The sequence below is a fragment of the Arachis ipaensis genome, chromosome B10 (assembly GCF_059453495.1).
Source record: "Arachis ipaensis isolate K30076 ecotype BB chromosome B10, ASM5945349v1, whole genome shotgun sequence".
NCBI classification, from domain to species: Eukaryota; Viridiplantae; Streptophyta; class Magnoliopsida; order Fabales; family Fabaceae; genus Arachis; species Arachis ipaensis.
This window is the reverse complement of record NC_142435.1, coordinates 133,960,048-134,032,136: the sequence shown is the minus strand read 5'-3', so window position 1 is coordinate 134,032,136 and position 72,089 is coordinate 133,960,048. Positions and strand designations below refer to the sequence as shown.

The following is a 72,089-nucleotide window of genomic DNA, read 5'->3' as shown; positions in this document are numbered from 1 at the left end:
GGATGAACTCCAACCATCCTCTAGCTACAGGCTTGAGGTCCAGTTTTCTTAGTTGAACCAGCTTGCCTTTGGAGTCAATCTTCCATTGAGCTCCTTCCACACATATGTCCATGAGGACTTGGTCCAACCTTTGATTAAAGTTGACCCTTCTACTGTAGGGGTGTGCATCTCCTTGCATCATAGGCAAGTTGAACGCCAATCTCACATTCTCCGGACTAAAATCTAAGTATTTCCCCCGAACCATTGTAATATAATTCTTTGGGTTTGGGTTCTTACTTTGATCATGGTTCCTAGTGATCCATGCATTGGCATAGAACTCCTGAACCATTAGGATGCCGACTTGTTGGATGGGTTTTGTTAGAACTTCCCAACCTCTTCTTTGGAGTTCATATCGGATCTCCGGATACTCATTTCTTTTGAGCTTGAAAGGGACCTCGGGGATCACCTTCTTCTTGACCACAATATCATAGAAGTGGTCTTGATGAGCTTTGGAGATGAATCTTTCCATCTCCCATGACTCAGAGGTGGAAGCTTTTGTCTTTTCTTTCCCTTTTCTAGAGGATTCTCCGGTCTTAGGTGCCATCAATGGTAATGGAAAAACAAAAAGCTTATACTTTTACCACACCAAACTTAGAATATTGCTCGTCCTCGAGCAAGAAAAGAAAGAATAGATGAAGAAGAAGAAGAAAATATGGAGGAGAGGGGGGAGGGGTGTATTCGGCCAAGAAGAGAAGAGAGGGTTGTGTTGTGTGAAAATGAGGAAGAATGGAGGGCTATATATAGGGAAGGGAGGGGGGGTAAGGTTCGGCCATATAGGGTGAGTTTGTGTGGGAAATTGATTTTGAATTTTGAAGGTAGGTGGGATTTATGAGATAGGTTTATGGGGAAGAGTGGATGGATGTGAGTGGTGAAGTGGTGATAGGGAAGAGAGATTGAGGTGATTGGTGAAGAGTGTTTATGGGATTGTGTGAAAGAGGGATAAGAAGAAGTGAGTGGAGGTAGGTGGGGATCCTGTGGGGTCCACAGATCCTGAGGTGATCCTGTGGGGTCCACAGATCCTGAGGTGATCCTGTGGGGTCCACAGATCCTGAGGTGTTCAAGGATTTACAACCTTGCACCAAATTAGGCATGCAAAATGCCCTTGCACACAACTCTGGGCATTCAGCGCCAGATTGGTGCTTGTTCTGGGCGTTGAACGCCCATTTGTTGCCCATTTCTGGCGTTGAACGCCAGAACCATGCTTGTTCTGGGCGTTCAGCGCCAGCTCTTCTCCAGGGTGCAATTCTGGCGTTCAAACGCCCAGATGCTGCCCATTTTGGGCGTTCAGCGCCAGAACCATGCTCTGTTCTGGCGTTGAACGCCAGCCAGATGCTCCTTACTGGCGTTTAAACGCCAGTGAGATCCTCCTCCAGGGTGTGATTTTTCTTCTGCTGTTTTTGATTCTGTTTTCAATTTTTATATTTATTTTGTGACTCCACATGATCATGTACCTATAAAGACATATAACTAATAAAAATATAGTTAAATAAAAATTGGGTTGCCTCCCAACAAGCACTTCTTTAATGTCAATAGCTTGACAGTGGGCTCTCATGGAGCCTCACAGGTGTTCAGAGCATTGTTGAGACTTCCCAACACCAAACTTAGAGTTTGACTGTGGGGGCTCTGGTTGACTCTGTTTTGAGAGAAGCTTTTTATGCTTCCTCTCCATGTTTACAGAAGGATGACCTCGAGTTTTAAACACAAGGGAGTCCTCATTCAATTGAAGGACTAGTTCGCCTCTGTCAACATCAATCACAGCTCTTGCTGTGGCTAGGAAGGGTCTTCCAAGGATGATGGATTCATCCTCATCCTTCCCAGTATCTAGGATTATGAAATCAGCAGGGATGTAAAGGCCTTCAACCTTTACTAACACGTCCTCTACTTGTCCATAAGCCTGTTTTCTTGAATTGTCTGCCATCTCTAATGAGATTTTAGTAGCTTGCACCCCAAAGATTCCCAGTTTCTCTATTACAGAGAGGGGTATGAGGTTTATCCCTGACCCAAGGTCACATAGAGCCTTTTCAAAGATCATGGTGCCTATGGTACAAGGTATTACGAACTTTTCAGGATCCTGTTTCTTCTGAGGCAATGTTAGTTGATCCAGATCACTTAGTTCATTGGTGAACAAGGGAGGTTCATCTTCCCAAGTCTCAATACCAAATAATTTGGCATTCAGCTTCATGATTGCACCAGGGTACTTGGTAACTTGCTCTTCAGTAATATCCTCATTCTCTTCAGAAGATGAATACTCGTCAGAGCTCATGAAGGGCATAAGGAGGTTTAATGGAATCTCTATGGTCTCTAGTTGAGCCTCAGATTCCTTTGGTTCCTCAGAGGGAAGCTCCTTATTGATCACTGGACATCCCAGGAGGTCTTCCTCCTTGGGATTCACGTCCTCCTCCTCTATTTTGGGTTTGGCCATGGTAATTAATTCAATGGCCTTGCACTCTCCTTTTGGATTCTCTTCTGTATTGCTTGGGAGAGTACTAGGAGGGATTTCAGTGATCCTTTTACTCAGCTGGCCCACTTGTGCCTCCAAATTTCTAATGGATGACCTTGTTTCATTCATGAAACTTACAGTGGCCTTAGATAAATCAGAGACTAAGTTTACTAAATTAGAAGTATTTTGTTCAGAGTTCTCTGTCTGTTGCTGAGTGGATGATGGAAAAGGCTTGCTATTGCTAAACCTGTTTCTTCCACCATTATTAAAGCCTTGTTGAAGCTTTTGTTGATCCTTCCATGAGAAATTTGGATGATTTCTCCATGATGAATTGTAGGTGTTTCCATAAGATTCACCCATGTAATTTACCTCTGCAATTGCAGGGTTTTCAGGATCATAAGCTTCTTCTTCAGAAGATGCCTCTTGAGTACTGTTGGATGCAGCTTGCATTCCATTCAGACTCTGAGAAATCATATTGACTTGCTGAGTTAATATTTTGTCCTGAGCCAGTATGGCATTCAGAGTATCAATTCCAAGAACTCCCTTCTTCTGAGGCGTCCCATTACTCATAGGATTCCTCTCAGAAGTGTACATGAACTGGTTATTAGCAACCATGTCAATGAGTTCTTGAGCTTCTGCAGGCGTTTTCTTTAGGTGAATGGATCCACCTGCAGAAGTATCCAATGACATCTTAGATAACTCAGACAGACCATCATAGAATATATCCAGGATGGTCCATTCTGAAAGCATGTCAGAAGGACACTTTTTGGTCAGTTCCTTGTATCTCTCCCAAGCTTCATAGAGGGATTCACCTTCTTTCTGTCTGAAGGTCTGAACATCCACTCTAAGCTTGCTCAGCTTTTGAGAGGAAAGAACTTGGCTAGGAAAGCCTTGACCAGCTTATCCCAAGAGTTCAGGCTATCCTTAGGTTGAGAGTCCAACCAGATTCTAGCTCTGTCTCTTACAGCAAAAGGGAAAAGCATGAGCCTGTAGACTTCAGGATCTACTCCATTCAAGAATTCAGTTAAGAACTGAAAGGGATCTTCAGATGGAAGTCCATGAAACTTGCAGTTCTGCTGCATCAGAGAAACTAGCTGAGGTTTCAGCTCAAAATTGTTTGCTCCAATGGTAGGGATGGAGATGCTTCTTCCATGTAAATTGGAATTAGGTGCAGTAAAGTCACCAATCATCCTCCTTGCATTATTATTATTTTCGGCTGCCATCTCCTCTTCCTGTTCGAAAATTTCTGAAAGGTGCTTGCTGGATTGTTGTAATTTAGCTTCTCTTAGTTTCCTCTTCAGAGTCCTTTCAGGTTCTGGATCTGCTTCAACAAGAATATTCTTGTCCTTGCTCCTGCTCATATAAAAAAGAGAGAACAGAAAAATAATAATAATAGGGATCCTTTTTACCACAGTATAGAGGTCCCTGTGTGAGTAGAAGAAAAGAAGAAGAAAAGAATGTAATGTAAGGAAAGAAACACAAGGGTGAGGAGAGCAGAGATGTGAGATGAGAGAGAAAGAGAATTTTCGAAACTAATTTTTGAAAAAGAGTTAGTGATTTTCGAAAATAGTTTTTGAAAAAGGTTAGTAATTTTTGAAAATTAAAATAAAAAATTAAAACAATTAGTTAATTAAAAAGAAATTTTGAAAAAGGGGGAAGATATTTTTGAAAATTAGAGAGAGAGAGTTAGTTAGGTGGTTTTGAAAAAGATAAGAAACAAACAAAAAGTTAGTTAGTTAGTTGAAACAAATTTGAAAATCAATTTTGAAGAGATGAGAAGATAAGAAGTTAGAAAAGATATTTTAAAATCAAATTTTTTTGAAAAAGATATGATTTTGAAAAAGATAAGATAAAAAGATATTTTTGAAAAGATATGATTGAAATTAGTTTTGAAAAATATTTAATTTTTAAAATCACAATTAATGACTTGATTCACAAGAAATCACAAGATATGATTCTAGAACTTAAAGTTTGAATCTTTCTTAACAAGTAAGTAACAAACTTTAAATTTTTGAATCAAAACATTAATTGATGATGTTATTTTCGAAAATTATGTAATAAAGATAAGAAAAATATTTTTGAAAAATATTTTTAAAATTTTCGAAAATAACCAAGAAAAATGAAAAAGATTTGATTTTTGAAAAAGATTTTGAAAAAGATGAGATTTTTAAATTGAAAATTTGATTTGACTCATAAAAGTAACTAGAATTTTAAAAATTTTGAAAAAGTCAAATCTAATTTTCGAAATTTTAAGAGAGAAAAAGGGAAAGATATTTTTTTTTATTTTTGAATTTTTAATGATGAGAGAGAAAAACATGAAAATGATGCAATGCATGGGAATTTTGGATCAAAGTATGTGATGAATGCAAGAACACTATGAATGTCAAGATGAACACCAAGAACACTTTGAATGTCAAGATGAACATCAAGAACTTATTTTTAAAAATTTTTATATGCAAAGAAAACATGCAAGACACCAAACTTAGAAATCTTTCATGTTCAGACAATATGAATGCAAAAATTCATATGAAAAACAACAAAAGATACAAAACAAGAAAACATCAAGATCAAACAAGAAGACTTACCAAGAACAACTTGAAGATCATGAAGAACACCATGGATGCATGAATTTTCGAAAAATGCAAAATGAATATGCAGTTGACACCAAACTTACAATTTGACTCAAGACTCAAACAAGAAACATGAAATGTTTTTTATTTTTATGATTTTTTTATTTTTTTAGATTTTTGAAAATTATTTGAAAAAGAAAATAAGGATTCAAAATTTTTAATATGAATTCCAGGAATCTTGCAATCTTAGTCTAAAGCTCCAATCTGAGGGTCAGGCATGGCTTAATAGCCATCCAAGCTTTAGTATGCTATTACATGCATTGAAGTGATTAGTTGAAGACCAATCCCAAAGCAGTTTAGGTATGGCTTTACAGCCAGATAGGATTTAACATGTTACCATGAAACTCTAGAATTCATTCTTAAAAATTCTGAAGAAAAATATATTTTTTTTGAAAACATTTTTTTTAATAATTTTTTTTTTCGAAAACAGATGAGAAATTTTTGAAAGATTTTTGAAAAATTTTTGAAAATAAAACAAAAAGAAATTTACCTAATCTGAGCAACAAGATGAACCGTCAGTTGTCCAAACTCGAACAATCTCCGGCAACGGCGCCAAAAACTTGGTGCACGAAATTGTGATCTCAGGCAACGGCACTAAAAACTCTGTATGCATGTCTTAATATATCGTTTTTCATTCACAACTTCGATACAACTAACCAGCAAGTGCACTGGGTCATCCAAGTAATAAAACCTTACGTGAGTAATGGTCGATCCCACGGAGATTGTTGGCTTGAAGCAAGCTATGGTCACCTTGTAAATCTCAATCAGGCGGATATCAAATAGTTATGGAGTTTTCGAATAAACAGAAAATAAAGATAGAAATACTTATGTATATCATTGGTGAGAATTTCAGATAAAGGTATGGAGATGCTTTTGTCCCTCTGAACTTCTGCTTTCCTGCTGTCTTCATCCAATCAATCCTACTCCTTTCCATGGCTGGCTTTATGTAAGGACATCACCGTTGTCAATGGCTACTTTGTATCCTCTCTGGAAAATGGTCCGATGCGCTGTCACTGCATGGCTAATCGTCTGGAGGCATCACCGTTGTCAATGGCTGCGTCCCATCCTCTTGTGAAAATGGTCCAAATGCTCTGTCACAGCACGGCTAATCATCTGAGGTTCTCGATCATGCTGGAATAGGATTCACCCTCCTTTTGCGTCTGTCACTACGCCCAGCAATCGCGAGTTTGAAGTTCATCACAGTCATTCAATCCCAGAGTCCTACTCGGAATACCACAGACAACGTTTAGACTTTCCGGACTCTCATGAATGCCGCCATCAATCTAGCTTATACTACGAAGATTCTGATTAAGAGATCCAAGAGATACTCATTCAATCTAAGGTAGAACCGAAGTGGTTGTCAGGCACACGTTCATAGGGAATGATGATGATTGTCACGTTCATCACATTCAGGTTGAAGTGTGAATGAATATCTTAGAAGCGGAATAAGTTGAATTGAATAGAAAAACAGTAGTACTTTGCATTAATCTTTGAGGAACAGCAGGGCTCCACACCTTAATCTATGGAGTGTAGAAACTCTACCATTGAAAATACATAAGTGAAAGGTTTAGGCATGGCCGAATGGCCAGCCCCCATGATCTAAGAACCAGACGTCCCAAGATGTCTAATACAATAGTAAAAAGTTCTATTTATAATAAACTAGCTACTAGGGTTTACAGAAGTGAGTAATTGATGCATAAATCCACTTCCGGGGCCCACTTGGTGTGTGCTTGGGCTGAGCTTGAATGTTACACGTGCAGAGGCTCTTTCTGGAGTTGAACGCCAGGTTGTAACGTATTTCTGGCGTTCAACTCTGGTTTGTGACATGTTTTTGGCGTTTAACTCCAGATAGCAGCGTAGAACTGGCGTTCAACGCCCTTTTACGTCATCTAAACTCGGCCAAAGTATGAACTATTATATATTGCTGAAAAGCCCTGGATGTCTACTTTCCAACGCAATTGGAAGCGTGCCATTTTGAGTTCTGTAGCTCCAAAAAATCCATTTTGAGTGCAGGGAGATCAGAATCCAACAACATCAGCAGTCCTTCTTCAACCTCTGAATCTGATTTTTGCTCAAGTCCCTCAATTTCAGCCAGAAAATACCTGAAATCACAGAAAAATACACAAACTCATAGTAAAGTCCAGAAATGTGAATTTAACATAAAAACTAATGAAAACATCCCTAAAAGTAACTAGATTCTACTAAAAACATACTAAAAATAATGCCAAAAAGCGTATAAATTATCCGCTCATCAGCAATCTACTCTAAATGCAAGCTACCTAAATGAGTCATGCAATTCTAGTTTTTATTCACTTGTATATAAAACTTACATATAGTTAAATTAATTCATATCCTCAAGGAATTATATATGCATAGCCAAACCTTAGATATTGTTAAAGCACTTTTATAATTGAGATGGGTAAAAGTATTTCACAAACTTGCAAGACAATTAACAATTAAGCAGAGATATATGGTGATGAGCTATTGAACCCTCACTGGATTTTGTGTTTACTCTCTAGTCACTCAGTGTTTATTGGGTTATTCACTCTATTCTTTTTCTTTACTTGCTTTCTAAAACTTTGTTCTTCATCTAACCAATCAACAAATATGGAATACAGACATACAAAAATCATGAGGTCTTTTTCAAGGTTGTAATGGGGCCAAGGTAAAGGTAAGGGTATATGTATAAGGCTAAGTGAGCTAATAAGTGAATCCTTGATTAGTCTAAGATCTCACCTAACATACATACTTTATATAAATTAAAAGTTCCTTTATCTATTGACCCAAATTCTCCCACTTTGTATTGCAAGCTCATGCATTAATTTTAATTTTTGAAATTTTGTCCCATGTGCATTGATTTTTATTTTGCATTTGGAAAATTTTTTTTATCCCCTTATCTAAATACTGAATATATATATATATATATATATATATATATATATATATATATTTGTATCAATGCACATGGTAATTCAATTGTTTTGATTTCACGTGAGCATGCTTCCCAAATTTTGTTTTTGAAACAACTTATTCTTTTAAAATTCCTACTTTGTTTCTATCATCCCATGTTTCCATAAAATTTTCCACACTTAAATTGTACACAATATCTATCTTAAGCTAACCAAGGATTCAACTTGGGATTTTTATTTTGTTTTTCTGCTTAAGGCTAGTAATGTGGTTATAGAACAAGAGGGGATTAAAAAGCTCAAGGGGGCTAACAAGGGTGATGTAAAAGGTAGGCTAATTTGGGATAAGTGAGTAAAAATTCAAATGATGGCCTCAATCATCTCTTGGTATGTATCTATATTCTATACTGGACATATAGATTAAAGCAAAGTAAAGAACATCAGAATGAAAAAGAAGGGCAAAACACATAGGAATGAAATTTATGGTTTGAATGTAACCATACAATTAAGCTCAAAACTCACAGGCTGTGTGTTCTCCAGCTCAAAAATCATATATCAGTTATATATGTCATGCAAGTAGAAATCAAGAGTTCCCATTATTCTCAATGTAAATATTAGGGTGGCTTTTAAAATCTTAGTGTTCCTCCTTGATGGAATGTTGTTAACTAACTAACATGTAATGCTATATATACAAGGTGCGTGAATTGTTTTAATTTACTAAAGTTTCTAGTTTACTCCTTTTATTTTCAATTAAACCAACTATCATATGCTAAGAGGGTAAACTATACTAATTAATTCACATATTCTATAACTAATAAGTTTAGAATTGCAAACTAAACTAAATGTCAAAGATATAAACTAAAGTGCAAAATGCGAAAATAAAGTAAAAATATAGCAAAAGAACAATGTATAAGTACTGAAAAATAAAAATACAAAAAAATAAACAAAATAAGATAAAAAGAGTATGTAGTGGTTCACCAAAAAGATAGGCCAGGGATGGCGACCTCCCCACACTTAAAATATAGCATCGTCCCCGATGCTCACTCAAGCTGGGTGTGAAGAAGTGTCATCACCGGAAGAATGGGCTGCTGGTGTCTCTGTGGTGGTCTGAGGGTCTACAGACTGGATAAGTGTAGGAGGATCTGTCTGCTGCAAGGGAGGCGCTGACTGCATAGGAATCTCCAGATCTACGGCCTGTAGCTGGTGTGGCTCCTCATGCTGTAGCGCAGCCTGCTCTGGTCCTGCCTGCTCAGCCTGGGTAGGTGCCTCCTCCTCGTGATCATCCTCCTCCACCTCAGATGTATCAGAAGGGGTGTCAGGCTCGGAGGGGATGTCGCCGCCGGATCGGATCATCAACTTGAGGTGCTCATAGCGTCGCTTGTTGCGACTTTCAGATTTCTCATATCGCCGCCAGTTGCGGCACTCCATCTGGTCCAGCTGCTGAAATAAGCGGTGCACGAGGTGGTAAATGGGCTCTGAAGCAGGTGGAGGTGCAGTGGTGGTAGCTAGTGCAACAGTGGATGGAGAAGGGGTAGCTGAAGGTGTGGCGGTCTCATCAGAAGCGGTGAGGAATGGGGTTCTGTGGCCTAAAGCCTGAAACTTCCTGCTGTGAGGGATAATCTTCTTGCAGTCCGCAGTAGGTGGCTTCTCATCAGCAAGCTCCCAAGGCACGTCAGCTCGACGGGCCAGCTGGGTGATCAGATAAGGGAAGGGGAGAGTGCCTCTCACATGGACCCTGGCCATATAGTACCGGATGAAACGTGGAAGATACAGGTCCTTACCCTCCATCACACACTAGACGAGGGTGATCATGAGTGCTCGGCATCACATAGTTGCTCAGAATATGGTGCTAGAGTCGAGCCTCATCATTCAGATACATCAGCTTGATTCCCTTAGGCATCACTGTGTTCTTTCCCATGACCCATGGGACAATAGGATCAAGGGCTATTCTCTGTTTGACAGCATCCTAGTAAATCTCATAAAGCGCATATCCTCTTCAGCCTTTTGGTAACCGTCAGGTTGATCTGATTTAGGCTGAAGGTGGAGGATGTCCTCAATAGCTTCCTCAGTGACCAAAATCTGTTTCCCTCTGAGGTGCACTGCATCTAGGAAAGTCTTAAAATAGTTGCAGTAAAACTCTCTGACCCAGAAAGCATTGACCTCTGTCAAGTTTCTCTCCAAGAAGAACCAGCCTCTCTGTTTTATCTGTTCGGAGGTGTACTGCTGTAGTTCTTCTGGAATTTTCAGAGTTCTCTCCAGGTACAGGTTCCTAGAGGTGGCAAACACTGGATACTTCAGCTCATAGTATCTGTTTGCAAATTTAACTGGATCATTGGCAGTGAGGAGCTGGTCAGCCTTCTCCTGCGGGGTAAAGTGCTTTTCCCGCCAGGAGTCGTCATGCAAAACGTCGAGGATGGACATAGATGATTCACCTCTTTTCCTTTTACCAGTGGTTGCTTTGCACTTTCCTTTGCGCTGAGGGTCAGACATCCTGAAAAGCAAAAATTCCAGGATATAATTGAAGAACAAAAGCAGGAAAACAAGTAGGCAAATAGAATAATAGCAATAAAAGCACATAGTGGCAAAAGAGTAGTAGAATTATGAAATGAGTTAAGTATATGTGCATTATGGACTGTATTTGAGTTAAAAATCTGAGATAAAAAATCACAATCCAAAATATATTATAAGTAGAATTCATGTTAATTAGGAAAAACAATAATCATGCCTTGAGTTAGAAAGTTAAAGTAGTTAGTTAAAAATCGAAAAGAGAAGATCGAAGGATAATATGGTTAGGAGTGAAAAAGAGGTTAGAAAGTGGAAATCAGTGAGTTAGGAGAAAGAAAATTAAAGTGAGTGGCATGTAAAATGTTTCCTAGGTAACAATAAATTCACAAATTTAAAGAATAATCAACTCATATTCAAGCAAAAATATCAGGTTATTGATGATAGTTCAGAAGGATAGAAAAGTTGCAAAACTAACATGAAATCATCAATAGTGCAAGTTATTAACCAGGGAATCGAAAGGAATAAGAATGCGAGCCCGTGCATTCATGAATTGGTTTGGTTATAGCTAAGTAATGTAAAATGCGAAATTGCCAAGACCAATACATGAATGAAAATGAAACAATTTGCAGAAAATTGGGCAGCATTCCGGCTAAAATTGGACATTCCCGGGTAATAAACAACTAGAAAAAACAGTTCATATGAATTCAAATAAAGCTACAAATAGACACAAATAACATGAACATGAAAGAGCAGTGTAACAGCAACAAGAAACATGGAAGAACAATGTATGAACAATATGATCATCACAGCAAAATCAGAATTGCGAAATAGATAAAACAAGTAACAAGAACGGCGCAATTATCAGGCCTAAATCCACTAACCACATCCTAGCTACCTAACCACCTAAAAACCACTACAAACATGCATCTCTAACTATCCTATTCTGAACAAAAATTGAAAAACTAACTAAGGAATCGAAAAGAGGAATCGCAGTATGGCGGAACCTGGTGTGTAGAAAGGACAAATGTATGGAACAAAGATGAGGGCAGAGAGATGGTGGTGGGACGCGACAGCGCTGGGAGGAGCACGGCGGCGCGGTGGTGGAGCAGGGGCGGTGGCAGGGGGCTAAGGTAGGGTTTAATGGTGGAGGGGGTGGTACGAGGTTGAGAAGAAGGGGGGTGAGGGTTGTGGTGGTGGCCGGCAGAGGTGGGGGACGGCGGTACGAGGTTGGCCGCGGAGGGGGGGAGGGGGGCGGTGGCGGAAGAGAGTGGAAGGGAAGAAAGAAGAGAGAGGGGTGGGTGTCTTGGCGGGTTCGGGTGGTCGGGGGTGGTGCGGCGGTCGCAGTGGTCGGAGCTGGGTGGTTGGGTGTGGTGGTGGTGGTTGCAGAGGAGGGAGGAAGTTGCAGAGAAGAGAAGAAGAAAGGGGGTTATGGGGTGCGACGGGTAGGGTTTCACGTGAAAAGGGGGTTAGTGATTTTGAATCCACGCGAACGCGTGGGGGACGCGATCGCGTGGCTAGGGTGAAATGGGATTGACGCGGTCGCGTGATTGACGCGATCGTGTGGGTTGGGTAAAAGATGGATGACGCGGACGCGTGAGGCACGCGACCGCGTCGCTGTAAATTGTGCTAAACGCACAGTTCCAGCGTCGTTTCAGCGCAACTCTCTGTTTCCATTTAGGGGGCTATGATATCCACGCGACGCGGACGTGTCTCTCACGCTTTCGTGTGGGATGAGTGTTTTGCAAGTGACGCGTTCCCGTCAGGGACGCGAACGCGTGGGCCATTTTGTGCTAAACGCACACCAGTCGCACGATTCTAGCCCAGATTTTTGGGCGTTGGATCTTTACGCCGATTTCCAGGTCATGCATTCGCGTGAGTGACGCGGACGCGTGGAAGGTATTTTTTCGCAACTGATGCGAACGCGTTAGCGACGCGGTCGCGTGGACCAATTTGTGCCAAAGGCACGCCTCTAGCCACGCTTTCGCGTGACTTTCTGTTCACTTTCCTTTTCTTCCCAATGCTCTTGTGACGCGGACGCATCAGTGATGCTTACGCGTCGCGTACAAAATTTTTTTTATATGCAATTATGCAGTATACAATGCTAATGCAAATGCTACGAATAATATCCAGGTTCAATGAAAATAAAATAATATATATAAAAAATAAACAAAACGAAATAAAATTGAAACAGGGACGATCATACCATGGTGGGTTGTCTCCCACCTAGCACTTTTAGTTAACGTCCTTAAGTTGGACATTTGATGAGCTTCCTGTTATGGTGGCTTATGCTTAAATTCATCCAGAAATCTCCACCAATGTTTGGAATGCCAACAGCCTCCGGGATCCCAAACTAGGCATGTAAAGCTTTTGAGCAGCTTCAAACAGATTCTCAGGCTCCCGGGGTGACGAATGTCAGAATAGATTCCAGGATCCCAAACTTTGCTTTTAAATCCGCCTTTGTCTTGATCTATATTCTTCCATCCGGGCGGTTTGGAAATTGGATTCTCACTAAGATGACTAAACATCTTCCGAGACCCATTCAATTGAACTTGATACCAATCTGTGCACTTCGAATTGAAGCGTGGAACCTTATTGAATCTTGTACACCAGCTCTGAGTACGAGCCATTTTTCTCTTACTCTTAAAGCCACAGAGAGCTCTAAGCTGGCCATCTGTTTCAAGAAAACCATATTCAAGTGGAAAAGTAAAGATAAAGGTTAAGGATTGTACCCACTTGAAGCTTGTATTAGGTGGTAATGACCTTGGGATAGGTGTTTCCAGTGGTTCTGTAAGCTCTACTCCCTTGTATTCTTCTGTGAATTCCTCCACTTCTTTGCAAAATTCTTCAACTGCAACTGCGTCCTGATCAAAGTCTTCTATGTCTTCCTCGTCACTTAAGTCATAAGTTGGAGGTTGAGAAAAATCTACCTCGACATCATCTTCGTATTCACTTGGATGAGGTTCTTCAGGCTCAAGGAGTTCAGTTGCGGATGTAAGCTCGTGACTAGGAGAGCTTGATTCATGATCACCACTGCCTATAGAATCAACTTCTCGGTCTGTTTCGTCCAATTTTTCATAAGGTATATGCATTGGAGATTGTGCACTATCCTCCTTGGCATTAAATTCGAACGTCTCAGCGGAATCCTTTACAGTTCTCGATTCCCATGGAGGTTCAGCATCTCCTAAATCTTCAACCACTTCTTCCTCTACAACTATCATGGCTTCCTCCACTTGTTCCAATACAAAGCCATGCTCCTCATTGTCCACCGAAATTTCTAGTGTCTCCTTCATGCTTTGCTCTTTTTTTTTATTCTCCACATGTAGCCATAGGAGTACTTCGAGTGCTCAGATGTCGGGAGGCTATTATATTTACTACCTCGGTTAAGGCAGTAGTGAGTTCCAGTACGTCCCTTTGCATCTTCACTTGCCCTTGAAGAAGAACACGAAGGTTGTCATTCATTGGAGATTGGGGTGGATATGAGGGTTCATTGGTTGGGAGAGAGGGTTCATAATAAGAATGTGGTGGTTCTTGAGAGTAATTGGATTGGGATTGTGGTGGATAAGGGTCATACGGTGGTGAATAGTGAAAAGGAACTTGTGAGTATGGTGGCTCAAAGCTACGTCGAGAGGATGGTCTAGAAGCACAGGGTGGTGCCTGTTGGTAACTACAAGGTGGTCCACCATATCTATCAGCTTGGTATGCATTGTAGAGTGGTCCTTGCCCATGATATCTTGGAGGGTGTTGTTGCCTAAAGGGTTGATCAGATCCTCTTGGCTCCATCCATCTTTGATTGCTTAGACCTTGATGCATATTCCTGTTATAGCTTCCATTCCTTTCAACAAATTTAGAACCAAACTCAAAGCGAGAGGGGTGAGAATTCATAGTAGCTAATAGAAATAAAAGGGAAAAACAAAAACAAATAAACAAGTAAAAGAAAAATATTTACAATAACCAATAATAAAGCACACGTTTGCAATTCCCCGGCAACGGCGCCATTTTGGCGATCGATTTTTTTCTATCGGTAAAGAATGAAAGTAATCGCGTTGTAAGTATAGTTTCTAAACCAACAGAAAAATCCTTTCGTACAAACGTTTTGGTTGTCACGAGTAACAAACCCAATAAAATTTATAAACCGAAGTATTCAAACCTCGGATCGTCTTCTCAAGGAACTGCAGGGAGGTGTTCTTATTATTAGTTATGGAAAACAGTGTTTTGGGTTTTAAAAAGGGTTGAACAGGGAAAATAAATTGCAGGAATTAATAAATTAATATCTAATAAAACTCTTGGCAAGGTATGAAAATTCGGAAGTCCTATCCTAGTTATCCTTATCGATGGTGATGAGAATTGAGTTTAATCCCACTTAGTTAACCTTTGCGAAAGCAAGGGAAAGTTAAGTGGACTAATTAGTTAGATCCCCAAGTCCTAGCCAACTCCTAAGGAAAGACTAGAGTTAGTGGGATTCAATTCAATTAGCAAAAATAACAATTAACAACCACGATAAGTTTGATAACTCGAGAGCCTCCAGTTAATCAATTAAAGCCAAGAATATAAAAAGCTAAATAAGAATCATAAATCTGAAATACCTCAATTTATATTAAATAAAGAAAATCCTAACATGAATGGTTCATAAGCTAATTTGGCAACATAAGTAATTAAATAAAAGCATTAAAGCATCTGAAAGTAAAAGAGAAATATAAAGTAAAAGGAATATTGAACCTGAGAGGAAGTTGAAATCCTAATTCCTTTAAGAGGAATCCTAATCCTAAAACCTAAGAGAGAGGAGAGAACCTCTCTCTCTAAAAACTACATCTAAAATTATGAATAGTGAATAATCGAATCCCCCCGTATGCATGGATGCATTCCCCCACTTTATAACCTCTAATCTGTGTTTTTTGGACTTGAATCTGGGCCAAAAAGGGGTTCAGAAATCGTTGGGGGCGTTTTCTGCAATTTCTAGTGCATGGCGTCTGTCACGCGTCCGCGTGGATCACGCGGTCGCGTCATATGGAGTTCTGCTCTTTCACGCGGTCGCGTCAGGCACGTGTACGCGTCATTTGCGTTATGCTCAAGGCACGCGTCCGCGTCAGTCACGTGTTCGCGTCGCTGCCTTTTCGTGCTGGGCACGCAGCCGCTTCAACCACGCGTTCGCGTCGCTGCCCTTTTCTTTAAAACTCTATTTTTGTGCTTTTCTTCCATTTTTGTATGTTTTCTTTCCATCCTTTAAGTTATTCCTGCCCTATAAAGCCTGAAAGCACTCAACACACAAATCACGGCATCGAATGATAATAAAGGATGATTAATTTTAATATTTCTAAAGCATAGGAAACATGTTTTTCACATATATCACATAATAAGGAAGAGAAAGTAAAACCATGCAAATTACATGAATAAGTGGGTGAAGAATTGAATAAATCACTTAAATTGAGCACAAAATACATCATAAAATATGGGTTTATCAATGGTGCAGCTAAATAGGTGTATCTATAGCGTTCGGTGGCAAAGAATATGTCCATGCATGAACGGATCATATCTTATTTGAAGAGGGCTGGTTTGTACCACTTGGCCAGGCTGAACAGTCGTTGGTTCTAGTTGGATGAGCCTATGGTTAGTGCATTCATTGAGAGGTGGCGTCCCGAGACGCACACTTTTCATATGCCTTCGGAGAGTGCACCGTCACGCTGCAAGATGTGGCGTTTCAGCTTAGGCTGCCTGTCGATGGGAAAGCCATTAGTGGGTGCCTGGCTGAGTTTGAAAAATTCATGGAGGGTGGCTGACCAACTTGGGAATGGTTCCAGGAGTTATTTAGTGAGCTGCCATCGCCGAATAAAGTCAAGCAGATGACAGTCCACTTCACATGGTTCCATGAGAGATTTAGAGTGTTACCAGCTGATGCAACCGAGAATTCTATTCGCATATATGCCGGTACACCTTGAAGACCTCAGACATGCTGTAAATGTCATCAACATATGAGACCTAATCTATTCGCGACTGAGCACAGCATGCGATTGCATGGCAATAGGGGTAGTGCAGGGCGTGAAAATGACCACAGTCGCAGGTACGACCTCTAAGGAAAATTTGATATGTACCTAACAAGAAGTTACTTGTAAGAGTAGTCTCCGCCACGATATACTCAAACTGATGTCTGTCGAACAGTGTAACTGTGAAGCATCTGGAATCCCTCAAGTTCCGCTCAATGGCTTTCACAAACGCTGGCAAAACTGGTGCCCAGATCCTAGTTGCGCCTCTGCCATCTGACCTTGAACAACAAACAACTCTGCAAGCCATAGATATGTCGACTTGACCAACGAAGTGACTGGTAGATTCCTAGTGCCCTTCAAAACCGAGTTCACACACTCAGATATGTTGGTCGTCATGTGGCCAAATTGTCTACCGCCATCATTGTGTTGTGTCCACCTTTGTACTCCATTCTATTTGCCCAATCACACATAGCAAGATTTTCAGTTCTCATAATATCAAACCAATACTCAAACTCGGCCTCAGTCTTCGCATAAGCAGCATTCACAAGTAGCCTCCTCGCATCCTGCCCCTTGAAGCTGAGGGCAAAATTGGCCGCAACATGAAGAATGCTCTAGAGCTGTGAACGCCATCTTCCAACTTGGCAAACAACTCGGGTATTCTAACTTCAGGAAAACTTCGCCCACAGTGTAACAAGACCTGCATATCTTCATCGTACTCTATTACAAATGTCTCATACTTCACACCGGTTGACACAACAATAATAGGAATCGTGTAGAACAACTTTTTTACACACTTTATCCCACACACCCCCAACTTCTGTAATATGTTGCTTTTTATATCGGCCAACGTACTCGATGACCGGATAAAAAGGCTAAGCAGTTTTCTATCCGTAAATTTAACATCGTACCTTTTGCTTCTGAATTTTACCAGAGCAATGTACTAGAGTTAGTAAACTCTCTTCACCATCCATTTGTGAAAGATGGCACTCCACTACTATCTCGTTGCCTTGGAGAGGTATATAGAGACAAGAACTATATGTATACAACACACATAAACCGCTACTGCCTGTAGCGGTTTATGACTAAATCCATTCGTTCAGAAACTGCTGCTACCTATAACGGTTTCTACTTGCACGCTATTCCACATAAACTGCGTCTGTCAGTAGCAGTTTACATATTGCTCTAATCTGCTGCTACCAGTAGCGATTTCTATAGAGTAAATGAATATTGTAATTGCGTCTTTAGTTTTACAAAGTTGTATTCTAATAAAATGTTTCTCTAAATATTTTATTTAAGTGAATTGCTCCTAAAAATATATATGAGTCATTTTCATCTCTAAAATTTTAAAAATTGAGCAAATTAAGCATTAGTATTTTTTTTCATAATATTAAATTTTTAATATTTTTAATTCTACAGATTTTAGTCTCCTTTATTACACCTTATCAAATAAAAGTATCTTCACATAAAATAATACAAAGTTATTTTCTCATTATATTCTTAGATTTGACATTTTTTCAAATTTTAGTTTTTTGTAGTGAATTTTTTTTATTTAAATGATTGTATCAAATAATTGTTAAAATTTTACTCTTTCGAAAATTTCTCTTTGAATTATAAAACAACAATGTGCACTTTTATATATTATGGAATTTGCTAATATCTTTAAATTTAAACTAATAATATTTGTATAATTAAAAAAAGAGGAGTGCTACACATACAAGTCTTTTTGACTTACAAGTCTTACAAGTTACTAGGCCTTTTAATGCATTATTCAACGTTTCCTATTTTCAAAGCGCTACACTCAGAACGGTTCTTCTTCTTCTCTTCCTCTTCCTCTTCCTCTTCGTTTTTTTTTCCGATTTTCATAGTTTCTGAAATCAAGCTTTGAAATCGTTTTGAAGAAGCAGCAGAAGATGAGGAGAAAGAGAAAGAGTTCTGAATTATGCAACGAATTTTGGGTGTATTTCTTAAATACTTTGGGTGTATTTTTCGTAATCCTTTGGGTGTATTTCTGTAATCCTTTTGAAGATAATGGAACTTCAGAAATACACCCAAACGATTATAGAAGTACACCCAAAATGATTACAGAAATACACCCAAACGGTTACAGAAATTTACCCAAACGATTATAGAAATACACCCAAAGGATTACAGAAAATACACCCAAAGGATTTAAAGAAATACACCCAAAATTTGTTAAAATACATCTTATGCATAATTCAGAACTCTTTCTCTTTCTCCTCCTCATCTTCTACTGCTTCTTCTTCTTCAAAAACGATTTCACCATGAAAAATCGAAAAAAAAAAGATAAAACAGAGAGAAAGAACGTAAATGAAGAAGAAGAGGAAGACGATGAAGAAGAACGTGCAGAAACGAAAGAAAATGAGAAGAAGAAGAGTAAGAGGAAGAAGAACGTGCAGCAAGAAGAAGAAGAAGAAGGAGAAAGAGAAGGCAAGAAACGAAAGAAAAGAAGAAGGAGAAGACGAAGAGGAAGAAGAATGGTTCGAAGCGTGTTTTGAGCGTTAGTTTTAATTGAACTTGTAAGGCTTACAAGCTTTAATCGCTTGTATGCCAAGAATTACTCTTAAAGAAATTATAAAAGATTAAAATTTTAAAATAATTACTATATTTATTTTGTGAAATTAAAAAAAAATACAAATAAATATAACAAGGCAAAAAATTATTCATTATTACTCACAAATAAATATAACAACGCAATATAAATATTCATCAGAGTTATACTTTAAAAAATATTAAACAAAAAAATATTCATTCATAAAAAAGATTTTTTTAAGGACTTTGAATGCCAATGTATAAAGTATAAACTACAAATAAAGAATGTAGGGCTACAAATCATGCTTGCTTGCCTTAATTATAAGAGACCCATTTGCTATTACAAAATATTTTCATTATTTTGGGTCATAATATAAACACACATAAATACTGTTTGGCTATAATACTAACCACAAGTTAAGAATTTTATCAATGGATTTTTAAAGAACCACAAAATTCTTTCTCCCCCATGGACAAATCCATGAATACGTTCATGCTTCAATGAAAGTTTGAATCAGCGGTGTTGAGAGGCTGAGGATGCAAGGCGTAGAATTCTGGTTTGCCTGTAGCCGAAGCATTATTTTCAACAAAGTTAGTATCCACTGTAAAATTAGTAATTTTTAAGGGTTAATGTGAAACATGTGAATAATTCTAGGGCTAATATGCAAAAACAAGAAATTAGAGTTAGTCCCGCTGTAAAATTATTTTGGATTTTGCATCCGTCCCGCCAATTCTTGAAAACACAAACCCCATATTGGCGCCAAGAAAAGAAAGCCCTTCCCCCATTTCAGATTTATTCATTATTACTCTCTTCATTCCCATTCTACAAAACCCAGAACTTAAAAAATCATAACATAACCCGAAGCCGCCATGAAGATCCGGTCGGTGAAGCTAAGGGAGGCTCACGCCAACAAGGGCGGCCGCCCTTCCTTCTGCTCCGTACTGTGGGACCAGCAGGCTCGCCACCTTGTCACCGCTGCCTCCTCCGACATCTGCGTCGCCCTCCACGACCCCCTCCTTCCCTCCTCCACTCCCCTCAGGACCCTCCGCCACCACCGTGACGGTGTCACCGCCCTCGCTCTTAGCCCCAATTCCACTTGCCTCGCTTCCGGATCCATCGATCATTCCGTCAAGCTCTACAAATTTCCCGGTATTTTCTATCAATCTTCACTTCTTGAAGTTGGATCTGATGCAATAATTTACTTTATTGGGAAGTTCAAGTGATAAATTGATGTTTTTCTTTAGTTTTTTTATCTTTATACGTAAAGTTTCCTCAATTCCTGAGTATGTTGTTTACTTTTCCAATTCATTGGGAAAATTTTGTCACAATTTCTAGGTTTCAATTAGATTTGTTTGGGATTGACCTATTGATACATTTTCAGCTGGAGAGTTCGAGACTAATATCACCAGGTTTACTCTTCCAATTCGTTCCTTAGCATTCAACAAATCTGGGAGCATGTTGGCAGCTGCTGGTGACGACGAAGGAATCAAGCTCATAAACACAATTGATGGAACCATAGCTAGAGTCCTCAAAGGCCACAAAGGTTCTGTTACTGGCTTAGCTTTTGACCCCAATGGCGAGTACTTAGCATCCTTGGACTCGTCTGGAACCGTTATTTTCTGGGAGCTTCACTCTGGGAGAATCCTTCATAACCTCAAAAACATTGCTCCTGATAACGGTTTAGATGTTTCGACTATGAATGTTCTCAGCTGGAGCCCTGATGGTGAGATGTTGGCTGTTCCAGGGTTGCGAAATGATGTGGTGATATATGATAGGGACACTGCTGAAAAGTTGTTTTCTTTGAGAGGGGATCACGCACAACCTATTTGTTACTTGGGTTGGTCGCCCAATGGAAAATACATGGCTACATCTAGTTTAGACAAGCAGGTTCTTATATGGGATGTTGATAGGAAGCAAGATATTGATAGACAAAAATTTGATGAGAGGATATGTTGCATGGCTTGGAAGCCAATTGGGAATGCCTTGGCTGTTATTGATGTTATGGGGAAGTATGGTATCTGGGAATCTGTTATCCCTTCATCTATGAAGTCTCCAACTGAAGATATACCTGAGAGCAAGAAAAGTAACGGGCTTCTTTTCTTTGAAGAGGATGATGAAGAAGTAAATAGTGCAGGTGGAAGCTTGAGTGATCTTGGTGAAAATAGTAATGGTGAGTCTGAGCCACCTAGCAGGAAAAGATTGCGAAAACAGACATTGAGTGAGGAGAATTTGGATATTGATGATATTGGTGGTGATGAGATTGATTTGTTTCCCAAGGTTGAATCTCATAAGAAACGAAACCGCTCTCAAAAGGAAAAATTGGATGATGTGAGTGTGGGTTATAGAAGCACAGTTGCTACATCTAAATCAAAGATGCAGGAGGCATTTCAACCGGGATCCACTCCTGTGCAGCCGGGAAAGAGGCGCTTCTTGTGCTACAACATGCTTGGAAGCGTAACCACTGTTGAACATGATGGATACTCCCATATTGAGGTAATGCACTTGAACTACAGACTTATAATTTAAGCTCAAAGTTTCAGCCTAAATTCCCACAATCTCCATGTGCATTCTTTGTGTTGATCATTTCTTCAAGCAATTTCAATAAGTTGGAATCTTGTTACAGATTGATTTTCATGATACTGGAAGTGCTCCACGAATTCCATCAATGACTGATCATTTTGGATTTACCATGGCTGCTTTGAATGAGAGTGGAAGCGTCTTTGCAAATCCTTGCAAGGGGGAGAACAACATGAGTACTCTCATGTATCGCCCATTTAGTAGCTGGGCAAATAATAGTGAGGTTAGATTATAGGCTTAATTAGTTAAAATCTGCAAGTTTACAGAAGATATTTGATTTACAAGAAGTGTGATTTAAACATCTCTCAACTCTAATAGTGTGTTTGTGTTAAAATTCTGTATGATATGAAAGTCTACTATATGCTCACTTTGTTTTAAATAATATAAATTGCACAGTGGTCCATGCGCTTTGAAGGGGAAGAAGTGAAGGTGGTTGCACTTGGTGATGCTTGGGTGGCTGCAGTAACTAGTTTTAACTATCTTCGCATCTTTACTGAGGGTGGTTTGCAGGTTTGTCACACATTCCTAGATAATTTAAATTCTTTTTCATGTTCAATAACTGAAGACTGGAGGCATGATACGCACTTAATGCAAAAGGAATTATGGGTTTAAAAGGGTAGACAAATAACAAAGACATCATAGTTGTTGGTAGTTACGCTCCAGCATTTGCTTAGTTTTGAAACGTTTTCACTGCAGAGGCATATTATTTCAATAGATGGGCCAGTGGTTACTGCATCAGGTTTCAGGGATAAGCTTGCAGTTGTTACCCATGCCTCTGCTTGCCTTCCCTCCAATGATCAGGTTGGTTTATTCTTCATGGTAGTTCTGTAAAGTGTTGCTTAAATTTATAATAGCATACTGTTACCAAGGTTATCAAACTGTCAATTAGCTTGTAAAATCCTATGTGCTTACCAGTTCAGGTCCCCGAATTGAGTTTACAAGTTTGCCTAAGCTCCACAAGTTTAGGTGAATTCTCAAGTTTGATAGCGTTGCCCATAGCTCTTCATTATGCTTTATCTATTCAGTATTTTGAAGAGACTGTCTTGGTGGCAGAGCATAGAACATAAAAACTTAACTAACTCTTTACAACAAAATAATATATATTGTCAAACATGCAGGTGCTAGAATTGAGAGTATTTAATCTACTTCAGGGGACTCAGCTTCTTCGGGGTCGATTGCCAATAACTCCTGGTTCTTCTCTAAGTTGGTTTGGGTTTAGTGAAGAAGGCCAATTGAGTTCCTATGATTCCAAGGTACTGGTTTTCGTTAGAAACAAATGGTAATATTTGATACTGTTTCTCTTTGCTTATGAAAGCATCTTGTTATAATAGCTCTGATTTGTTAAGTTTCTGATGTAGGGTGTGCTAAGATTATACACAAGCCAATTTGGTGGTAGCTGGCTCCCGCTCTTCAGGTTCAACATTTGTTTTATTAATTACATATACATGTTTAATATGTTTTTATGCATGACATTTGGTGATTGATTAATCTTGTAAATATTTCAATGCAGTGCTGCTAAGGAGAAGATTGATGAAAACTATTGGGTTGTGGGGTTGAATACAAGCAAGTTATATTGTGTAACGTGCAAAAAGCCTGAAACCTTCCCACAGGTATGAGTATGGCAGCTTGATGTATTCTGTGTCTGAGTAAATCTTGTATGAGCACAATCCTAAGAATTTATTCGTAGATACTCTACAAAAATGTGTGTCTACACAAGAATATCTCCACTTTTTTTTTTTTGTGTAAATGACTAAATGGCCATTGGATTTTGACCTGCTTTTCAGGTGTTGCCAAAGCCAATCTTCAATGTACTAAATCTTTCATTTCCTCTTGCTTCCTCTGATTTGGGATCTGAAGCCCTTGAAAATGAGTTCATATTGAACAACATGCATCTGTTTGAGGTTTGTACTTATACCCTTTTTGATTTTAATGGTCATTATTCTTAGCCTTTTGTATTTGTTTCTTTATCAGTGCTTTTCAGTAGCTGAAATAGTAAATATGTAACCTGCAGATTCAGAAAAGAATAGAAGACATGGCTAGTGCTGGCTTGGATACTAGTTCACTTGATGATGAAGCCTTCAATTATGAAGCAGCACAAGATAGATGTATCCTTAGGCTTATAGCATCCTGCTGTTATGGTGAGTTCTTGTAACATCATCCTTGTGTTGCCATATCTGTGGCTGTCTCTCTCAAACCTGAACAGTAAAATTGAAAAAGTAGTCATCTCATGTATTTGGATGTTTCAGGTGATAAACTTGTGCGTGCGACTGAACTTGTAAAGCTTTTGACACTAGAAAAATCAATGAATGGCGCAATAAAACTTGTCACTGCTCTGAAGCTTCCAAACTTGGCTGAGAGGTTCAGCAGCATATTGGAGGTAAGCCTTCCTGTACTCTAACAACATACAGTGGAAAAGGACAATCAATATACTATGTCATCTTTACGCTGTGGTTCCTGCATTTTTTAAACAGGAAAGGCTACTCAATGAGATGAAGAACACTACAGAAACAAAACCCTTTGAAAACCATGTTGCACCCGTCACAGCTGATGCTTCCTTTAGCAGAAGCAAGATGCCAATTCAAACTGAAGCTTCCAAAACAGTAACTATGTCATTATCACCACCAGGATTATCTGCTCCATCATTCACCAAGACAGACAAAACACAAGTAGCAAATACACGTGAAAAAACAATGTTAAAGGAAACTGTGAAGGCAAAGCATGTAGAAGATGAAACAAGTAACAAAGCAGTGAAAGTGGATGCTCCTTCTCGTTCTCATTCACATGACCAATCTATAAAGCAGTCAAATAACAAGTCAGAGGCCAGTTTGGTGAAACCAACTCGGCCTTCTAATCCATTTTTGAAGTCTTCTGTTAAGTAGAGAAATTCATCTTTTACTTTAATGAATGATAAACAATGAAGAGGGTTCAGGTAGTTTATGGTTGACAAAGTTATTACAAAAGCATAAAGTGGCAGAGAAGATTTAAGATCCTGTGTACATTACGCTGAAATCTTATTGTAATTATTGTTTGAATTCATAATTCTTTAGGACTCTTAGATTGCATGCATAGCCTCGTTCAGCACCTGGAATATAGTTACATACATATTCAAGTTGAAAGCATTTATATCCTCTTTTTCTTTTTTTGAAACTAGGGTGTTCAGTAGATTTGCCCGGTGGCAGTGGAACAAGATCCCAAGTACCAGTAGAATGTAAGGCAGACATCTCCTCAATCATAGCCTGGCGCCACCCTGGATGTGAAAGAGCTTCTGCTGTTGTTTTGGGTATAGAAACAGAAGACAAAGAGGAGGTAAAAGCATAGTGCGAAGATGATAAACGATGGTAACTGAGAAAATTATAAATAGGATTAGGATTACGGGTGGAACGAGTACCTTGTCTGAGAGCAATAGGAGGACTACTGCTAACTCCCGAAGAAGGATCCAAGGACGGTTCAGCCACGGGTTCAGGAGATGAGTTATCTTGGACTGCAGGCCGTGGGCGGCGATGATAAACTTGGAGAGGCTTTGTGGGAATAGGAGGCCCATCTAAGTAAGGAACAGGAAGCACCTCCGTAATGGAAGGTGAAGTGATGTCGGGTGCAGAGAAAAAATGGGTATTCTCAAGAAAAGTGACATCGGCAGACACGAAGAAACGATTAAGAGCTGGAGAATAACAACGATAACCCTTTTGAAATCGAGTGTACCCTAAGAAAACACATTTGATAGAGCGAGCAGTTAACTTGTCTTTGCCTGGGGTAAGATCATGGATGAAACAAGTACAACCAAAGACTCGTAGTGGAAGAGAAAAAATGTGCTCATGAGGAAATAAAATGGAATGAGGAACTTGATTTTGCAAAACAGAAGAAGGCATACGATTAATTAAATAACATGCAGTCAGAACAGCCTCACCCCAAAATTTAAGGGGAACATGAGTATGGAGAAGAGTGCGAGCAGTTTCAATCAAGTGACGATGTTTACGCTCAGCCACACCATTCTGTTGAGGGGTATGAGGACAAGATGACTGATGTAGAATGACTTTGGAGGACAAGTAAGACGAAAAGGGTGCTGAAAAATACTCACGAGCATTATCACTTCGTAAAATTTTAATTGAAGTTTTGAATTGGTTTTGAATTTCAGAACAGAAAGACTTGAAATGTACAAATAATTCAGATCTGTCCTTCATTAAATATAGCCAAGTGCAACGAGAAAAGTCATCAATAAAGGTGACAAAATAACGAAAACCTGAATGAGAAGTAACTCGACTAGGTCCCCATACATCAGAATGAATAACAGAAAAGGGAGACGCAGCCCGTGTATTGACACGACTTGAAAAAGAACTACGAACATGTTTACCTAAATGACAAGTTTGACACTCTAAGGTAGTAAGACGAGATAAACTCGGGACCATAGCTTGTAACTTCGAGAGGCTGGTATGTCCCAGGCGACAATGGACCACGTCCGGAGACTCAACAGCAGCAACAGAAGACACAGTAGTAGTGGGTAAGGCAAGCCGATACAGTCCTTGAGACTCACATCCTGTACCAATCGTCTGTCCCGTCCCTCGATCCTGCACAATGACGGAGTCAGCAAAAAAGGTAACAGAACAATTGAGAGAACGAGTAAGTTGGCTAATAGAAATCAAATTGAAAGGACAATTGGGCATGTAAAGAACATATTTCAAAGGTATTGTAGGAAGAGGAGTAGCTTGACCTATTCCCTTAGCACCAATTTTAGAACCATCAGCCAAAGTGATAGAAGGAAGAAATGCAGGGTGTTCAAGTTTAGAGAGGACAGAAGAAGTACCAGAAATGTGATCAGAAGCACCTGAGTCAAGGACCCATGGTCCAAGAGAAGAGGAATGAGAGATACAAGCAACAGAATTACCAGAGTGGGCCACCGAAGCAACGGGAGTAGATGCCTGCTTTGAAGCTTGGTACTTGAGAAACTCATCATAATCATTGCCAGAGACAAATATCCCTTGTGGTTGTGCGGCGGAGTGAACGTCAGATGGCTCATTAGTTTGGACAACATTAGCTACCTTAGTAGGACGACCATGGAGAGCATAACATTTATCCTGAGTATGACCAATCCTATGGCAATGGGTACAACTAGGGCGAGTACGATTACCACGACCATTACCACGACCCCCACGGCCGCCGCGAGTGGGCACTTGAAAGGACACTTGAGAAGAAGATTGGGATGCCAATGCAGTTTGGTCGAAAGTATGGGTCTCAAGAGAGGGGCCGGATTGCAAGAGTCATGCAAATACGTCTTGAAGGGAAGGAACGGGTGAGGTGCCCAATATTTGTTGCCGAAGAGATTCAAGTTCAGCTGGCAACCCAAGTAACGTAAGTACCAAAAACAGCTTTCCCTGTTGAGCATGATGTTCATCAGCATTAGACACATAGGGAAGGAGAGTCGAAAACTCTTCCTTGACAGCTTCCACAGCCCCAACATAAGATTCCATATCAGTTCCTTGAAGCTGTAAACTACACAGCTTCTTAGCAACATGGTAAAGTCTTGCAATGTCATTAGTGTATAAAGCTTTAGCACGATCCCACACCTTTTTACAAGTTTTGTAAGCCCGAAACATAGTCAGCTTTGGTGGATCAATGGTCTGCCACATAAGGTTACATAGCTGGGCATCAATCTTCTTCCAAGTGGTTTTGTCAGCGGCGCGAACATCATCAACAGATTTAGTAAGGTGGTCTTCATAGCCTTGGCCCATGAACCAAAGTTCTACAGAATCAGCCCAAGAAAGGTAATTTTTGGCACCCATCAATTTTTCAGAGGTCATTGTAGCGGTTCTAGAAACGACAGTTGTTAGAACAGCCGGTTTACCACCATTGGAGTTGGTGTCGGGGATTACCTCAGAAGACATGATGGCAAACACTCAGAAACGGCCGGAAAACACCTGCAGAAGGGAAACGAGGGCCGGAAAAAGCCTAGGCAGCGGAGAAATTTTGGGGACAGGCCGAAAAAACAATTTCTGACGAAGAGACACAGCTGATAGTGTCAGCTGGTGGGAAAAGGGAACACGGCTGAGAGATTGCAGCCGAAAAAGAAGAAAAAAAAAATAGAAACCAGAGCCGGGTCGGAACCCGCTCTGATACCAACTTGAAATATACGAATGGAGTGAGACAAGGATTGTGTTTTGGATGAATTCCCTTGAGAGAATTATCTCCCAGCGTCAATATATATATATACATAGGTACAGAAATAAAATCCCTTAATACTAGGAGATATGATAGAATCAGATCCCTTAATACTAGGAGATAGAATCAGATCCCTTAATACTAGGAGATCCAACAGAATTAGATATCTAAAGATGGAAACTATATCAAAACAGATCTAATCTGATATTCAACAACCGTCAAAACTAATAATCATCCAAGGATAAAGCTCCATTTTAGGTCAGAGTGGTGGCCACAAGGTTTTTCTTTTCATGCTCAATGTTGTGATTTGAAAGATTACCATTTTGTTTAGGAACTACTAGACAGCTGTAACTCCTTCCAAATTCCAATTCTTGATAAGAGAGATCTCTTTTATTGAGATAGCTTCTTGTCAAGTTGATGTTTTTATGAGATCTGAAAGTTCCAGACATTGAGAAACCAATATCACGCTACATATGCACTATATAGACATTTAATTGCTAATTTAAAGATGAAACTGCCTAAACTAGTTATAGGTAAAGATGCTAATTAAATTAAAAACTAGTTAAGCACAAACTAATCCTTATTCTTTATCTCTATTAGGACAAAATATTGTCTTGCCAATTTTCTAAACTTATTGAATTAAACTGAGACAATTATCTAACCGAACTACTTGAGTAATTAATCGGTATACTTCTTTCATAAAACAAAATACAGCTTCAAACTTTAGCTTCAAACCATACCCATAATAAGTGGCCAGAGTCAAAATAGCACATTTTAGAAAGTCAACTGAGTCTTCAGACAATAAGGCTCCTTATGTTAGGAACTGACTTATCTTTTTCTTTTAACTGAGATAGGAACATCATATAATAATAAACATAACAAAGACAAATTAATAGTGAATAAAAATGCAACATTGAAAAAAAAGAAAAAAGAAAAAAGGGCTTATTTACTTTGATCAGTATATTGAATCATATGAATGGTAGTAGCCCTTTACACATAATTATAACGTCACAAAAACCATGGCCCAGAAACCTTGTTATGGGCATGGAAATTGATGGTTTTGAGGCCATAACCATCTTTTCAGGGTCACAAGATCCATAACTTTCCTTTTCACGATGCCTTGATTTGCATGATGTTCACTGTGACAGCATATTCCTTGTCATGCTTCTGCATCAAAATTCAATTCTTCTTCGGCAAGTGCTTCCCATTCGGGATGGTAGTAGATCCATTGCTGCTTTGCTCTTCAACACCTACAACAGGATCCGTATATGACCGGAAACAAGGCAACCTAAACAAACATTTCATTAGCAAAGATCAATTTCTTGAACATTGAACATGTTCTGGTGCATAGCACATGCTTTTACCTGCTTGACTTTATAATTTCATCCCCTATTGTTATTTGCTCATCAAATATGTTGTTCCCTGCAAACAAATATATTTACTATCACCTGAAACTGGATTATTGCGCAAGTTATGGCTTATATTTCAGCATATAAAATAATAAAAGCCTTATGAAGCAAATTTGGCTAGAAATGAAGCACAAAGTCTTGTCTTGTTTTTGCTTTTACCCTACCTTAAGATGAAAATGATCATACGATAACATAAACTTGGTTGGACCTTGTATAGATTATCAGTTCAAATATGAATTAAGGAACGATAAGATATTCTGATTCCTGTATAACATTACAACATGCTGCTGTTTTCATACAATACTACAGTGTTTCATCTAGTTAGTCTAGTAAGACATCAATAATACTTGTAATTTCTTTTTTTACTTTCACTACTTTATATTCATCACAACATTATAGACAAAAACAAAAACTCTCTTAAGTTTCTTTCTTTCTTTTTTTTTTTTTTCAAGACAAATTATCTACTTAACTACAGGTAATTAGGAATAAGCATATATACAGACGAAGTTGAGATTATGCACTGCTGGATCATATTCAAATACAGGTTACTTATGAAGTGATGGTAAAATAAAACCACAACTTAAAACAATAGAAATTATATGAACTGCTTCAAAATACTCAGCAGCACAAATGCACAATGGATTCTGAATGGTTAAATATTATGAATCTGTCATGCTAGTCAGTAATCTAGAAGGGAAAGCAAGTATCTCATGTTGCACAAAAAGAGAGTGATACCTCCAAATACTGTTTTCCCAGAGAAGTACTTTGCCATCAAACGACGAGTGTATTCGGCATCATATTTTCTGAACCTTTCAATGCACTCTGTGCTGTCCAAATGACTGAAAATGAGGAATAGAACACATTATCTTCATCTGAACAAAGATCTTGCAATAAACAAAAGAGGGCCTTTCAAAGCTCTATGACTGCTAAAATATAAGGGACATATTTTGAGGGCCTTCTATGCCCCAAACAAATAAAGGGTGATGCAGAATCAACTCTGACAATATAAGTAGCACATTGGCAAAATTGATCTCTTTTAGATAACTTCATACGGAAGGAGTTTTTGTAATCTTAGAGATCGGGCAAAGTACTAGCTCTGTAACTGAATAGATGTATGCAATCTTATCCCTACAACTAGAGAGATTGTCTCTAGGATAGAAAGCTATAACCCACGACCCAAGGCAACAAGCCAACAACCTAACCTGTCGCACTAAGGCTCACCCTCTATCTTCCAAGATAAACCATGTGAAATTTAGCCCAGCATGTTTTCTAGTGTTGTGCATAGCTAGCTAGGTATTTCCAAAAAAGTCGACGTCACCACATAAAATAACTAAAAGTCAACATACTCATGCTCTATATTTCATCCCTGAGGGGAACTTAATTATTTAGCACAATAGCTCCTTGGACCAGACCAACTTCAAATACAGGCCATGGCAACCCCAAGCTCGGTCGCTCCCATTGTGCTAGGAAAGATCTTCCTCAAGCATATTGGAGAATCCACTTTCCCACCAACCTATCAGCCCTAAGCTTAAGGCAAGAAGCCGGGAACATAGTTCTCATCATTATAAGTCCTGTTTCCCTTGTGTTAAAGAGACACAGATCCATCCATCCATCCATTAATTCTCTTATTTATTAGGTTGGGGAGCATACTATCTTTGATTTGAGGTGAGGCATGCACATCATCTACCTCAAAGAATTACATGCTAACAAATGCAAAGAATAACAGCAAACTTCAATATTCAATGTTGTCAATGATGATAAACACACACAGTCACTATGCTAAACAAGAAGCTCCTTGGACATTCCAACAGCTTTATAACATTTTTTTTAATTTTTCTTTTAAAAGAAAATTCACACTCCAATCCCCCCCGCCCAAAATAAATAATAAATAAAACTATCTACAAAGCAATTCAAGAGTAGTGGGTTAAAAAAAGAACATACTCAAGTTCATCAGGCAAGTCAAGTTTTTTCTCTTCAGTATGAGAAACCCCATTGTTTGTGGCAGATTCCACCTTCAATTCACCAACCCAAAACCCTCAGATACTTATGGAAGAAATAATATGGAAGAGGCACGTGCATGGGACATGCGTAAAAAAGAAGCGGAGACTGACCTGGTTGCTCTTCGGAGAGTGAGGGTTGGAGTTACCGGAATCGGCGGCGGAAGGAGGCGTGCGTCTACCTGGGGAAGCTGAAGCTACGCTTGCCATTCCTCCTCCTCCTTCTGCTGCTTCTAATTTTTTTTGGGGGTTAATTAATTTTGTTCCTTATTTTCGCTTTGGATAATTTGCAAGCTTCTCCCCTTTGTGTTGAGTGTTTGACCCAATAAAATAAGACCTGATCTTTCAATTATTGAGTTCCCACTTTATTCAAAATAATGTTGAAATTCCATACAAATTATTAGTGGCGGTATATATGTCTGCTCTCTATGGTCGAATAAAGTCTTAGTCTAACATAGGATTCACCTGCTATTTTTTTCATATAAGAGTGTTTTCATTTTTAGTACTATAAAGTGAACTTGTTGCCATAAAAAGTTAACATGATTTATTTTTATTGTTTTTCAATTTTAATAAAATATAAAATAGTTAAAAAATTAATATATCATTTTATATTTCTTTTATATGTATATATTTAAGAATTTAATTTCAATACACCATTAGTATAAAATAATTTTGGGTAAAGTACCAAAAATATACTCGAATAATTTTTTCGTTGATAAAAATGTACCCGAATTTTACTATCGACAAAAATGCGCTCAAATAATTTATAAACGCACCAAAAATATCTAATATTAAACATATATTTCTCAAAAAATACCTTAGAGATTGAATTTTAATGCGATTCTTTACAAGCATGATTAGAAAAATGAGATATTATTATTCTTAAAATTTGATGATTTTTCGCTAAGTATATATGTTTTTGTGATTTTTTAAAAGTATTATTGGTTGTTGACAAAAAAAAATATACTTAGCAAAAAATACCAAATTTTAAGCATAAAAATATCTCCTTTTTTTTAACCATGCTTGCAAAAACTATATGAAAATTCAATATCTAAAGTATTTTTTGAGAATATATATTTAATGTTAGGCATTTTTGTTGCGTTTTTAAATTATTTGAGGGCATTTTTGTTGATAAAAAAATTTGAGTGCATTTTTTGTGGTTTACCCAATAATTTTACATATGCTATCAATTACGTTTTACCATGTAAGAAAAAATATATAGTTAAAAGGAATTAAATTTAAATTTTTTAAATAATTATTTTAAATATTTTATTTACGAATATAGATAATTTAGGCATAATTTATTTTTTTGTGTTCTGTTATTTATCTCATTTATTGTGTGAACGATTTGATTATGAATATATCTCGTTTATATTGTAAACGATTACACTGTAAACGAGATAAGACACAGAATTCAAACACGTAAGACGGGTGCACCCGTGATACGTGAAAAGTTACATGCTAAACTATCTCGTTCACAGTGTAAAAAAATCGAGCACAGTGTAAACATGATATGACCACAACTAAATTATTTACATTGTAAAAGAGATAGATGACGAAAAATTCAGATAAGCTATATAAGGAGCTGCAGGTGTTAGCATTCCTCATAAAACATATCAATTCTTCTTCTCCATTCTTTTAATAAGTTTAGTAAAAATATCTATTGGTGAATATATCTTTATGAGTGTATATCCTAATTATCACATAAGAAAAGTAATGATAAGGTTATATTTGAGTGTGATAATCATATCTTTTTGCATAGTCGTCGTTGAGATTCTCTGTCTAAGTTAAAGAGCCTAATCTTGACGAGCATGGATGCTAATGGGACAAAGGAGGTTGGAAAAGTTGGATATAGGTTGTTAGCACCGATGAAAAATAGAGTATTTTAATTTTGTATTTTTTTTCCTTGATGGTAATGAACATGTGCGGCTAGTATTTGATGTCCACGAGAGAATCATGTCCCAATAAGTGATGAAGCTTTCTGCAGAGATTAGTGATGTAGGAGATAGTGGTTCTGGGCATTTGAATTTTGTCCAAGATAACCCACCTCTTGCACCATGCCCTCTGCATTGCGCTAGTCTAGTGGATAACATAGACGTGGATATTGATAAGTCGGATGAAGAATACATTGCGGACAATAATGAAATTAGTTCTACTGAGGATGAGGAGAAATTTGTACCTGTAGGTGGATCAGTTCGATACCTTCTACCTGTCCCACAATCAGTTCCGGAGTTATCAATTATAGCTAGCCATTATCGCACGCTGAATCTTTGACATGATGCATGTGATAACTTTGTTTTCCAATATGGGAGGGGGAGGGGGATGATTACAACACAGATGACGGTGTGGAGTTTCGCATTGGTCATAGATTCAAGAGCAGAGAGGCCGTCATGTTAAGTGAAGAATTATAACATTCGGAGGAGTGCCAAGTATAGGTTTATGGAGTCTGATCGAGTAAGGTATCATGTTCATTGTAGACAATTTGCAAACGGATATCCTTGGAGTCTGCGGGTTGCATTACGACATAATCTTAGATATTTGTAAGCCAAATCTTGATGTCTCAAATAAATTTATTGTTGTTTATCATGATGATTGTCGAATAACATATAACAATCCCATTTTAATCCCATAGGGAGGTGCATAAGTTTCGAGGATGATAAATTCATATTTTACGATTATTTTTGTCTTGAAAAGAGTGAATTTTATCAACTTATCTTGCATTTATTCATTGAAATTGTATGCTTTTGTGAATTTATCCATAATTATGCTTAATTGTTAAAAACATGATTTTTATGCTTCAAATTGTCAAATTTAATTTACTTTTATGTTTTATCCCATTCGATGCCTTGATATGTTTGTTTGAGTGATTCAAGGGTTAGAAGACAATGATGGCTTGGAAGGATGAAGGAAAAACATGCAAAAATAGAGAATTCATGAAAAAAATAAAGATTGAATATTTTTTAAGTTGTGCATACGCATGGCTTGTGCGTACGCATCTCTTCCAATTCGTGCATACGTATGGCTTGTGCGTACGCACGACTCACAGTACGTGACTCACTTAAGTTAACACATGGATCGTGATTTCAGGTCCAATTTTGGCCCAATGCAACTCATTTCTGAAGGATTTGAAGCATGGACTAAGAGGGATCAACCAAGTAGTGTAGCAAGTAGTCTTAGTTTAGGTTTTATTATGATTTAGGTGATTCTAAAGAGAGGAGCTCCAAGTTCTCTCTAGAATTCTAGGATTTTTAGGGTTTTTAGTTTAATTTTCCTCTAATTTTAGATTTTGATATTGTTTTAGTTTAATTTTCTTTATATTTTCTTACTCTATTATCTTAATTTACTTAGTCTTTCTTGTTAGTTATTTTTGCTATTTTTAGTTTATGAACAATTGTTAAATTCTCATTTTCATTTAATACAATTTGATATTTTATGTTTGATTGTTGTTTAATTGAGTTGTTATTATTACTTTCTTTCATTTTGTAGTTATAGACTTTACTAATTCTTACAATTTAAGATCTTTTTCTTTTACACTTTCTAAGTATTTGATGAAATGTCTCACCTAGTTATAAAATAGAATTTTGCATTCTTGGCTTGGGATTGAAGACTTGGGTGACATTGAGTCATTGATGTCTAATATTGATTGGTGATATAGGATTGTTAATTAATTTTATTTCCACTAATGCTAGTCTTTCACTAAGCCTAATTAGTGAGTTGGTTAGAATTTGTGAATTAAGATCAATTATGCCTATTTGACTTTCTCCCGATGATTAGAGGTTGACTAAGTGGGATTAACTTTTCATAATCGCCATGTTTGTGGTCAATGACAAGGATAGTGATCCTTGACTTTTAACCCTTGCCAAAATCCTTTTTGCTTGAATTTCTTTTCCTTTGTTTTAATTGCTCTTAGTTTAATTTCTCTTATCATTTAGATATTGCTTACATTTAAATTTTTTGCTATTTATATTTCTTACTATTTACATTTCTTATTACTTGTGATCAATTCCCTCTCTCGTAGCCAATGATATGTACACCCGACTGTATTTTCGTAGAAGAATAACTCGGAATTAAACTCACGGTTATTGATTTGAATTTATGACATTTTTATTAAATTTTGATAGGGTTATTTGCCGGTTTAGAACTATATCTACAACAAATCTTGAGTTTTATAACCTTGTGAATTTTTAAACCGACATCTAGCCCTCATCAGAGGATCACACATTTGTCTAGCTCCACTATATCTCAAGACCACCGACAGTTAGACAACAACCTCATTTACAGTGTCATCATGCTCCTCATACAGTCCAACTCATCTGTATCTATTCCTATCTTACAAAGTGCAGTTAAGTAGAATTATCACTTTAAATAACATTATATAAATAACTTAATTCATTTACTATGAAATAAAAGAAAACTTTTTAACCTCTTCAAGCTCAATTGATCTAACCAAAGACACTAGCGAAAAAGTCTCCCGTCAAAATGGTCTTTATTCTTATGGGTCATACTTATCAACCTACCACCATGTACAACAATAACAAGTTATATATAACTCTATGCAAAAATAATATTAACTACTAAGAACGACGATGTGAGAAGCTAATAAATGTATATTTCACGGCCAATGAAAAGGTCGGTATCTGCTTGTCAGGTGGACACTATGCCAAAAAACGATGGTATATCTACGCAACCATAACGGATCCCCAAGACCAACTGCGATACTGATCAAAGTCGGCCAACAAGAAAAGTCAAAGGAGGCTTAGCACTGAGAAGCTCTTCTACTCAATTCTACGTCGGGTGCTAGTATCATATCTAAAAGTCTCTCAAAGATTCACCCACTGGCTCTCTATTGGTACGTAATCCAAGGTGGTACGCCACATCCTGCGGGATGATTGTTCACTCACCCAAAAATAGGTGGAAAGGATAGGTCTTCAAACACTAATGCTCTACGAATGCAGAAATCAGGGTATTGTCAAAACCAGCCTCCCTCAAATAAGGAAGAATGGTATCCAATAGTACAAGCCTACAAGAATGTGGCTAACTCGCCTAGGAAGTAGGAGACGAGACCTCTATTAAAATAAAAAAATAAATTAATCAATGACATTTAAAAATTGATTTTTTTATATGGTAAATTTACCATGACATTTATAAAATTTAATAATAAATTTAATTTTTTAAATTTTAAAATTTATTAATAGTAAATTTAATTTCTAAAAATAGGTAAAAACAAGTACAAAACTAAACTATAAAATAAAATTTCACCCTAAAATTAATTCCTAAATTCACCCTAACATACATATTAAAATAAAATTTATTAAAAAATTATTTTAAATTTATTAAATTCATTATCATATATTTATTTTCTAAATAAAACTTAAAAAAAATATTTTTTTTACAAAATTCTAATATTCAATAAAACAAATTCCTAAAAATAGGTAGCAACAACTACCAAAAACTAAACTAGCATCTAACCAAAATTATATTCTTAACACAACAGCTATTCTAATCATACATTTTATAATAAAACCAATCTCACTACCCTAAATATATGCTTCTTCGTTAAAGGAACAAAAGAACAACACTAACCTCGAAGTCGATCGCTCCGGTCAGTGACGAACCCAGAAAATTTATATTATGGAAAAAAAATATATATATTACTATCAAGATATATTAATCCAAATTTAAAAAAAAATGCACATTAATTATTTGAATAAAAAAATAAAAAATTACATATAATAAAATAGAATAAAAGATATTTTTTAAATATTTTTTTATTATTATTTCTATAAATAAAAAATATATTTTAAATTAGTAAATTGATCAATTAACTTTAGAAATTTATATGCAACATAATTACATATAATAAAATAGAACAAAAGATAAACAAATAAATAATAAGGATCACTAAATTGAAAATTAAATAAAATATATAAATGTATGAAAAGAATGAAAAATTAGATTAATACCTAAACTATAAATGTTTAAATTAAAATTTGTAATTGAAAATATCAAAAAGAGAAACAATGAAATTAAAAGATACATAGAGTCATAGAGAGTTATATAAAAAAATAGAGCATTTAAAATTTACCTTTTGATGAAGAGAAGATGACCACTAGAAAAGGAATAGAAAAAGAAGGTTGAAACTAATAAGAGGATTTAAGAGAATAAAGGAGTGATGAAGGCTGAAATTTGATGATGGAAAAAGATTAAATTTAATTAGGTTAATTAATAGTTAAAATGATAGAAAAAAAAGTAAATTTAGAACTTTAAATAATTAGACTAAGTTTATTTATAATGGGATCATTTAAAATTTAAAATAGAGGCATATTATATATGTATATTTAAAAAAAAAAAAAAGTGGGGGCAAGTGCCCCTCATGCTACTACATGGGTCCGTCCCTGACTCCAGTGATATGTCATATCATGTTCAGCCTATTGATATCATTTGAACGTGCATCTGCGCGTGCCATAGTGTCCAACTAACTCAAATATCTCAAGAAAAAGTGAAAAAGTAGGGAAAATGACAAATAATCCGTACTCTGAACGGGTTATATATATAGGTCCCGTTGGAGCATATCTCGTTTACTGATTTGATTATTAACATATTTTATTTACAATGTACACGAGATATGTTTCGTGTCTTAACACATGTGCACACATAATACGTTAATAGATGTATGTGTTTTATCTCGTTTATGGTGTAAAACGATATAAAAGAGATACATTATAAACGAGATAAGTAAGGTGAATTGTGTCCAAATTATCTATACCCGCAAATTAAACATTTAAAATGTTATTTTAAAAAAAATTATCTAATTTTACCAATAATACTTTTTTATAAATTATGTATGATAAAAAATATTTTAAAAAAAATTATACATTATTAAACCTTTCTCATATCTGTATCTCCATTATGTACAGAGTACATATATAAATCTGGTAACCGGTAACCCTTTTTGGTGTTTACAATATCAAAATGCATAAGAGCCCCATTTTCTTGGTTAAACAGTTATATAGCTTGTGACGGTGACTCTTCTGTTTTACTTTGTTATTTTGTTGTGACCAAAACTTTATACCCTTGATGCATTCATCTCATCTGAAATTCTTCCCCTTCCTTTCTTTTTGAAAATTTATAGGTAGTAAGGTAAAAATAATGAATCATTAATGAAGTAATGGCTCATCTTTTTTTATATTATATGGACATAACTTAAACGTCACTTTCTCAACAGAGACTTCGCATAAATAAGTTTATGGCTACATCTGTGGCTAAGAAGCTGATATTAATAGAAATCTATACTTGACATGGTGGAGTGGAATTTTCAATTGAGATGATCAATTCCCAACTTAGAAGAGTACCTCAACAAGAGAAAATGGAGGCCAAAGCTCGATCAACACTCTTCTCCAAAGATTCCCCTTAAATGCCAAAGATTTGGAGAGGATAGGGGCTAACTTAAAAATAAGAACTTCAGTAGTTGTACAGTGTATAGATGTGGAATATATACAGAATCAGCACCAAGAAATCCAGTCATATTTTCTGCAGTTCTTCACTCAACCAAATTAATGACTTAAAAACCCAATTTAGGCCTTCAACTACCAATAATCTCCACAGGAACAAAGTCCACTTTTAAAATGATGAAAGCGCTTATTGTCCCTAACAATAATCTCCCTTTCAACAACCTTGGATACCAATTTTATTGCATTGTGACAATCTACACAAATGCGAAGATTTTTACAAACCCTCAGCGTTGTACCTTCAGCTGTATGTAACAAACCAAATGAAATTGCTAGCTTCTCACTATGGCTCTTAAGAATTTTAATCTTTTCCTCTTCTTCTAGTTCATGAAGCACACAACTTGTGTCGGGTTTATATCCAATTTTGCTTATTTTTTTCTCCAATTTAACCCAAGTCTTTTGAACTTGTTTTGATTCTAAAAAGCCTCCATCACCAACAAGAAATCTATAAACCTTTCCTCCGATTTCAATCCAACTGCAGCCTGCATCTTTCTGAAGGCCAATCTCCTTCATCTTCCGCCGCACCTGTCTCATGTCGTCCCATTTTCCTAGCCCAGCATATAAGTTCGATAGCAGTACATAATTCTCAACTTTTTCTGGCCCCAACTCTAATAACTTTTTGGAAGCTTTCTCCCCTATATCCAAATCACGATAATTCCTACAGGAACTAAGTAATGAACTCCATATCCCCGAATCTGGTTCATATGGCAGCTCATTTACAAGTTTTAGAGCTTCACTGAGTTGTCCTGCCCGACCAAGCATATCCACCACACATGAATAATGCTCTAATTTTGGCTTTATGCCATGCAAAGTCTGCATCTGATCAAGATATTTTAACCCTTCTGTCACCAAGCCAGTATGGTTACAGGCCATCAGAACTCCCATAAATGTATAAGAATCTGGTCTGCAGCCCGATCTTTGCATTAGTTCAAAAAGTTCTAATGCCTTCAATCCATTCCCATTAACTCCATGTCCTGCAATTATAACATTCCAAGATGCTTCATCTTTCTCAATTATCCTCTCAAAAATGTTTTGAGATTGTTCCATGCATCCACATTTTGCATACATGTCTATCAGTGAGCAAGTTACAAAGGTATCCTCTGTAAGATGAGCTTTCAGTGCAAAGGAATGAACTTCTTTTCCCAGCCGCAAGGCTGAAACTTGTGAACAAGCATCCATAACACCCATTAAGGCAATCTCTTGAGTGTGAGTTCCACTTGAAAGCATTTGCCGGAATGTATCAAGGGCCTCACAAGGAAGTCCATTCTGTGAAAAGCCAGTAATCATTGTATTCCAGCACACTGAACTTTTGTTTTCCATCTTATCGAAAAGGAGTTTTGCTGGCAACATTTCTCCACAGTTAATATAAAGCGACAGCAACGATATCCCAATAAACTCATCTGATTCTAAACCATTTCGCAACATGAAACTATGAATCTCCTTGCCAGAGCGTAGGAGTTTGAGTTGGGCACAAGCGAGTAGAATGGCTCCAATTGTAAACCAATCAGGATCCAACCCAGAAGCCGTCATCACAAGGTACAAGTCTAAAGCCTTTTCAGGAAATCCATTTTGCGCAAGGGCACCAATCAATGCATTCCAAGAGCTCACAGTTTTCCCCGCCATTCCATTAAACACACGCTCAGCACAATCCATTGAACCACACTTTGGGTACGCAGCAACAAAAGCATTGGCTACTAATTCATCATTCTGAAGCCCACGCCTAAGGGCATAACCGTGAATCTCTTTCAAGCTTAACAAGTGAATCTTTTCTAAACAAGCTGGCAGAACATTCAACACTGTCACCTCGTTTACCAATATTTTCTCTTCCATTGTCATCTTCCGTAGCAGCTCAAATGTTCCGCGAGAATCACCAGCCTTGGAGTACCCTCTAATCATAGAATTCCAAGACACAACATTCTTGTCACTGATCAAATCAAACACAACTCGCGCCTCACACAAGTAACCACATTTCGAATACATATCCATAAGTGAATTACTAACCTTCAAGTCACCACAAAGCCCCAGTTTCAAAGCCAAACCATGAAGCAGCATCCCCAATTTCACTTCACCCATTGCAGCAACCACAGGAACCATTGTGACCACACTAACAACATCAGGTACCGAACCTTCATCACCACCATCATTCAACAAAAGCCCCTTAAACAGACCACAAATCTCATCAAAAAGCCCGTTCTCCGAGCACACAAGCATAATTGAGTTCCAGGAAACCAAGTTTCTCCGAGGCATTTTCTCAAACACCTTGAACGCACTCTCAACAAACCCACACTTCCCATACATAGCAATAAGCGCATTCCCCACAAACGAATCAGAGCACAGTCCCAGCTTCAACGCAAGCGCGTGAAGCGCTTCCCCGAGTTCCACCTCGGTGAGCCCGGCGCAGGCCTTGACAGCACATGGCAGCGTGAAATTGTCCGGCAGAAGCCCTGCGACGGAGATCAATTCAACGAAGAGCAAAATGGCGTCACGGTAGAGCGCGTTGCGCGCGTAACCGCTGAGAAGCGCGTTGTAGAGGAATAGGTCTTTCTTGTTGGGAAAATTCTGGAACACTGAACGTGATTCGGAGGGTGAGGCGCATGCGGCGTACATGGTGATTAAGCGGGTAGTGAGAACGACGTCGTTGCGGAGCTGAGGGGACGTGGAGATGAGTGAATGAAGGGTCCGGCCAAGTTGGATGTTTTTGTGGAGAATGCATTGCTGGAGCAGCGCTGTAATGGATTGTGACGTTGAAACGGCGTCGTTGGAGTTGAAGTGGAGAGAGGTCACGGCGTCGTTAAAGTTGCCGGCGAGGCGGAGATTGTGGTTTCGGTGGATTGAGGGAGTGAGGGATGATTTTGGGATTTGAGTGGATGAGTCAAGAATGCGGCGGTTATGGAGGTGATGGGATGAGAGTGGCAGTTGTGGCGCCAAACAACCCATTGTTAACAACGGTCAACAGGAAAGGATAGGCTTCGGTTTCAGTCGTTACTCGTTACGCGCTTGCATTCTGACAACATAATCATAAAGAAAACAAAAATGCAAAAATTCGTGTTTACATTAAATTCATCTGGTGAATCAAAATTTATATTAAAATATAAAATATATACTAAAAAAATTAAATTATATATATATATATATATATATATTTATATTAAAATATATAATTAATTAATTTTGATGTTTAATTTTAATATAAAAATAGTACTTTTGAATTACCTATTATCTATTATTGTATATAAAAAAATGAGAAAGTTAAGGATACATTTGATGATTGGGACGTGCTACACATATAAGCAATTAAAGCCTACAAGCCTTACAAGTTGGTTCAACCCAAAAACAATTCACGCGCACTCAAGCCTTTAGAATGGAGCGTCAATCCCACGCGCCTACACAACGGTTACGCTCTCCAAAATCCGCTGATTATGGCGCACACTTCCTCTTCTCCCTCAAAGAAAACGCAAAGCGTCAAGTTTCAAGGAAGATTCGAAACAAATTACAATTCGAAAGAGGCGTTCGAACTCGTCGCGAAGATTAGAAGAAATCAAGAACAAAAGATAGAACTCTCCATCAAAAATCGCCGGAAAAAACGAAGAAATATTATTCAAGGTAAGTTACTGTTTTACTGATCTTGTAGATTTTCCTCATTTCGAAATCGAAGAATTAGGTTTTACTGTTCTTCTACGTTCTTCTAGGTTTTACTGTTCTTCTTGTTCTAGCTCTCATTTTACTATTTTTAATGTTCTTCTAAGTTCTTCTAGGTTTTACTGTTCTTCTAAGTTGTTCAAGGTTTTACTGTTCTTCTTGTTCTAGTTCTTCTCCTAACGGATTTTTGGGAGTATATTGCGTAATTTAGTGGGTGTATATGGAGTAATTTGTTGATTGTATATAGTTGATTGTTGGGTGTATATGAAGTAATTTGTTGGGTGTATATTTCTGAACTGATATAATGTAATATAATCAACTGTTGCAACTGTTCTAATATTGCTTGTCCTTGGGTGTATATTGCTTGACCTTGTAATGTTGCTTGACCTTGTATATTTATGCATGTTTGAGTGAATTGAACATTATTTTGAACTGATCTAATTAAATACTTATGAGAATCCTTATAGGTGTATGTGGCTGATCTATGGGTGTATTTTTCATTTCAGAAAAAATGACAAGCAAAAATCAAGCTGAAAAAAATGTAAGCACAAATATATGTCTTAGATCAAATCAGTTTTTCATAATAGAAATATATCTGACTCTAATTTTGCTTTGTTTACAGCAAACCAAAGACCTTAAGTGTGCAACCCATTTGTTGTGCGAGAAATTCAGAAATATGAGTGAGGAGAAGAAAACAATTGTTAGGGATTTGGGATTTGGTGGTCTGATGCACATCCCGCCGCTAAGGGTGGATCACAAGTTATTAAAGGAGTTGGCTAACTCCTTTAAATTAGGGAAAAACACACTCGAAACCGGCTACGGTTCGTTTAGAGTAAGACAAACCATAATAGGGGCTGCACTTGGCCTTAACACGTCAGGTAACTCATTACAAACATAGGTGTATTTCAAATGATTTTCATACTATGTTATTTTCCTTTTTGTAGGAGATCTATTTCCTCAGAAAATCAATTATAAGGATCTTTCTGAAGACAACAAACAAATTTTTAAAAGATTCCAGGGGAAGACCCTAAAAAGTCTCACATATGAGATGATGACTATTGCTGTTGATAATGAACAGGATCGCCTCATGTTCAAGAGGATTTTCATCCTCTATATACAAATGGCGTTCTTCTTACCAACAACAATTAACAAAATCTCCCCTGTCTACCTGGCACCAATTTTCAAGATGGACATAATAAAAGAGAGAAACTGGAGAGCACATGTTCTGAATTTCATCATCAAGGGCATAACAGATTACAATCTAAAAAAGAAAAAGGCAATTGACGATTGTTTGTTTGCCCTGATGATAGTTTACTTCCATCTATAAAAAAATAAAGACAAGAAAGGAGAAGAAAGACATCCAAAACCCTGGATTGCCAACTGGACTAGAGAGCAGTTGGTTGAAAGAATAAAGCAGAAGTGGATGAACATATGGTAAGTGAAAAGAATATCTTGGGTGTATTTTATTTACCTGAATGCTGCTAACTAAAATTTCTAATGTTTCAGAGGATTGTAAAGATGGCTGAAACAAAGGAGAAGTTAAAACAAATGAAGAAAAAAGATAAGAAAGAAAAAAAGAAAAAAAAAACAAAAAAGGAAAGCAAGTTCATCATCATCGGAGATTGAAACATCTGAAGCTGAAGTCTATTCTACCTCTAAGTCTGAGACTGAAGAAGACTCAGAGGAACCAACAAGGAAACAACCCACCCGAACATCCAAAAAGTAAGTAATATACTTGGGTGTATTTTGTGTATTCAGTTGGGTGTGTTTGTGTATTCATTTGGGTGTATTTTTATGTTCAGTTGGTTGTATTTTGTGTATTCATTTGGGTGTATTTTGTCCTTTTTAGTATGTTTATAAATAATGATTGTTTGCCTTCCAGAATGGAAACCAAAAAAAGGAAGAAGATTTAGGAGGATTCTGATTCAGAATTTGAATAAAATGATGTGTAATGTTCTGAAATTATTACTGCTTTCCTTTGGGTTTATTATCAAGATTTCATGTATTAACAGAGCGTCTCTTATTAACTTTTAGAAGTGAAGAATCATCACCAATAGAGAAGTAAAAAACAAATAAAAAGACTCAGAGAACACCACAAAAGTAAGCACTTTTTTGGATAGTATTTTCTGATCAATTTAATTTTGTATTTCTGATTCATACTTGTTTTTACCCCCCAGGACACAATCCAAAAAGAAAAAGGTCATTGTTGAGGATTCATCTCCTGAGTAAGCTCAATCCTATCATGGGTACAGTACTATGTAAGCTATATTACCGTCTATCATCAAAATTATATTTGTTAACATGTTCTTTTATGCATGTACTGTCAGATCTGAAATTAGAACTGAAGAATTAGATGAATTCTTAAGGGAAAAGAATGAAAAATCTGCTGCACAGGGGTATGTCTTGTTGGGGTGTATATTTCAGATTTTATGGTGTTTTCTTTGCTAATAATTGTTTCTTGTTTGCCAGGGAGAAGGAAGCTGACCTGCAATCGACGGAAGGTCACTATGTCTCATCTGAAACGTAAGAAGCTTTATTTGATAAAATCTTGTTATCCTGATTTAATAGTATGGTATTTTTTATGAATAATATGTACTCTATTATGTTTAGAATACCGGACGTAAACTTAGGAAGTGATGATCCTTCATTTCAAGGACACACAGATCAAAGTAGCGTAAACGAACCGGCAGAGAGCATGTAATTTCTCTTTCTAATAACCGTTGCTTTTATTCTTTTATTACCTTCTACTTCTAATTCTGTATATATATATTTTTTTTAGAAAAAAAGCCCTTTGATGTTTTATTCGAGATAAAAAAGGCAGGAAAAAAAAGCAAATACTGGAAGTATGTAAGTTCTCAAAAAACAAAGTCTGTCTTTCTTTTGAATGCTTCGGGTGTATTTTTGACTTTCTTAGGGTGTATTTTAGGTTGAGTCTGGTTGAAGAGTCAGCCAGTGAGCCAGCTGAAGAGAACATGATGGTTGTGCGGGTAGAGACACAGTCGCAAACAGAAGCGCTTTCAATGTGAGTTTTTCAAGAAAATTTCAACCTTATAACCATTTTATTTTTGGGGGCTTTGTTAACCTTTTATTTTTCTTCTTGTTTAAAGTTCTGATTCAAGTTTGTCTACCACTGTCCCAAACAACCACTGTGCCAGAAATTGAACAAACTCCTGTGACAGAAAATGAACCAACACCTGTGCCAGAAATTGAACCAACCCCTAAAAAGTCTCCAAGTGAAAAAAATAATGAATGAACTACAAAAAGGTAAGGAATAGTCTTGGGGTGTATTTGGTTACAGTTTTGGTGTATATTGCCCCTGTTGGGGTGTATATTTTCACGATTGATCTCTGACTAGTTTTTTTTTTGTAACATGATTAATTTTATGTAACCCTGCAGCACTCCTGAACCACCCCAAAAACCTGAAGAAAGCACACCCATGCTTCCACCAGCTCCATCTAAAATGTAAGTTCATCAGAGTAAAATCAATGTTTCATTATCATTCGTATATTCTTATTCTTATAATACGTTATACATGATCATGCAGTAATCCAGTCCCAGAAGACGCTGCTGCGCTGATGATGATGGCACAGACATCATCGTACATTCCTAAAAAAGGTTCGATTCCATCATTCAGCCTTGGCTTGACTAATTCAAGCCAAGAAGAAGCAACAACGCAGGAGGGGGCGGCAATGCAAGATGGAGAGAGGGCAAAAACTCCTGAAACCCCAAAACTGCTAGAACAATTAGGGGATCTGGTAGAAAAAATTGCAAGTGGTAGGGTGACAACAAAAGGAAAAAGTCCACAGATTCGAAAGGAGAGTGGCGGATAGAGTTTCGAGAAGTTTGAAACTCCTGCGAGGACGAATGAAAATACGGCTGACATGAAAGAGAAATGCTACATTTGGGCCACACGAGTGAAGACATACGGAAATGGACTAACTAATGAGTATGACACCGTGTGCACACTGAATGCCCAAGATAGATACATTTTGTCAAAAGTCCACCTCGCATCACTCGCAGCTGAAACGCATATAGAAGCCGAGGTAATATTACAATAACATTAATATTTTTATCACCAAAATTAACTACAATGTTGATTGATGTAAATTGATTTCGACATCTTTTCTAGATTGTCTCTGTCATGTGCCTCATCCTAAACCAGCAAAAGATTAAAAGGTTTCAAGAAGAAGTATACTGTCTCCCCCCTGATATTGTGTCAAGGGTTGCTTCAAGGAATTTTGGGTGTATTTTCTGCACTCCTTCGAGTGTATTTTCTGTCTTAAATTGGGTGTATTTTATGTGTTCAATTGAGTGTAAGTTGTGTATTCATTTGGGTGTATTTTCTGCATTCGTTTGGGTGTATTTTCTATATTCATTTGGTGGTTCACAATTTTTGCAGAACATGGCCATTGCAAATCATCCAGAAGGGGTATTCTTACAGCCTAAAACCAATAAGCCATTCAGGGTGGAAGACTACCCAATGTTTATACCCTTCTTGGACTTTAAAAAATTAGCATCGCATCGTTATGTAAGTTTTCATTTCTAAAACTTCTTATTACCATTCTTTACTTATGTGCCAAATAAACTAAAACAGTGTTCAATATGGACATACTTCAGATTTTTGCACATGTTTGCCATTCACAACATTAGTGGTTATGGTTGGCTGATACAAGAAAGCGAAAATTTTATATACTCGACCCATATCACACGACATCCCCGTCCGATGAGAGAATGGCCCTAAATACATTCATTGTAAGTTGGTTCTGTGTTTTATATTTTAATAGTTGGGTGTATTTCTATTCAATATAAGGTGTTTGTGCTCCTTTGGGTGTATTCCTTTATTAAATTTAGTCATGTATTACTGATTTGTTTTGTGTTTTAAGGGATATGTAATTTCACGAATTAGAGTATATGTTGGGGGGCACCTCTGAAGAGAAGGGACAAGGACAAGGAAATTGAACCGCCATACATTAACATCTCAGACCAAAAGACAAGGTATAAATCTTTCACTCTGAAAATTAAACTTTTCTATATGTAATTTGTAATTTATTTTCTTGGTTTTCAGCTATGACTGTGCTATTTACGTAATGAAGTGGCTTGAGATAATTCAGCCCGAAAACATTAAAATGTTGAAGTATGAGTGGGACAATTGGACCCAGGTAAATGTGTTTAAAACTAAATAACTCTGTATTACTTTACTCAATTAACATGGTTGATTAAACAGAATATTCTTTTTAACTGTAGGACGAGGTGGACCACTTTAGAGTAGAATATGCTTCTCGGATTCTATTCCATGAAATGAATCAAGACAAAGCTGAAGCCATTAGGAGAAGTAATGCAATAAGATTGTCCAAGCCATCCTCATTGTTATTGAGTCCATATTGTCAGATAGATTCTAATGATATTGACACTGATTAATGTAATTGTTATATAGTCTTGTAAGAAATTGAACAGATGATGTAAAAATTTGCCAATTATGAGTAAAACTCTCTCTGCTGTATTCAAAATATCTGAATTACAGGTACTATAATATGAAGGAAAATATCAAACCAAATATACACCCATAACCTGACATTTTACACCCAAAGAAAGTTGAATATACACCCAAACATCTATCCCCTGATGATTTAATCCTAAAACCCTAAACCCTAAAACCCTAAAACCCTAAACTCTAAAACCCTAAACCCTAAACCCTAAAACCCTAAATCCTAAAACTCTAAACCCTAAACCATAAAACCCTAAAACTGTAAACCCTAAAACATAAACCCTAAACGTTAAACCCTAAATCCTAAAAACCTAAACACTAAATCCTAAACCCTAAATCCTAAACCTAAAACCCTAAAACCTTAAATCCTAAACCCTAAACCAACCAACCTATTATACACCCAGATCATTGATTTTTACACCCATAAGATCTCATTTTACACCCAAGGAAAGTTAAAAATACACCAGACTTCTATCCACTAATGCTTTATCCCTAAACCCTAAACCCTAAACCCTAAAATCCTAAATCCTAAACCCTAAAATCCTAAACTCTAAGCCCTAAACCCTAAACCCTAAAACCCTAAACCGTAGTAAAAAAACAAACAATATTTTATAACATAAACAACAGATTGTGATATATATATATATATATATATATATATATATATATATATATATATATATATATATGTAAAATGTGAAACACAAGAAAATTTAAAAATACACCCAAAAAATAATGCTTTACACCCATATTCTGTAACTATACACCCAAAAAGTTATTCGCTGCTGCTGGTTCTCTGAACTGATAATTCATATCACGTCCTTGATATTGGCTGGAATTTGGACGCACCACTGATACAGCAGCAAAGAGGTTTAACTAGATATAATAAACTCACATATTAGCTAAACTATTAACGAGAAAATTAAACTCAATCACCACATATTTAAAGAACATCACTTTTACCTCGTTTAAAGCTTTCGTTTTCTTCTTCTTTGAGGCATTTGCAATCTGTTTGTCCAACTTTGAACCTAGCCTATTTTTGGGACGTCCTCTTGTTCGAATCCTTGGAGGGCTTTGAAGCTCATTAACGGATTCCAAGTTGGCGTCTTCGTGAGATAAAGATGTCCCCTTCCTTTTGGCTTTCATTGATTCCATCTCAACCATGACGTTATCGTATGCACGGTGCAGAATTGTAGTCAGCTCCTCCGATTCTGATGCAAATTTGCAAATATTTTGCGAACAAAAAACTAATTCGTCAAACCCCTTGCTTCTTGGCTCCAACAATGGCTCGTCGTGGCTGCTCTTGATGTGTGTGTGTCGCCTCTTTACCTTCTTGCTCCATCATTCCAATATATATCTCGATGACACTTGGCTTACTCGTTCAAAGCTTAACACGCTTAGTGCATGACGGCACAATATCCCTCTTGACTCGAATAATAAGCATTGACATTTTACCTCGGCTGCTACTGAGTCATAAGTAACCACAAACTTGTTGAATATTGAGCTGGAAACTTGTTCTCCAACTTCGTATACTGAATAGCCTAGAGCGGAATTCGTTAATCTAGTGATGTAATTCGCCTTTCCTCTAAATTGTGCTTGTACTTCCCTAAACTTTTGATGAGTGTACACATCTTGAAACTGATCTTCAATGGAGGATTTGGTTGCACATGGTATGACCGTATGAAAATCTGCAGCATCTGATTCTCTCTCTGCTTGCTCCCTGCTTCCGAGGCAATTATCGTATTGTTTGACAAATTGAATAAGCGAGCTGTTCCGAGTAATAAACTTGTTAAAAATGAATGCACGCTCTCACTCCTTTGTGTGCTTTTCATCCCTGCTCAGAAGTGGTGATCCGGATAGATTGGAACCCATATATGACGGTCTTCATAGAGATCTGCAGAATACACCAAAAAATAGACTATAAATACATCCGAAAAACATGCAATTTACACCTCTGCTGTAGATTTTAAACAACATTACCTGAAAGCCACTTGTTGTCCACAAGACCAAAATTCAGCAGAAAATCATTCCAATTCCTATCAAATGAATCTTTACTATGAGAGTTCCAAACAACTTGGCTCAATTCTTGTTCAATTTCAGCATGTCCCTTGTACCCATTTAATTTGCTTGGGATCTTCTGTGTGATGTGCCAAATACATCAACGGTGAATTGTTGTTGGCATACAAGCCTCTATAGCCTTTTTCATTGACGCGCATTGATCAGTGAGAAACCCTTTCGGAGCATTTCCCCCATGCAACGAAGCCAACATTGAAATAACCATTTGAACGACTCAATTTCTTCTTTTTTCATCAAAGCACATCCAAAAAGTATTGACTGACCGTGGTGATTCACCCCGACGAAAGAACCACAAACCAAATTATACCTGAAATAAATTACGACATTGCAGAATGAAAATCATTACGTACACCCATATAATGAATTTATACACCCAAGGAAGATCCAATATACACCTCTGCAGCAGATTCATAGAACAAAATTAATTTAGCAGCATAAACAAGAACAGCATATTACCTGTTTGTATTGTAGGTGGTGTCAAATGAAATAACATCTCCGAAATACTCAAAGGCAGCTCTACTCCTTGCATCAGCCCAAAAAGTAAGCTTAATTGATTGATCGTCCTCGAGTTCGAGCTCGAAAAAGAAATTCCGATTCTTCTCTTTCATTCTCAATAAATATTTCCCGAATTCCTTTGCATCTTCTTGTTTTTTCTCACATCTTTTTCAATAAAATTTAACTCGCGGTGACCCCAGCTGCCGCAACGAATGATTGGAATGTTTTGCTTGGTCTGATACCGGCTTCCTCGTTATTCTCTATTGTACGACGAACGGACATGCTTAGTTCCCTGTGCTGTTTGAGCATCTCTGCTTGAGTTGGACAATAAGGGTGTGAATGATGCAGCACGACCTTTGAAATGATCCAAGCACCAACATCCTTCAATGTGTGTATATAAATTCTTGCAGGACAATTTAAACCAGCTGTGGGATTTGTCTTCTCGGTCGGAGATATTTTAGATTTTCATTTTCCCTCTCTGCTACATGTGATCAATTAATTCTTAATTTCGTTTCCCTTTTTATTTGTGCTCCGAACTCTTAATAGAAAAATCTGCAGCCTTGGCATAGTCCTTGTAAAATTTTGCAACATCTTCAAGGGTTTTAAAGGTCATTCCAACCTTGGGAACAAGCTGCTCACCAACAACAGAGAGGGGCTGCAAAAATACAACATGTTTAAAACAAGAAAATACTATAGAATTTCTGCACCTCATAAAAAAATAACAATCAAAGTAAAATACACCCAAGGACTTCTGATCTACACCCGTTACGACAACAAGTCAACTAAAATAATAAGAAAAATCATAAACTGTAAATACACCCAAACTCCTCCCTAAAATACACCCAAACTTTCCTAAAAATACACCCAAAAAGTTTTGATCTACACTCGAGCGTCTGCTATAAACTGCAGATAATTAATCAAAACTAATACATTAGATTCAATCCACAGATTATGTTCACGCATTAATTTCACAGTCTATGTTCGCGAATTATTTAGCTAGACAATCATAGACGAATAACTGCATCAAATTCAGATTAATCTTAATTAGCTGAATCTAAATCAAACCTCAGGAACTTCGTTCGATTCAAATTCAAAATCCACTTCGCCTTGATTGAGCTGACAATCTGAGGTTGAATCATCCATTATCTTCAAGGTTCGTTCAAAATTTGATTTCAGAAACCAGAAAATCGAAATAAAAACGAAGCTAGAGTTACAGTGAGAGAAACTGAGGTGAATGACGAAGAACAAACCAGTGATAAACGCAGAAGAAAGAATGATCGGAAATACAAGGGAAGAACGCAAAGAAGGAGAACGAAGAAAATTGGCAAGAGATTCGAAGAAGGTAACGAAATCTTTTGAAAATTGGAAATTATATTATTCGCGCGTTAATTGATTTTGATTGATATAATGTTCTGTTATATAGCGCGTGACTTGTACGTAACAATTGGAGCGTGTTTAGAGTTTTAGTAAGCTTCAGGACTTGTAACACTTGTAAGTGTTAATCACTTGTATCTAAATTAATCCAATTTTAAAAACTTTTAACTACAATAAAGATATAAATTTTATTGAACAGTATCATTTTCTATTAACCAAAAAAAAAACTTTAACAAGTCTTCTAACCCCTTTTTTTAAGTCCTAACAACTTGACAACTACTTAAACTTCTTTTTTTATCTTTCAGATATCAATATAAATTTTTTTTATATCATCACTTTTAATTATATCTGCTAATTCATGTTCTTATTTTTATTTTTGTCATCTTTTGTTGTAAATATCAGGGTGAAAATGTTTTTCTTTTTCACAAATTTATATAATCATCAATTCAAAAAGTTGTCATACTTCCACTCAATTCTCTCGAGATGTTATCAGGTATGATTTGTTTAGCCATACTAGGTATACATTAAAATTACTCACTAAAATTAATTATTAGTATAAAATACATGTTAAAATATAAATACACATTAAAAATAAATTAAACTACACATATATTTATATACAAATATATTAATAACTGATTTTAATGTACAAATAATATTTTTATTTTGCAATACATTTTCTTCGGCATAATTTTTTCTTGATTCTACCTAAACAATATATAATAAAAGGCCACACTTTACACCATCAATTTGAAAAACATAATTGAAAGAATTTATTCCCTTGATATACGTAATACGTTGCAAACAAATAAAATAGATGAAAACGGAATTGCAGCATTTATTCCATCTGGCATCAGCAATATATAAATCATGAAAGGAAAATGAATTGCGGTATTGGTATAAAATGTCTATATAGCAACAGAGAAACAATGCTTTCTGATTTTCCAAGTTTATGCTTTATACATGTTATGTACAAAAAATAGTGGACGAGACAGTGAAGGGACAATTACAAATAACAGAAGTTTATGAAGAGAATTAGAGAAAGACCCTAGTCATCTATCAGCATCCCTTTTCGAATAAAGAAAAAAAATATGTAGGGAGAACAAGAGGAATGAAATGATACAAATGATTGCGGAGAACTTTAAATTACAGGGAACTGAGGTAATCTTTTATTATTGACAAAATGGGGTTAGTATAAGGAGATCCCTCCAATGTCTGAAACATGATTCCATCCATCCGAGCTTGAACTCCTTCAGAGAATGTCAAGCCTTGTAACAATTCTTTCAATGTTTGTTCTGCTCCAATTAGAGAACTTCCTACGCCTAATAAAATCTGGGGAAGAGAAGGGCTAGGTCTAGAGATCTCCACAAGAGTAACCTAGCATATTGTTCAAGCACAATAAGCGCAATTTGGATTTGTACTCGCTCAATTTTGAACCCTAAATACAACATTCTTATATGGCGAAAATAAAGGTGATCACACACAAACCAACCTCTCTGTCTTGAGGTATGTTTGCCTTCGATTTTGCGATGGCAATAGCTCGTGATAGCCCACCAATAGCATCGACCAAACCGCGTGAAGCTGCATCATTGCCAGTCCAAACCCTACCCTGCGCAACCTCCTCCATCTTATCTACCTAGTAATAGAAAAGTTGCTTTAAGTCTTTACCTAAAATTTTCAAGGAGAAAGAACAGAAAAGCATTAAAATTAACACATTGAATTCAGAACATACAGTCATTGATCTGGATAAAGCTGCCTTGTCTCGAAATTGTTTATAAGCATGCTGTGCAGATTTGGCAAATAACTCTGCTTCATCTGGTCTATAGCAAAATAATAATAATAAAAATTAAAAAATCAAATGGCATATTACAGTGACCAATATTCTATCCAAATTCCTCATCTACTAGGATCTTCATACCTGAAAAATGAAGAAATAATATTTTACCTGAATGGACGTTGTTCGGCTGCAAGGACTTCAGCATATCTTCCTCTGGATATGACCTCCTTGTTAAAGCCAATCTTCTCATACAACTTTCCCAGGTTAAATTTTCCTACAAAGAAGATATGTTGTATCAGAAACAAACAGAAGAAATTCGTGTAGCACTGACAATTCATGATAGTATAATGTCTTTTCTCATCCTTCAAATCTCCATCAAATAATTTAATTACAGCAACAATTTCCTATTATTGCATTACCCCATAATGATACCTCAAAGTTCTATACATTCTTCATTTGAACTTGCTCATGATGCTACATTACTATGTTGAGAATTGAAAATGGAAACTATGTATTGAAGTGAATTTATTTCATGTTTTTAAAACAGTCAGTCAGACAAGCTATTTTATATATTTAGAAGCATACATATTTTTTATATCTTAGTGTCGACATTCTAACGTGTCTAAAACAGCTTCATCCTATATAGGTGTGAAAAAATTATAGGGCACTGGCTTTCCCTTTATGTGTAAGTAAACAGATAGTAGCAGTCTATACGTTATTGCATATCTCAATAGATAACAAGAGATGGAGAAATTTCCGTAGAAGGAAAAGCAGTTATAGGGACACAACAATTGCTGAGCAACATCAACTGATATCAATTATGCATCTGTCTTGAGCAATGGGAAAATGAATGGAGAGATTGATTTTTGCTTAGTGATGGCAATATGGCATGAAAGAGTCTCCTTTCTCCTAAGCAATCCCATTGGATTTTAACACGAATACAAAAGAGGAAGCTACTTATATATTCCATCATGTGTATGTATGTAGATTATTAGTAAACCCAAGCCTTTAGTTTTAGTTAAATTAACATAAACTACAAGCTTTTCTACTTTCAGCAACTGAAATTATAATACATCATGGTTCACCTGTGACCACTCCAATTGAACCAGTTAAGGTAAGACTTTCTGCAACAATGGCTTGTGTTCCCATTGCCATGTAGTACCCTCCACTTGCTGCCACATCAGCCATTGAAGCAATGACTGGTTTTGAAGCAGCCAAAAGCCGGATTTCTCTCCACATCCTGCAGGTTAAGGCATTAGATAGGAGAATGTCAATCATGTCACCAGTGTATAATAACCAAAACAAGCTTAACATTATACAACAATCCACAACGACAAAATTTACTCCTCTCAAGTCCAAAAGTATCAACACAGAAATGTGTCAACTAAGGATAAATAGTCAAAGTATAGACGCAACCAACCAATAATTTCATCACAAAAAGAAATAAGAAATTGTTATGTTTCATTTATTAAAGTTGCATTTTCAAACATAAAATTAACATAGATGGAAATTTACCAGAACTTACAAATCAGAAGCAAGAGCATCTCCTCCAGGACTATCAATTCGGATGATAGCAGCCTTAAATTTTTTTGACTCTGTTGAGGAAACAAATACCCAATTTGAACGGGAACAAACATAAAAGGTAAATGATAAAAAAAAATTATTAAGGTTATATTCAGAAACAACTTAAAATAAATGTATTCATTTAGCTTCCCATTTATTATTATGTGATGTCTGGAAGTAGTTAATAATATAACTCTGCTTAAACTTTGATGTCTATTATGCATCACAGAAAGCTACCATATCCAATGTAAATAGCCTGATAACATTCCACCGAATACTGATTTGTCTGATTATACGCTAAGTTCACTCAGTCTCCTACTATGAAATTTAACATAAAACTTATATCATCAAGTTTACCTCTGACACTGCGAATCTTCTCAATGAACTTCTCCGCAATGATACCTGAGCTAGACACACTTACTTGGCTCTCAACACGGCTAATGCTCCCGGAGGCTCGAATGATGGCTATCAAATCTTTACCACTTGGTATTCCAACGGTCCATTTCTTAACTCGAGAGTATTTCCTGATTTTGATCAATGAAAAAAAAATGATGTGTTAACATGAATTACCTGGTAATTATTATTTTTATTCATTTTCTGGTCATAAAGAGAGTTTGTAAGAAATAAGTTAGAGTAGAAAAGGAAATCAATAGTGAGTTGCATGAAAACTGCAAATTAGATAAATGGTGTTTTCTCTATTTTGCTATACCCAAATATTTGTAGATTAGTGTTTTCAAAATTTAATATACAAATTAACCAATATAATTAGCATATAATATATGCCTACCTACACCAAATTCAAAAGTTTAGCATTCTTTCAATTATACATGTCTTGGAAGGATGCAACAAAAATGGAAACTGAGTTATGTTAGATATCCTATATGTTGTTACAGTAACATGTAAATTTAATATTAAAAATAATTACAAAACTGAAGTAGGCTTTGAACCGAGCATTGCCTTTATATCGCAGTTTAAAATTGATAGAACCACTCACACAGGTTTAACAGAGGATGCAATCAAGATAATTAGTACAGTGCAAAGATGCAATTACTTGAACGAAGAAATAGGGACCAACTTATCATCAATGGTATTGTGACATCAAATCTATTAGCATCCCCTTGGAGCATAAACAATGAGAGAAATTAAATCAAAATCCAGAATGATCCCAATCAGATGGGGAAAAAATACAGCCACTGATGTATATAATTCCTTTTAAAGCAAGAAATTTAAAATGAATTAATTTTGTTGGGGACAACATATGAGCCATTGAACAATAACTGTAATTTATAATTACAGGAGTAAAATCAAGACTGGGAACAAAACTTTTAACAGGCAGAAGCTGAATTTTATAAGACTAAGGATTTGGTAGGATTTTTCCTAGTTAGACATTTCTAAAGCTAACTTTTAAGCAGCATAAACCAAAGTACATCTCTACAAGTCCACAGGAAGAAATTTCTACCTATAATCCACCATAGGCAGATTTTTCTCTGTTTTCACTCCAGTTCTCTCCTTCAACATGGCAATAACCTGCAAAACATTTTAATATTTCTTATCCGTTTAGCCCCATAAGATAGAGCTCTACTGACATCCTTCAACCAAATTTATTAACCAGTATTCATTAACCATTTCTATGAATACACGAACTAATAAGAGATTAAAGTCCATAAGCAATGAAACCAACAAACTCTTAAGTAGAAGGATAAAACTTCAATAATTGGAATTCTCCATTCAGACACATCCACCATTGTTCCAACTTACACTCTGAGTATGATTATATTAATAGAACAGACAAACTACACATAAAAGTAGTCTTTTGCATTACTGGAAAATAATTATGTACCTCATCATCATAGATTATGTTCGATATGAGGCCCTCTTCTTTAAGCTTATCTACTTGATAGACACCTTCATTTATGAAGTTCTCGATGTCTTCTCTTTTCTTTCCTATATGAAGTATGCAGAAGCTCAAAAGTTAGTTTATTTTGTTATTACAGATTCAAGTAAAACTTCCAGTGCATATGCACCTTTGGCAGAAGAGACTTTATCTAGCCAATTTGAATAGATGTTATCAAGCAATGCAGTCAGCATTTCACAATTTTCTTCGGAAATGGTTCTTCGTGCTAGTTGATCTCCTGCACTTTTATATTTCCCAATCCTTTCAACTTGTGGTTCAATTCCTATATTATCTAAAACCCCTGAAAAGAATCAATAAATGACGTCAAAAAAAAAAAACATTAGGGTTACCCATAGCCATCAGAGGACCTAAATTTTAAAAGGGTTCATCAAGAACATAAGAATACAGAAAATATTTAGAGAATAAACAAAGAATGATCTGATGCAGTAAGCATTAGTCTAATGTTCGAAGAATTTACTAAGCATGTATTCTCTACTGCTGTTTATTATGGTAAAAGAAAGGGGGCAGACTGGCAGTACCATATTTTGACATGGGGCAGTACCAAAATTATGTAAATAAGATCATTATAAAGAGAATTTTCCAAGTAAGCCCGTTACAACTTTTTAAAGGAACCAATGATAGAAAACCACTTTTGGTAGGCCAAATAAAACGGTGAAGCAAAGAGAATAAATATCCATCTAATTTGGCACTCCAAAAGATGTATGCAACATAATATTAGTTTCCATTTCCATTTATCAGTGAGCACAATAATTAATGTCATCAATATCATTGTTTTAAGGCCTAGATTGATGCAAAAAAAAAAAAAGGGACAAGCACTATATATATATATATATATATATATAATCTTTAGAGGACCATATTGGTGATTTAATGTTTATTTAAAAAATTAAAGAAATCCTGTCAGAAAACAAACTATTGTACAATACTATTTATCAATAAAATTTTAAAAAAAGGAGAGGAAAACAAAATCAGTTTACCTCTAAGGAATGAGGCTTGAACAGTCAATCCAAACAATGAAAAGTAAGCACTTGGGGGCGCATATATCTCTTCACACGCACATGCAAGGTAATATTCTTTTTCTTGGCATGTAGGGACGAAAGCCACAACGAACTTTCCTACAACAATAATCAACTATCAAAGCATATTATAAGTACTAAAAATCACTAACAACACTCAACATATCAATGAAGAAGAAGAGGTCACCATATTTGCTAAGACCTCGGCTCATTTACACTACGGCATAAGAAGATGACATCGATGCTCCTACACTTAAAAGATAATATACTTCAAGAAAAGAAACCTACTGCTTACAAAACCATATCGATATATTTAAAAAAAGGTTGTGGTTCAGGCTAGCCTAGGCGGGACCTAACAGGGACAATGCAAAGTGTCCAAGTTCATGTAATGTAACTCTGCATGAGGTGAATTGAAGTTCTTTGTGAAAGTAAATACTAAACCAGCTCATTTGACCTCAATATTAAAGTTTCTATAATTAGCATTAGATATGAACAAATTGTTAACTCTTGGTTTTTCACATTCAACATCCACTATCGAATGCCTAACGCAGAAGTCCGAAATAGTACCCGATTGTTTGAAATTCAATATGTGTCTTCGAATTTCCTCAACTTTGCCCCACCCACAATTCAAACCTTCAATATGCAGATAGATCCCAGAAATACGAGGATCATAAGCAGCTTTCACGAAATTCTCACAAATCTGAGGCAGAGAGAGTCCAGGAGAAAACCTAGTCTTCACCTGATCGGATATCTAAGTGCACAAAACAATGTTTCAATTCAGAAGCAAACATAACATAATACACAGAGCAAGTTCATATCAGTCTTCAGCCACAGGAATGTATTAATCCCTACAAAAATCTAGCATTGACCTGAGATGTATCACTTCTCACAAATCGCAAATTTGCAAGAAGCTTTGACATTTGCAATGAAATTCTCAGGCCAAAGGTGTATCACTTCTCACACAACCTTCCTTAGCAATGAAATTCAAATTTTTTTTCCCTCTATGATACAATCTAACATAAAGAGACTTTCATTATATATAAAAACAAGTTGGCCAATTCAATCTCATAGCATAAAATGTATGAAACAGTATATAAAAATGAACCTGGCCACGAAGCTTCATGGTGAGGACGCTACCCTTGCGAACGCGCTCCCAGGGTAAGGCAAAGAGCATGTTAAGCTTGACGAGCAAGCTCCGGAATCCAGTAACTGGTTCGAATTTGAATTCGCCAGTGGGATACTCCTCATCAGGAATCGTAACAGTTTGATTATTGTCAACGGCAGCTTCAGAATTGGAATCAGAATCGGAATCGAAAGCGCGAGGGAGGGGAAGGCGAGTCCTACTACGAGAGTTGCGAGTGCTGAAGGAGGGTAGTTTGGGAATAATGGAGAGAAGAGGAAGGCGAGAAGGAGAAGTGTAAGAGGATAAGGTGCGAATGGAAGTGAAGTTGTGAAGAGTGGGCGGTGGTGGAACAAGAAGCTTCGACATTTGCCCGCGTGGAATACACAGCGGAAAAAGGAAGTGAGAATGGCGAAATTGGTGAGAATGGTGAAGAAGAAGAATGAGTGACTATGTAAGAAGAATGAGTGACTAGGTTCGCTTTAGTCCACGTCTTCGTTTACTATGAGCCTGAAATTCTTTACTTCATTCCCTATCTCATCCCAACACACAAGCTTTCAACAAACTGTGTTTTAATTAACAGATTAGTTGAGTAAATACCCATAGTTGTTCCTGAGATTCACGCAATTATTCATAGTAATCTCTAAGATCCCGATTTTTCTATTGTAGTCCTCTAGATAGAGCTCTGAACACTCAAACTGGTCTCTGGCCATATTTCAGGTGATGACTCATCACCGGAGCGCTGACGTGGCCGCGGATTGCCACACTGGAAGGCTTCGAAACGGCGTCGTTTTAGTTTGGCGCCCTTGATAGCCAAAAACGTCGCCGTTTTGACGTTATTTAACATGAATATCAGTTTTCTCGCCAATACAAACTTCACTTGTCTCTTCTTCTTCCACCCTCTGACTCCATCTTCGTATACTCATCAATGGCGTAACCGTAGGGTTCTAATCCCTGGGTTGAAAAAGTTGAGAGAAGAAGAAGCAAGAGGTTTTCGTTCTTCCCCTCCATCACCAGAAGCAAGAGGTTCGGACTTTGTGATCGTATTCAAGGTAATCTCCCTCCTTTTTTTTACTTTGCATTTTCGATTCAGTGTTGGTTGTTGATATGCAAGTTGTTTGTGTGTTTGAGGTTCGGGGGTTTTGGGGTCGTTGTAGTGTCTAGGGTTTGAAGGTTGGCTAGGGTTTGTGGGGTTGCTATATTTAACCGGAATGAAACAGGAATATGGTTCAAAAATGTGTTCTTGAGGTGTTGATGTCACACTCCAACACCAAAATTCATACTACATCTAAAGTCACACAGCCACCACCAGTGTCAAAGACTCCTACCCAGCCCAAGGTGCCAACAAAAAAATTCCAGCTTATGAATAGTTTTTCAAATATCAGTTTAATTTTTCAGAGATTCACTTGATCCTGGAGTGATTTTTTTTGGCCATCCTGCAGTAGCTCCTGGACTAATTACTTCTATTTGAGAACCACTTGTTATAATCTTTCCAAGAGCATGTTGATATTCCAAAAATTTCAGGGACAAATAATGAGCTTTTATCTTAATTTTATCTTTGTTCACTTAAGTTTTTGTAGTAAGATGAATTTAAGAGATGAGTTTTTATTTGATAGTGATTTGGATATGAGTTAAAATACACTAGTACTACAATAAATTTATCAAAGCTTACATTGTCTTGAAGTACACCATTGATTACTATATAGTTAAGTTTGACAGCAAGGTAGACTTGTTTTGCCTAAAATGTTTCCATGTTTGGCTAAATGCCTCTTTGAAATTTGTGATAAATGTTGTGTAAGAAGAATTGCCTAATAATCTAGTCAGACTAGATATGCTATTTCAAAAGGCAGTGAAATCTGAAATTGACATACAGGTCTATTAATGGTTTATTGTTATACTTAAATTTTAACAAGAACTAATTGAATGGTGGAAAATTAGTTGCACTTTTAATAAGAATAGGAAAATGAAAGTGGTGTTTTTATCACAAAAAAAAATGAATAAAAAATAAAGTTGTGTTCTGCCAGATTTGTTGGACTTGAGGAAACTAACAACTTGATGCATTTTATTCACTAGCAACTTTGTCATTTATTTATAACATTTAGTCAGAAAACCTTTCCATCGTTTTGCAGTGTAGATCAATTAGTGGAAGAGAGATTTTCATTCTCATATTGTCAGGGAAATAGATTGCTATTGCCTTAGTTGACCAAAGCAAATTGAGGTATAGGTTTCTTCTTATATGTTCTATTCTTTTTTGGCTTCAATACTTAATTGATGATAGCTTTTCAACAGTAACATACTCCACGTTCTTACCAAATTTTTACATGGTGCCTGTGGTAAACCAAGTTTATTCATTTGATACCATCTTTTTTAGAAGAAATTTGTCACTCCAATTGCATTATAACACATATTTTTTGTTTATAGTTTAGCTCCTGAATCATTGTCTGATTATATGTATATCTGTTAGGGACTTTTATGGGGATCGATTGTAAATTTTAAGGACTTTTATGGGGATAAGCATAAACGTTAGCAACTATTATGGGTCACGAATATAAAGTCAGGGTCATATATGTGTACATTTTGTTGAAGCTATATATGTATAATGTTTTCTGAATCTGGCAGGGACTGATATTAGCAGTGAAAGAGGTGATGCCTGATGTGCATCACCGTTTCTGCGTCTAGCATTTATGAAAAAATTTCAACAAGAATTGGAAGGACTTACAACTATAGAAACTTTTGTGGGGATGTGCAAGGACAACAACATACCAAGAATTTAGAGATGGAATGGACAAGATCAAAAGGTTAAATGAGGATGCTTGGGCATATTTAGAGAAGTGGCCGATGGATGCTTGAACCAGAAGCTCATTCAGCCATATTTAGGAGTTTCTGTTTTGTGTAATTAGTCTTTTCCATTGTACAATGACTAGATGGTGAATTGTGATCCAAAGGCCTTTTTGATATGCCATGCTTTTGATGAAACTATAGATAGCATCATAATGGTTTCTAGGCTGCCTTTTACCTTCATCTTTTGTTGTTTTTTGATAAACAATGGAATTTATCTTAATATACTATGCTTTGTGGTTTACCAATTCAGGTGGAAGCAGTTTTTTTATTTTTTTGATAAACAGTGAAATTTATCTTAACAACAGTTTCATAGTTAACAGCATTTTTCATTCCATCAACAGGCAATTTTTTTTATAAACAATGGAATTTATCTTAACAACAGTTTCATAGTTAACAACATGTTTCATTCCATCAAGCAGATTTTTACATCTGTTGCTAACAGGAAACCCTAAACCACCAACTCATTCATCATTTACAATACATGATCACCAACAACACTATCAATACAAACACAGCTAACACTAACAATTGGGTAATCAATTATTCTAACCCACATTATAGTTGGGGCAGCCATAAAACAGTTTGTTCGGATTCGAATCTGTGCCAGACCATCTGAGGACCGGCCTGCAGCCATAGCCGCACCATTCTGGCGGGACCGATCTTCTACTCTTCGTTTGCGTTCTACTCCGTTTCCAGCTAGATGGGGAACAAACAGAGCTTCAACCTGCAATGCTACCACCACCCATCATCGACATGAGTAGCAGCCCCAGCTAAAACTGTGTGAGAGTAAGAAGAAGTGTATGAAAGAAGAAGAAGAAGAAGAGATGAACAAGACGAAGAGATGAAGTATCTGAGAATTTGGGGATTTAGGGTTATATATAGTACGAGGGACTAATATGGGTACAAATTGCAAATTAGCCAGCTCAGCTAGCCGTTGGGAGCCCTCCAGCGTGGCAATCTGCGGCCATGTCAGCGCTCCGGTGATGAGTCATCACCTGAAATATGGCCAGGGACCAGTTTGAGTGCTTGGAGCTCTATCTGGAGGACTACAATGAGAAAATCGGGATCTTAGGGATTACTATGAGTAATTGCGTGAATCTCAGGGACGACTATGGGTATTTACTCCAGATTAGTTTGATTGCTCTATTTATCTGATTAACATGAACAAAAGTCATTCTTTCTTAACTAAGGGCCCGTTTGAATAGGTTCATAAGTGACTTTTTTTTAACTTTTAACTTATGAAAATGTGTAGTATTAATGTTTGGTACAATTTTCAAAACAAATTTGCAACTTTCTAAAAAGCTATTTTGGTGCTTAAGGAGAAGTTAAAAGAAATAATTTCTCTCATAATAAAAAGCTTTTCATCACTTTTCTCTTAAAATAAGTACTTTTAGAACTAAAAAATCAAACACAAAATAACTTATTTATAAGCTACTTTTAATATAAGCATTTATTGTTTAAGTTATTTCTTCAAAAGTAACTTAATTAAGTTGTTTACCCAAACTGGGCCTAAATAACCTATCCAACAAAATGTTAGGTACCAGACAAATGACACAGCAAAATATAGAGATAAAAAATTAGAAATTTGTATAAAATATGAAAATAATTGAATAATTTTCTTTGAGAATTACAACTTCTCCCTATCATAAGGAGATTACGATAACACTCTCTCTTGACAAAAGGAGAACACACTTCTCTCTACATATATAGGAAAAAACTACTCAAAGAAATATTATGTTATTCTATTTGGATGACTTGATTGAAATGAATTAAAGAAAAAAACTCAATTTATAAATGAGTCTCTTTAATATGAACCATCCGTTAATTAGAGGTATATAATTCTTCTCTTTTTCAACCATTAAAATTCTATGGTTATAAACTAGGATTGTTTATTACCTTTCATTTTATTTAGTTGTTATTTATTTATTTATTTTCTAAAATTAGCTTTACTAATTTTCACAATCTCCCACTTAAAGCTAATTTTGATAAATTTTCAAAATTCATGTTGCTCATGTATTCGTATGAGGATCTACACCATTCAAACTTTTCTGTGTTGATTGGTTTTGTCATGACATCTGCTAGGTTATCTTTAGTGTGAATCTTCTGCATATCAACACTTCCTTCTTCTACTACTTCCTGAACAAAGTGATGTTGTACTCCAATGTGTTTTGTTCTTGAATGAAAGGTAGGATTCCTTGCAATGTGCAAGGCACTCTGACTGTCACAATACACAGAAATCTTTTGTTGTTTGTGCCCGAGTTCTTCCATCAACCTTTGGATCCAAATAGCTTCCTTGCATGCTTGTGTAGCTACCATATATTCAGCTTCTGTAGTAGATAAAGCTACAACAGTCTGTAATTTAGATAGCCAGCTCACAGCTCCTCCTGCAAGTGTAAACACATAGTCTGTAGTAGATTTTCGTTTATCAAGATCACCTGCAAAGTCTGAATCGACATATCCATTGACAATGAATTCTGATCCTCCAAAACACAATGCAACATTCGAGGTCCCTTTGATGTATCTCAAGATCCTCTTAACAACATTCCAATGCTCTTTACCCAGATCTGCCATAAATCGACTTACCACCGCAACTGCTTGAGCCATATCTGGCCTTGTACAGATCATGGCATACATAAGGCTTCCCACTGCTGATGCATACGGCACTCGAGACATTTCCATCCTCTCTGCTTCACTACTAGGGCACATACTTGAGGATAATTTAAAATTTATAGGAAGTGGGGTTGAAATTGGCTTACATTCTTGCATGTTGAAGCGTTGCAAGATCTTCTTCAAATAATTCTTTTGCGATAGCCAAATCTTCCTATCCTTTTTGTCTCGGTGAATTTGCATCCCTAAAATCTTGTTTGCTGGTCCCAAGTCTTTCATATCAAACTCCCTAGCCAACTGTGCCTTCAATTCTTAGATTTGATCTTTGTTGGGACCTACCACCAACATGTCATCCACATACAACAACAGAATAATGAAATCATTATCACCAGACCTCTTGTAATAAGTACAATGATCTGAACTAAGTCTGTTGTATCCAAGGCTAATAATGAAAGAATCAAATCTCTTGTACCAACTCCTTGACGCCTGCTTTAGATCGTACAGAGATTTAGTTAACCTGCAAACCAAGTTTTCTTTTCCTTTTTCTTCAAAACCTTCTAGTTAGAGCCTATATATCTCTTCTTCAAGTTCTCCATGAAGAAAAGCAATCTTTACATCTAATTGCTCTAGATGTAAATCAAATGTAGCACACATAGCCAAAACTACTCTAATAGTAGTTAGTCTCACCACTGGAGAAAATATTTCATTGAAGTCAATACCTTCTTTCTGAGCATATCCCTTGACAACCAATCTTGCACGATATCGTTCCACCTGATCATTACTATCTCGTTTGATCTTGTAAACCCATTTGTTACCAATGGCTTTTCGACCTGCTGGAAATTCAACAAGTTTCCAGGTATGGTTCCTATGTAATGCCTCAATTTCTTCTTGCATTGTTGTCATCCACATAGAAGCATCTGGATTGCGCATAGCTTCCATAAAAGTTGTTGCCTCTCCATCTTCTGTCAAAAGACAATATGCATCATGGTTTGTCAAAACATAATTTGAGTGCCATGATGGTGTTCTTCTTTGTCGAGTGGATCGACGAACTTCTATGTCATTGGCCTCTGCTTCTTGTTCTTCATGCTGTTATTCTGCTTCAGAAAGATCACCTTCTCTGCATTTTTCATCTATTTGAACAGTGGTTATCTCTTTAACAGTTCTGTCATTTTCTTGTTCCTTTTGCAATTCATCTTCTGCAAATATCACATCTCTACTGATAACTACCTTGCGGGCAGTGGGATCCCACAGGCGATACCCCTTAACTCTGTCAGCATAACCCAAGAATATATATTTTCTAGACTTTGGGTCCAACTTTGTTCTTTCCTGGGAATTGTACATCACGTACACAGGACAACCAAATATATGTAAAGAAGAATAATTAGGTGGCTTACCTTGCCACATCTCCATTGGTGTCTTCAACCCAATTGTAGTTGATGGTGACCGATTTATCACATAACAGGCGGTTTTAACAGCTTCTGCCCAAAAAAGACTTGGCTAAACCTGCAGTTTGCAACATAGCTCGTGCTCTTTCTAGGAGAGTCCTATTCATTCGCTCTGCTATACCATTTTTCTGAAGCGTATATGCAACTGTGAATTTCCGTTGAATACCTTCTTGCTTGCAAAATGTTAGAAAATCACCATCGACATATTCTCCTCCATTATCTGTCCTTAAACACTTGATCTTCTTTCCAGATTCAAGTTCTAACTTTGCTTTGAACTCTTTGAACATCGCAAACACGTCTGACTTCTTCTTGATCGAGTACACCCATAGCCTCCTAGAGTAATCATCAATAAATGATACAAGATATTTTGCTCCTCCTAGGGACATCTCCGGTGATTCCCACACATCAAAATGAATCAACTCCAATATGTGTTTGCTCCGAGCAGTTGATCTACCAAACTTCAATCTATGTTGCTTGCTTGTAACGCAGTGCTTACAAAACGGTAAGTTTACCGATTTGAACCCCGGAATGAGATTACGTTCTACAAGAATCTTCAAGCCTCATTGTGACATGTGGCCTAGTTTGCAATGCCATATTATCGTCATTTCTTCTTAGCTTGTTGAAGCAACTGATGCCTCTGCCTCTTGCAAAGTATCTCCCACAAGCATGTATAGATTTGCTACAATCTTTTCTGCTTTTATTACCACAAGAGCTCCTTTAACAACTTTCAAGATCCCACCTTCAATATGGGTCTTGCAACCAAGTTCATTCAATTGTCCAATCGACAACAAATTCTTCTTCAAGCCTTTCACGTGTCTTACCCCTTGAAGTGAACGAATAGAACCATCAAACATTTTTATTTTGACAGTACCCATTCCAATAAATTCTAAGGCATGATCGTTTCCCATAAACACCGATCTTTCCAAGACAGATTCATATGTACAAAACCAATCACGATGAGGAGTCATGTGCCATGTTGCTCCTGAATCAACAATCCAAACATCAGTGAGCTATTTACTGCCTTTAGAACTTCGCCATACAGGATTTCTCCATCATCAGGGGTACTCGCAACACATCCTTGAGAACTTGATCCTTCTGGAACCTTCTCTATACTCTTCTTATTCCAACAATCTTTCTTGAAGTTCCCTCTCTTACCATAATTGTAGCATTTGACCTGCTTCTTACTTTGTGACTTTGGTCTATTTTGACTCCCACTGGAACCACGCTCTATTAATCTTCCTCTTGTCATCAACAAAGCCTCTGCTTGTTTTGAGCTTTCTAATCTATCTTTCTTATTCTTGTGCCTAGATTCTTCTTCAAGAACCGCAGCAGCCATGTCATCAAAAGAAAGATAATCAATCAAAATATTATTAGTTAAGTTAAGGATAAGTTGATCATATGAATTTGGTAGACTTTGAAGTAAGAGCTCTGCACGTTTATTTTTCGCTATGGTATATTCCAATGATGAGAGTTGGGAAAATAGTGTATTTAGATTGTTGATGTGATCCGTTGCCGATGTGGACTCACTCATTCGAAGAGTATAAAGTCTTCTCTTCAAGAATATCTTGTTGTGAAGTGACTTGACTTCATATAATTTGCTGAGAGCATCCCAAATTTCTTTTGCTGTCTTTTTCTCTGCTACACTTGATAAAACTAAGTCAGCTAATGCCAAGTGTAAGTTTGCAACAGCATTGTTGTCCATCTCCTTCCATTTTTCATCTGTAATTCCAATGAGTCTACCTTCAATTGTTGTCACGCAATTGTCTTTTCTCATAATGGCTTTTATCTTCAATTTCCATATGAAAAAATTACTCCCACTGAATTTTAGAATTTCATACTTTGCTGCCATTTTTTTTAGACGGTAATAACTCGCAGCGGAAAAAAAATATATTAATCAGCAACATTTGGCTCTGATACCACTGTTAGGTACCAGACAAATAACACAGCAAAATATAGAGATGAAAAATTAGAAATTTGTATAAAATATAAAAATAATTGAATAACTTTCTTTGAGAATTATAACTTCTCTCTATCATAAGGAGACTACAATAACACTCTCTCTTGACAAAAGGAGAACACACTTCTCTCTACATATATAGGAGAAAACTACTCAAAAAAATATTATGTTATTCTATTTGGATGACTTGATTGAAATGAATCAAAGAAAAACTCAATTTATAGGTGAGTCTCTTTAATATGAACCATCCGTTAATTAGAAGTATATAATTCTTCTCTTTTTCAACCATTAAAATTATAAGGTTATAAACTAGGATTGTTTATTACCTTTCATTTTATTTAGTTATTATTTATTTATTTATTTTCTAAAATTAGCTTTACTAATTTTCACACAAAATTTAGATAAGTGTAAGGAAAAAATCTATAAAGTATAGATAATTCGCTGAATTATAGTGTGTCGAACATATTTTAAACACGATATAAATTGATATTCGTTTGACATGCGTGTCTCATATGTCTAATAGTGTTTTAATAGAAACTAAAAATTTTTTTTATGGACACGCTTAAACATATCTAAGTACCATCACGTGTCAGCGTGTTCAACCTTATTCTTAACATATATTTTTAAAATAAATTTAGAAATAATATATATTATTATTTATTAACACAAAAAATATTTTAACTATTTTATATAATTAAAATAAAAAATTAAAAATAATAAAAAAATTAATTTATTTTTTAATATCAATAAAATATCAAAATATTATTACGATTTATCTAAAAAATATTTTATATATATCCCCATGTCTTATAAAATTTTAAAATTCATATGTCAATGTGTCCCGTGTCTATGTCAGTCTAAAACTATCTATTTTATCTATACAAAAATTAATACATTTATTCTTTTATAACTAAAAAATGATATCTCATTTAAAATCCTTTTGTTACGTCAGATTTTTCTTCAAATTACAATTTTTATATTTTTTGTATTATCTCTCTTCATCTAATAACTTTTACTAATATCATCTCCTAATTAATAACAAATTTAATAATATTATTTAGCTATTTTCAAAAATAAAATATTTTTTTAGTATTTATTTGTTATTAACTCTTTTTATTATCATTAATTGTATTCTTAAATATTTTATATTATAGATCAAACAACCTAATATATATATATATATATATATATATATATATATATATATATATATATTTGATAGATTTTAAATTTTTGAGATAGCATTATATGTTGAAGTTAATTGATATTTAACGATATTAACATAAATTATTATGAAAATATTTAAATTTATATTAATTCTTTATAATTTTTTCTTCAATTTATTTAAATGATTATAGTATTTTATTCAAAAATAATAAATACTTTTAGTGAAGTCAAAATTATGAGTCAAGATTTATTTGAGTGTTAAATATATTACTTTTTTATTTATTTATCAATTATTAGTTTAAATGTAACTCATTTATCAAAACCAAACAAGAAAAAACATTCACTCTTTCTTTTATGCTTTGTCAAAAAAATTGGCTTAGGCAAATACTTCAATATACATAAAAATAAATTAACATAATTAATTTTATTATACTATTATTGTTATATTGTACTCTAGAATTTATTATGGTACAATTCTTTGTTTTTAGAGTTGTATAGATGTTTTATAACTAATTATAAAACCAAAAAGGGTTAAATATGATTTTGGTTTGTAAGGTATAGGCAGAAAATTTTTTTCGTTTTCAATATTTTTTTGCATACAAAATCGTCTCTAAAGTTTAAAACCAAGTTTTAAAATCGTCTTTTTTACTTAAATATCAAAATTTTGGATCAAATTATCCATAACAAAAAAATTATAAAATAATAAAAAAAGAAAAAATAAGAGAAACATAGTGTTTCTACTCTTGTGAAGGGGAAAGGAAAGAAGAAGAAGAAGGGGGAGGGAAGAAGAAGAAGAAGAAGCTGTCCACGATCCACCTCTGTTTTCGCTTCTGCCGCCACCTCTATACGATTTTTGTCTCTCAAGTAAGGACGATTTTAAAACTAAGTTAAACATTAGGGATGATTTTGTATGTAAAAAAAGGTTGGGGATGAAAAAAATTTTCAACCTATACCTTAAGGACCAAAATTGTACTTAATCCAACTAAAAATTTCTATTGTTATTAGTTATCTAAAAAATTATGTACAAAAAAATTTTCATACGCAAGTCTAAATCTAGTTAAAATAAAAAAAAATTATTGTTTTCTAGTTCATTTTCACAAATTTTTAGCTCAATTATATGCCTATAGAATTTATATTAAATTTTTTTAAGTAAGATGACTGTAATTGATTTTTTTTTAGAAGTATTATAAGCATGTGGCTAACTTGTAAATTTAGAATTAATTTTACAGTGCTCAAATAACATATGATAAAAACCAAAATAAAGTTAAGTATCTCTAGAATGTCCTTTCAAAGGAATAAGTTAGTGTAGAGTCGTTACATGTGTAGAAATTTTGCAAAAAAATAAAGTATGGTAATATTGTGAGAATAGTAATTTTCAATTTTTTTTTTATTTTTTAGGGTAGGTATACTCAGAAAATTGTGATTTATACATTATAAAAAATCTCATTTTGAGACAGCCATGTAGACATAAAATTTTTACGAATTTGAGGTTATTAAAGGATAAGATTCAGACTTCCTAAATTATCTAGTGGCAGATTTAGGAAGCTAGGTTGAAATGTGAGTTAAAGTTACTCCTAGGCATAAAAGATAGTATCTAGGAGAGAGATTTAGGCAATGTTCAGCCGGTATTGGAGTTTGAGATTTGTAAACCCATGTTTAATGGTCAAGTTCAGAGAGCTAGACGAAATGCACCATATAGACTGGTTAAGAAGTTAGAACGAAGTGAGATATGATGTTTGATTTTTTTTATATGATTATTCGATACGAGTCAAGTTTATCATTTTTTTTATAGTTTAGTACGTCTATCTTTTGTGTTAGTATCACTAGGTCCAGTTATATTTTTCAACTAGTGATGATTCTAATAATTAAGAATCCCACTATTTTCAAATGACTTTCAAAAATAAAAACTAGTTATCTACTATTTTTTATAAATTATTTTATATAAGGATTTTATTTGAAAAATTTTATAAAAATTTGAGTATTAGCAACCAATATAATCGAAATAAGGCTTAAACCTAGTTTAAAAATATTAGGGTGTTAAAAAAGAATCTTTCCATGACTTTAAAAATTACTATTTCAAAATCCAACCTCGAGAGTTTCCAACGTTTCTATTTTAATGAGCAACTCTAGTATATATTCTATTTGTATTGAGAAGAAGAGTTAATGGTTGTTCACTACGAACTCAAGGAACTTGATGGAGAGGAGTAGATGACCAATCTCTTTCAAGAATGTTGGGACCAACTTTCCAATCTTAATACCAAAATTTTTTTTATAGCCAAACCGAGTTATGTTCGGACCGAATTAGGTAGATAGCTTTATTATTTATAGTTGATGATATATTCAAAGTTCGTGCTAATTGTTTCTTGATTTGTAGAAAAGATGGTTAAAAATTTTGACACTTATAAGAAGCTTAAGGTATTAAAGAAAAACATAGCTGCTTGTCAGGCCAAATAGCTCAAGGTAGAGAAGTCGGCTGTTAGTTCGACCTTTCCTTCTACCTCGGGTCTGATCTCCACCTCCTCCACTCAAATTGAAGTGCCTTTACAAACTCAAATTCAAATTTTCAGTTCACGAGTTCTTCTTGTTCCCAAATTCTGAGTTTCTCGAAAGACTTAGAATTTAGTGCTTCTCGTAAGCGCAAGACACTTGCCAATAAATACGAGAGTATTTTTAATACCAACTTTGATGCCATGGACTTTAGCGAGGAATTCATCATGCCAGGAATTCAAATCTCCTTGGATGTTGTTCATTTGTAGAAGAATTTGGAGATTTTGGTTAAGGAAGGAATTTGGATGGATGGGGTGTGCACTGTCATTATTAAGAAATAGAGAAAGTCTTTCTCTCATGCTCTTTAAGCGGAGGCAGAGGAGCTTCGCGCTAAAGTTGCTTCTTTTGAAAAAGAGAAGTCTAAGTGGGAGGCTG

General features: G+C 36.1%; 4 protein-coding genes and 1 non-coding gene across 5 annotated transcripts; 2 read left to right on the top strand and 3 right to left on the bottom strand.

Annotated features, from left to right (window-relative positions):
- Window positions 1-3,223: 3,223 nt before the first annotated feature.
- LOC148581790 (small nucleolar RNA R71) lies at window positions 3,224-3,331 on the top strand. The gene has a single exon (XR_015899483.1). It is a non-coding gene; the product is annotated as a small nucleolar RNA R71 (small nucleolar RNA).
- A 16,131-nt stretch (window positions 3,332-19,462) lies between these two features.
- On the top strand, window positions 19,463-24,743 carry LOC107623745 (transducin family protein / WD-40 repeat family protein). The gene is made up of 12 exons (XM_088483462.1): window positions 19,463-20,198; window positions 20,431-21,542; window positions 21,673-21,849; window positions 22,023-22,136; window positions 22,323-22,427; window positions 22,745-22,879; window positions 22,985-23,040; window positions 23,137-23,236; window positions 23,411-23,527; window positions 23,638-23,764; window positions 23,873-24,003; window positions 24,098-24,743. Exons 1-12 carry the CDS (start codon window positions 19,919-19,921, stop codon window positions 24,503-24,505), a joined length of 2,862 nt encoding a protein of 953 aa, XP_088339588.1. The 5' UTR covers window positions 19,463-19,918; the 3' UTR covers window positions 24,506-24,743.
- Window positions 24,744-28,569: 3,826 nt separating this feature from the next.
- On the bottom strand, window positions 28,570-31,638 carry LOC107623926 (uncharacterized). Its single transcript, XM_016326329.3, has 5 exons — window positions 31,297-31,638; window positions 31,127-31,197; window positions 29,921-30,024; window positions 29,141-29,198; window positions 28,570-29,064 (listed from the first exon to the last, which is right to left on the bottom strand). The coding sequence occupies exons 1-5, from the start codon at window positions 31,390-31,392 to the stop codon at window positions 28,956-28,958; spliced, it is 438 nt and encodes a 145-aa protein (XP_016181815.1). The 5' UTR covers window positions 31,393-31,638; the 3' UTR covers window positions 28,570-28,955.
- A 6,705-nt stretch (window positions 31,639-38,343) lies between these two features.
- On the bottom strand, window positions 38,344-41,724 carry LOC107624176 (Pentatricopeptide repeat (PPR) superfamily protein). Its single transcript, XM_016326653.3, has one exon. The coding sequence runs from the start codon at window positions 41,625-41,627 to the stop codon at window positions 38,769-38,771; it is 2,859 nt and encodes a 952-aa protein (XP_016182139.1). The 5' UTR covers window positions 41,628-41,724; the 3' UTR covers window positions 38,344-38,768.
- A 10,948-nt stretch (window positions 41,725-52,672) lies between these two features.
- Window positions 52,673-59,719, bottom strand: LOC107623492 (serine protease SPPA, chloroplastic). The gene is made up of 13 exons (XM_016325782.3): window positions 59,136-59,719; window positions 58,598-58,781; window positions 57,992-58,129; window positions 57,124-57,294; window positions 56,940-57,043; window positions 56,559-56,626; window positions 55,457-55,623; window positions 55,062-55,131; window positions 54,622-54,776; window positions 53,705-53,810; window positions 53,492-53,579; window positions 53,252-53,395; window positions 52,673-53,136 (listed from the first exon to the last, which is right to left on the bottom strand). Exons 1-13 carry the CDS (start codon window positions 59,517-59,519, stop codon window positions 52,906-52,908), a joined length of 2,010 nt encoding a protein of 669 aa, XP_016181268.1. The 5' UTR covers window positions 59,520-59,719; the 3' UTR covers window positions 52,673-52,905.
- Window positions 59,720-72,089: the final 12,370 nt, after the last annotated feature.

Excerpts from the sequence above, each read along its gene's own strand:
- LOC107623745 (XM_088483462.1), top strand. The coding sequence starts at position 19,919 with ATGAAGATCCGGTCGGTGAAGCTAAGGGAGGCTCACGCCAACAAGGGC. Across the intron at positions 22,428-22,744 it reads GCCTTCCCTCCAATGATCAG|GTGCTAGAATTGAGAGTATT; the intron begins GTTGGTTTATTC and ends TCAAACATGCAG. Across the intron at positions 23,041-23,136 it reads AGCTGGCTCCCGCTCTTCAG|TGCTGCTAAGGAGAAGATTG; the intron begins GTTCAACATTTG and ends ATTTCAATGCAG.
- LOC107623926 (XM_016326329.3), bottom strand. The coding sequence starts at position 31,392 with ATGGCAAGCGTAGCTTCAGCTTCCCCAGGTAGACGCACGCCTCCTTCC. Across the intron at positions 31,198-31,296 it reads ACTCTCCGAAGAGCAACCAG|GTGGAATCTGCCACAAACAA; the intron begins GTCAGTCTCCGC and ends GGTGAATTGAAG. Across the intron at positions 30,025-31,126 it reads GACTTGCCTGATGAACTTGA|TCATTTGGACAGCACAGAGT; the intron begins GTATGTTCTTTT and ends CCTCATTTTCAG.
- LOC107624176 (XM_016326653.3), bottom strand. The coding sequence starts at position 41,627 with ATGGGTTGTTTGGCGCCACAACTGCCACTCTCATCCCATCACCTCCAT.
- LOC107623492 (XM_016325782.3), bottom strand. The coding sequence starts at position 59,519 with ATGTCGAAGCTTCTTGTTCCACCACCGCCCACTCTTCACAACTTCACT. Across the intron at positions 58,782-59,135 it reads CCATGAAGCTTCGTGGCCAG|ATATCCGATCAGGTGAAGAC; the intron begins GTTCATTTTTAT and ends TTGTGCACTTAG. Across the intron at positions 55,624-56,558 it reads CTGCCTATGGTGGATTATAG|GAAATACTCTCGAGTTAAGA; the intron begins GTAGAAATTTCT and ends GATCAAAATCAG.